Source organism: Jaculus jaculus, chromosome 20 (genome assembly GCF_020740685.1).
Source record: "Jaculus jaculus isolate mJacJac1 chromosome 20, mJacJac1.mat.Y.cur, whole genome shotgun sequence".
Classification (NCBI taxonomy): Eukaryota; Metazoa; Chordata; class Mammalia; order Rodentia; family Dipodidae; genus Jaculus; species Jaculus jaculus.
In genome coordinates, this window is record NC_059121.1 from 22656180 (window position 1) to 22728268 (window position 72089).

The following is a 72089-nucleotide window of genomic DNA, read 5'->3' on the forward strand; positions in this document are numbered from 1 at the left end:
TAGCTGGGCGTCCTGTGCCAGGGAGAGCGGGAGGAAGCCGAGCCGGGGCTCTGGCTTGATGTCTTCCTCCACAATATTTGCTCCTCAGGCTGTGTTCCCACAATGCATGCGTGCCTCATAGTGTTTTGCTAAACTCAGTTTTGTGTTTGCTTTTCAGCTTACATCGTTCTTTTAGACAAGCTTTCATGCAGCCCAGGCTGGCCTTGAACTTTCTATGTAACTGAGGGTGACGGTCAACCCGTGGTCCCCCTGCCTTGGTCTCACAGGCAGGCACCATGTTGGACTTTGGTTTGGCTTTATTATGTTTTATTTTAAGCAAGTATCCCCATTGGAGTTTTATATTATTTTTCATACCACATGTATAAATTGATTTCTCTCTGTTCCTACCTCCTTCTTGCCTTTCCTCCATCCTTGCCTTTCATTCTCTCTCTCTCTTTTGGTTTTTCAAGGAAGGGTCTCATTCTAGCCCAGGCTGACCTGGAATTCACTATGGTGTCTCAGGGTGGCCTCGAACTCATGGCGATCCTCCTACTTCTGCCTCCCGAGTGTGGGATTAAAGGCGTGCGCCACCACGCCCGGCCCCTCCTTTCCTCTATCCCCTCCCTCCACTCTCTTTTATTTTTCATTATTAATTTATTTATTTGACAGAGAAAGATGGAGAGAGAGGAAGGGAGAGAGAGAGACAGAATAGTTGCCTCAGGGCCTCCAGTCACTGCAAATGAACTTCAGATGTGTGTGCCCCCTTGTGTATCTGGCTAACGTGGGTCCTGGGGAATTGAACCTGGGTCCTTTGGCTTTGCAGGCAAATGCCTTAACTGCTAAGTCATCCCTCCAGCCCTTCTTTTTCTTTTATTAAGAGCAAACTTTGTATGGACCCATCATGTGTTGGGGCCATCTTTTCCCTGCCCCCATTCCATGAAGGCTCTCCCCAGTGGGGTTGCTGGTATTCCTCACAGGGCCGTGTCCACTTTCTTTTCTTTTCTCCTATCTCTTCCTCTTTCTCTTCTGCTAGGGTTAAAATGATAAATATCTAGAAATCTTTCCTTCTGTGCACAATGATTCTCCAACTTTAATGTCATAAGAAAAGCCAGAGTCTTTTCTTTACCTAGAATACAGACCCTTTTAGATCCATCCCAGAGAGTGCTTAAGGACCACGGAGCATGCGTGTAAGTCAACATTCTCATGTAAGGGGTCCCCAGCGACACCGAGGTCTGTGAAGTCTAGAAAAGCAGTGATTTATCTTATTTTTGATCCTGTGGGCTGTATTACCAGCAGAAGGCATTTCCCAAGACAGTCACTTAACACATGGTGGAGGGAGAGCCCAGAGGACCAAGTGGCCAGCAGCCAGAGGACTGGAGAAGGCAATAGGGTAGATTGTGTCTGTGGCATTCTTGGCAGGACATCCAGGACTAGTTCCCCAAACTCTTTCTGCTCCTCGGCTTGCATGGGAACTGATCCTTCGCCCTCCTATTCAGAGGCGAACGTATGCAGAGCCTTGCTGGGTTGTCAAAGGTGATAAAATTCCTTCTTAGAATAGTTTTCTCGGGCTGGAGAGATGGCTTAGCGGTTAAGCGCTTGCCTGTGAAGCCTAAGGACCCCAGTTCAAGGCTCGGTTCCCCAGGTCCCACGTTAGCCAGATGTACAAGGGGGCACATGCATCTGGAGTTCATTTGCAGAGGCTGGAAGCCCTGGCGCACCCATTCTCTCTCTCTCCCTCTATCTGTCTTTCTCTCTGTATCTGTCGCTCTCAAATAAATAAATAAAAAATTAAAAAAATAATTTTAAAATAGTTTTCTCGTGCCTGCCAGTGAGCCAGCAGACTAGGGACACACTTGCTAATGGGGCGGGGTGATTGCCGTCCATCCAGCTGACCAGGGCAACCAGAGGACAGCGTGAGGGACTGGGAGGTGTACATAGGGAACCCAGGGGGGTTTCTGAGCATCGCTGGTCCTTGTGCCCAAGGACAGCAGTGAACGAGCTGCTATGATCACATGGCCTTGACAAAAACAATGAAACGGTTAGACTCCTGACATCACCATGCCTGGAGAGGAACCCAGAACAATCAAACTGCTAGCCAATGTTGAGAAAACCCTGGAAAAGGTGGCTGATAAAGAGGTGGGCTGATAGTGTCTTTAATGAGGGCCTGTTATATCCTAGGCCTTGCAATAGTCATAAAAAGCAGATGTGCTGGGCGTGGTGGCGCACACCTTTAATCCCAGCATTCAGGAGGCAGAGGTAGGAGGATCTTTGAGAGTTCAAGGCCACCCTGAGACTACATAGTGAACTCCAGGTCAGCCTGAGCTAGAGTGAGACCCTACCTGGAAAAAATAAAAACAAAAACAAAAACAAACAAGCAGATGTATTTGATGAGAAGGTGAAATAAGGGCTAGAGAGATTACTCAGTTGTTAAGGTGCTTGCCTGCAAAACCTAACAACCCAGGTTCTATTCCTCAGTATCCACATAAGGCCAGATGTACAAAGTGGCTCATGCATCTGGAGTCCATTTGTTCCCTGGAGTGCCCATTCTGTCTCTCTTCCTCTCTCCTTGCAAATAAATACATAAGCGTATTTGTTTAAAAAAGTGCACTTGGGAGGCAGAGGTAGGAGGGTTACTGTGAGTTTGAGGCCAGCCTGGAACTACAGAGTGAGTTCCAAGTTAGCCTTGGTTCAAGTGAGACACTGCCTCAAAAGTACAAAAAAAGCCGGGCATGGTGGCACACGCCTTTAATCCCAGTACTTGAGAGGCAGAGGTAGGAGGATCACCGTGAGTTCGAGGCCACCGTGAGAATACAGAGTGAATTCCAGGTTAACCTGGGCTACAGTGAGACCCTACCTTGAAAAACCAAAAAGAAAAAAAAAAGTGGGATAAATATCATTTCAAGGCTAATTTTGTCAGCAGTGGAGTGAATATAGGACACAATTTTAATAAGTGCACCATTCTGTACATATTTGATCAGGTGTTTCCTAAATGCTGGGTGCAGTGCTACGTAAAGGGGTAAATCCTGGACCTCATGACCCGGATTATATGGGGAACTTTAACTAGCCCAGTGTGTCAGGAAGATGAGGGTTAGAAGGCTAGGAACATCATGGAGAATTCTTGGCAGCGAGGGAAGAAAGGCCTGCGGATGGTCACAGGACAAAAGGGAGCTAGAGGGGCTTTGACGCAGACACAGGATCTGTCTTCATTAACCAGATCTGCCCTGCCCAGCACTTCAGTGGGCAGTGGTCACTTCAGAATGTCCAAGTATAATAGGTTTATTGGGCAGCAATGTGTTGCAAGGTAAGAGTTTGGAAATGGCCTCAGGACAGGGCTTTCATAACAGCACCCAGTTTTTTAAAGAATATTTTTATTTATTTTTTGGTTTTTCCAGGTAGGGTCTCACTAGCCCAGGCTGACCTGGAATTCACTATGGCGTCTCAGGGTGGCCTCGAACTCACGGCGATCCTCCTACCTCTGCCTCCCGAGTGCTGGGATTAAAGGCGTGTGCCACCATGCCCAGCCTTTTAAAGAATATTTTATTTCTTTATTTATTTAAGAGAGAGGAAGAGGCACAGAGAAAGAGAAAAAGGGCGTGCCAGGGCCTCCAGCCACTGCCAACGAACTCCAGACACACGCGCCCCCTTGCCCATCTGACTTATGTGGGTCCTGGGGAATCGAACCGGGATCCTCAGGATTCGCAGGCAAATGCCTTAACCGCTAAGCCATTTCCCCAGCCCAACAATGCCCAATTTTAACCTAGCAGGATGAAGCCTCTTGGGAGACGATGCAGAAACTAAACTCACGATCTGGAGAGGGTGGAAGCTACTGGTGGCAAGAGGGAGAAGTGAGGCTGGAGACTAGGAAGTCACTGCCCAGGTCTGAATTAGCAGGACTGGAGGGGAAGGAGCAGATCAGAGGAGTCAACAGTCCTTCGGGGATGGTGAGGTTCTGCAGGCTGACGGAAGGTTGCTGGGCGCAGGGCGTGCAGAGTGGGCTGCAGTGGGGGGTAGGGAAGGCAGCGGGCGCCTGTGCCTCTTCTGTCCGGTGGTGTGAGACAGGAGCCCCTCTGGTCCTTTCCTTCAGTGAAGGGCACCGTGGGCACAGGATTTCCCCACGTGGGGCTGGCGGGAGGCGGGTCCTTGGCGCTTGACTTTCTGAACCATGGTCTCAGATGGAACTTTGAGATGAGAACAGACTTCGATGAAGTTCTCACTAAATCCTTTGGTTGGGGTTTGGTCACGTAGATGTGGTCTAGGGCCAGAACTTTCTGTATGGTGGGTTTTCTAGGTAATGAAGCGCTTCCCCCCGGTTGGCCAGCTTGCGGCTATGCATGCTCTAACGTCACCATTTACTACATTGCACCGTTACCGCATCTGCCGTGCCTATAAGAGGCACGGTCATTCACTGCTTTTTAAAAAAATTAAACAATTTAAAAAAAATTATGATTTGCCAGTAATTTAATTAATTAATTAATTAATTAATTATTATTTTTTTTGAGGTAGGGTCTCACTCTAGCCCAGGCTGATCTGGAATTCACTATGGAGTCTCAGGGTGGCCTTGAACTCAACGGCGCTCCTCCTACCTCTGCCTCCCGAGTGCTGGGATTAAAGGTGTGCGCCACCATGCCCGGCAGTAATTTTATTTTATTTTTTAATTTGTTGTATTTAGTCAAATAACACACAATTTATCCATTTAAAATATACAATTCAGGGTTGGTGAGGTGGCTCAGCAGTTAAGGCACTTGCTTGCAAAAACCTAGTGACCTGAGTTCAATTCCTCAATGCCCATGTAAAAGACACAAAGGGTGACACATGCATCTGGAGTCCGTTTGCAGTGGCTGGAGACCCTGGCACACCCATTGTTTCTATCTCTCTCTGCATGCAAATAAATCAATAAAAATATAAAAAAAATACAATTCAAAACTGGGCGTGGTCGAGCCTGCTTTTAATCCCAGCACTCTGGAAGCCAAGATTGGAAGATCACCTTGAGTTTGCATCCAGTCTAAGAGTACGTAGTAAATTTCAGGTCAGCTCTGGGCCAGAGAGAGACCCTACCTCAAAGAGAGCAATGTGTGTGTGTGTATAATTTGTGTGTGTGTATGTATATTTCAGTCTGGTGTGGTGGCACACGCCTTTAATTCCAGCACTAGAGAGGCAGAGGTAGGAGGATCACTGTAGTTCAAGGCCAGTCTGAGACTACAGAGTGAGTTCCAGCCTGGGCTAGAGTGAGACCCTACCTCAAAACAAACAAACAAAAATACAGTTCAATGACTGAGTATATTGTGTTAATAACTTTACATTGCACATAGCATAAAATTTGTCATTTTGACTACTTTAATACTCAATAACACAGATTGTACACACCATGTTTTGAAATCACTACTATATTTCTAAAACCTTCAACATGAAACAGAAACCTACAGCCCTTAAGCAACATTTTCTTATTCCCCTTACTCTGTGCTCTATTCTCTGTACAGCTTTGAATACTTAGATGCTTCATGTAAGTTGAATCATGTGATATTCCTCCCTTTGTTTAACATTTTTCATACAGCACAGTGTGTTTAAGGTTCGTTCATGCTGAAGTGTGTATCAGAACCCCATTCATTCTTATGACTAAATAATGGTCTATGATTTTTCTGTTCATCCGTTGATGGCATTTGGGCTGTTCACATCATCTGCTTATTGTAAATGTCACTGTGCATGAAGCTGGGTCTGTATTTGCAATTCCTTTGAATTCCAGGAGGGAGTTGTTGGGTCACATGTTAATTCTGTTCAGCTTTTTGAGGAACTCCCTCATTTCTAGAACTTTTTTTTATTTTTATTTTTTTGGTTTTCTGAGGTAGGGTCTCACTCTAGCCCAGGCTGACCTGGAATTCACTATGTAGGTTCAGGGTGGCCTCGAACTTTTGGCAATCCTCCTATCTCTGCCACCCGAGTGCTGGGATTAAAGGCATGCGCCACCACGCCCATTTCTAGAACATTTAAAAAAAGATGCTTGCTTATTTATTTATTTATGAGAGAAAGAGAAAGAGGCAGAGAGAGGAGAAAGAGGGAGATGGCCATGCCAGGTTCTCCAGCGACTGCAAATGAACTCTAGACACACGCACTACCTTGTGCATCTGGCTTTATGTGGCTACTGGGGTACCCAACCCGGGTCCTTTGGCTTTGAAGACAAGCATGCCTTAGCTGCTAAGCCATCTCTCCAGCTCTCCCTTCCTTTTCTGGAGATAGTTCCATGTTCCCAAACAGAACCAGCCCCTCATGTTTGCATGGAACTCATGCCCTTCTCACTACTTACCAGCAATTCTTCCTTGGTTTCTGAGCCTACCTCAGCGACATTTCCCTTTATATGGGATTTGTCTCATTAGCATAAAAAATGGTGTTATTTCTCCCCTTTTAACAATTTGGCCTCACTTTTCCTTTCACTTACTGGTCCCTATTTCTGCTGTTCCTCTAAGGACGTCCGTGGCCCGACGTCTACAATCTCTACAGCTGAGCTATGGAAGCGCGTTCTGCTGGTCCTTTAATTGCCAAGGAACTTCCTCATACGTCTCCACTCAGTCCTTCTCCTCTGACTGTCCTCCAAGTCCCCTCCGGGCAGCGTGTCAGGGCTGCTGAGTTATACACTGCTAAGGTTTCCCTGATAGTTTTGCCCTGCTCTTCTTTGGGCATTGAGACAGACGCGTTTTCCAGCTGCCAGTGCAGGTGGACACAGTGGTGTGACCGAGCTCAGGCCGAGGTGGACAGCGGTCTGCTTTCAGGGGAGCCACTTCTTCCCTGAATGGAGACCTTGGGGGGAACTGAGCAATTCACTGTGCACGAGAAGTATGGTTTTGAGTGTGAAAACTTCATACCAACCAGCTAGGATTTCAGAGGCTATATTGTGGCTTTTATTTTTTAACGTGTCATAGAAAACATTTCATTGGCCGTTTGGATAGCTTATTTGCCGGGAAGGATGACCGCTCATACCTCTGCTGGAAACTCCTCTTTGCCGATGCTGTGTTTGGCCCAATGCAGTGCATCCGGCGCTTCTTGTCTGCGGGGCTGAAACCTGGCCTGCCCAGTGCGGCACAGACGTCCAGGGCCGTAGATACCAACGCTTGCGTCATAGTTGATGACTGGATCAATGTGTTCCTGGATCTCAAACCAGAGTTTCTGGTATCTGAGAAGCTATTTTTTTTTTCTTAACTCTATGCCCACATCTTCAGACCCTTCTTTAGGATTTCTTCTGCCTTCGCCCCACGGACTGTGCAGTGGACAGCCATCCTTTCATCTCTCCTAAAGCCAAAGGGCCGGACAGTGGATCTGGCTTTGGAAAACACAGGGATCTGTCCTGTGAGTGGCTCCAAACCCTGGCTCCAGGCCAGTCTGTCTCCACTCTCTCCCATACAGATACTGAGGCAGAGCAAAGTCCCTGCGTGCGGGTCTCCTGGTCACCTTGGTCCTGCATCATGAAGGGGGACAGAAAAAGATCAGAGGTTATCTTCTACAGATGCTGATGTTGAAATACTTTTTTCAGTTTGTCTTTTCCTTTTCCTTTTGTCCTTCCTCTCTTTTTTTTTTTTGAAAAAATATGTATTTATTTATTTGTGACAGAGAGAGACAGAGAGAGACAGAGAGAGACAGAGAGAGAGAGAGGATGGGCGTGCCAGGACCTCTAACCACTGCAAATGAATACCAGATCATGCGCCTCCTTGTGCATCTGGCGTATTTGGGATCTGGAGAATCAAACCTGGATCCTTAGGCTTTGCAGACAAGCGCCTTAACTGCTGAGCTATCTCTCCAGCCCGTCTTTTCTCTTTGAATAGCGTTCGAGGAGTCGAGGCCACTCGTCTGCATTTGCACGCCGTCTTGGTTGCCATCTTCCCTTCTTCTAGCCTTAAATCCTTACTTCCAGCCCAGAGCTCATGTCCCCTTGACATGTCCACCTAGGAGTCTGTGAAGCATTTCAAATGTAACATCTCCAAGGTCGAACGGTTGAATTCCCCCTCAAATCTGCCTCTTTGATTTTGTCCTTCATTGTAATTGCTGATAACTGATCCTTTAATTGCTTATTACACAAGTATTGTTTTTAATTTTTTAAAAATATATTATTTATTTATTTGGGGGAGAGAGAGAGAGAGAGAGAGGGAGGGAGGATGGGCGTGCCAAGGCCTCCAGCCACTGCATGCTCCCCCTTGTGTATCTAGCTTATGTGGGTCTTGCAGAATTGAACTGGGATTCTTTGGCTTTGCAGGCAAACACCTTAACTGCTAAGCCATCTCTCCAGCCTGTTTTATAAAAAATCACTTGTAGTCTACATTCAACCATCATGACATCATGTGGCCTCTATATTAAAAATGAATTCGGGGCTGGAGAGATGGCTTAGTGGTTAAATGCTTGCTTGTGAAGCCTAAGGACCCTGGCTCAACGCTCAATTCTCCAGGACCCACGTTAACCAGATGCACAAGGGGGCGCACGCGTCTGGAGTTTGTTTGCAGAGGCTGGAAGCCCTGGTGCACCCGTGATCTCTCTCTCTCTCTCCTTCTCTCTGTCTGTCACTGCCACATAGATAAATAAAAATAAACAAAAAATTTAAAACAAAATGAGTATAGAAGCCAGGTGTGGTGGTGCACACCTTTAATCCCAGCACTCGGGAGGTAGAGGTAGGAGGATTGCCATGAGTTCGAGGCCACCCTGAGAATACATAGTGAATTTCAGGTCAGCCTGGACCAGATTGAGACCCTACCTTGAAAAACTAAAAAAAGAAGGAAAAAGAAGAAGGACGAGGAGGAGGAGGAGGAGAAGAAGAAGGAGAAGAAGAAGGAGAAGAAGAAGGAGAAGAAGGAGAAAAGCCAAATCCCTTACCATTTTCTTCTGCTGCATGCCCCATCCAACTTGTTCTCATAGTTTGCTTAGACACTGAAATAGCCTCCCCATAGGCGTCTCTGTTCCTGTCTTGTCATAACAGGTTATTCCCCAAACAATAGCTGTACTGATCTGTTGAAATTTCTTCTCAGGATCTAGGGAGTTGGAAAGAGCATTGGTCGTATCCTTACAATAAAGAAAAATCAGATAATTTGCAAAGATATGGCTCTTCTTGAACTTCTCAGAGAATTGAGGTTTTAGATAAACCAAGCACACTAAAAACTGAAAACTAGATGCCACCAGGAAAAGATATGTTTTACTTTTTTTAGAGCAAAAACATAATAGTAAGAGGTCCTGGACATCACAGACTCTGACTAGAAGAAATCAAGTATTTTTTTAAGAGATTGATTTATTTGTTAGAGACAGAGACAGTGAGAATGGGCATGCCAGGGCCTCCAGCCACTGCAAACGAACTCCAGACGCATGTGCCACCATGTGCATCTGGCTTACATGGGACCTGGAGAATCGAACCTGTGCCTTTAGGCTTTGCAGACAAGTGCCTTAACCGCTAAGCCAACTCTCCAGCCTGAAATCAAGTATGTCTAAGCACCCATCTCTATGCTCATATAGGCATGAGCATACAGGTGCTCATAGGGGCTTCAGGAGCCAATGGGATTCAAGCCTACTAGCTAATTTTTCTCTGCAGATCATTCTACAGGGAAGATGGCGGGTGAGACAGAAGCTGGAGAGGGTTTCTGCTGTGGGGCTGAGAAGGGCAGCTCCCAGGGCAGGAGAGAAATGAAGCTTTTCCAGGCTGCCATATGCTGTTTTCTTCACAGAGCAATAGCCCAAAGCTATGGATAAAGGACATCAAATACTCTCACCCTACAGAGGCATGACAAGAGAACACCTCTTTCTTTTTTTAATTTATTTTTATTTATTTATTTGAGACCAACAGAGAGAGAGAGAGAGAGAGAGAGAGAGAGAGAGAGAGAGAGAATGGGCATGCCAGGGCCTCCAGCCACTGCAAATGAGCTCCAGACCTGTGTGCCTCCTTGTGCATCTGGTTTATGTGGGACCTGGGGAATCGAGCCTTGAACTGGGGTCCTTAGGCTTCACAGGCAAGCGCTTAAACGCTAAGCCATCTCTCCAGCCCGAGAGAATACCTCTTTGAGAATCAGGCTGCCAGGGAAAGCCCAAGGCTGAAGTGAAGAGGCTCTTGAGAAAAGCTCCCTAGCAACCCCAGGTCACTATAAGCACCAGGTCATGCTGGAGATGTTAAAAGCCTGTGGTGTACTGAGGGTAAGCGCCCATGTAACAAGTGCAAGCTGGGGTGGACTTCTGACCAGAATGGCTCCGTTTCCCACAGCAGAGGCCCAGGAACAAACACAAAAAGGAGTTGTGAACATGGCCAGGTGCGAACCTCTTATCCTAGTAGCTGTGGATGGTGCATTTCAGGATGCCCAGAACTAGGATGAACTGTTCACGGCAGAACAGCGGGCATGGTTATAACTCAGACTCAGACTTATCAGGGGCTGTAAGTAGTTACTATGTTAAAGTAGCTAGTGGGGAGCTGGAGAGATGGCTTAGCAGTTAAGACTCTTGCCTGCAAAGCCAAAGGACCCAGGTTCGATTCTTCAGGTCCCATGTGAGCCAGATGCACAAGGTACTGCATGCTTCTGGAATTCGTTTGCAGTGGCTGGATTCTCTGGAGTGCCCATTCTCTCTCTGTCTTTGTAAAAAAGTACTTTATTTATTTATTTGACAGAGAAAGAGGGAGAGAGAGCGCGAGAGAGAGAATGGGCACGCCAGGGTCTCCAGACACTGCAAATGAACTCCAGATGCGTGTGTCTCCTTGTGCATTTGGCTAATGTGGGTGCTAGGGAACCAAACATGGGTCCTTTGGCTTTTCAGGCAAACACCTTAATCACTAAGCCATCCCTCCAGCCCCCTCTCTCTGTCATAAATAAATAAATAAATAAATAAATAAATAAAACACATATTTAGAAAACTAAGTCACTAGTGGGAAAGGCGTGTGGCATGCGTGGATAGATGAAGGCTGTCCACAGACAAATGGAGACTATCAGAAGGGGCCCAACTCAGATGAGGACACGGGAATTGAAGACAGGTCAGTAGAAATTGCCCTCACGGTACAAGCACGAAGGCCCTGGGAATCCTAGAGACTTTTGAGCCCCTCGGACCCACATGAAGACTGAGACACGGGAGCTGAGAATCCCCGCAGCCCTGGGCGTAGGAGATGTTAGAGGGGTGGGTGTTAGGGCTGAGGCAGCAAAGAAACTGGAAGCTCTGGGGTCTGTAAGACTTCAACTGGTCAGAAGAGCTATCGAGGGGGACACCCCACATTCTGCCAGGCCAGTGCAGGCTAGTGCACACGGATGAGATACTGCATGGACACGCATATGTGCATACATCACACTACACACATACACACACGTGAAAGAAAGAAGAAAGAGGAAAAATTGCTTTTACAGAAGTACAGAGGAAAAAGGGAAGCAAAACAAATTGTAGAGAAGACTATCCAAGGGCTGTTGAGTAGCATCATAAAACTGGCACCTTCATAAAACAGACAAGGAACAAAGTAAGAACTTGAAAGCATGGTTAGGAGGGAGAACATTTTGCCCCCGGTAAAGACGGGAAGGATTGTCAGTTGGGGCTGCCTTTGCAGTTAAGACTCTTTCTTTCACAACCCAGAACGATTTGGACAATCTTACTGTTAGAATATAGATGTGGTCACTTTAAGAGGTCCCTACTGTCTAGAGACCAAAGCTGCCAGAGCTAAGAATTATAAACTTTACTCTTATCTATGAGACTTCCCCAACACCCAGCCCTACTTTGAGCAAAAGCAGAGGAGTCCTTCCCCCTTAGAGGTCTTCCTTATCTGCTACTCTCCCCACTGCCTCTGTGACTCATCCCACATGAGCTCTGTCTAGACACACCCCTTTCCCCAAGAAACTCCTAGACAAGGCCACCTCACTAAGTTCTTCGGATTTTTGGAGCACCCCTCCCCACAGCCCTCTCTCTCTGGCTTTGGACCCCACCACGTGGCCTGTGCTAAGGTGCTTCCAACTTTTCCCAATTAATTCTAAAAGGGCAAACGGGGCTGGAGAGATGGCATATCCATTAAGGTCTTGCCTGTGAAGACAAAGGACCCAGGTTCAATTCCCCAGGACTCTCTTAAGCCAGATGCACAAGGGGGTGCATCTATCTGGAATTCATTTGCAATGGCTGAAGACCCTGGCATCTCCCTCTCTCTTTCTGTCTAAGTAAATAAATAAAAAAAAATTAAAAGAGCAAACATCTCAGCTGCCTCTCCCTCTTTTCATGCAAAACATTATCACTTACCTCATTTGTTCCATTTCTAGAACATAATATGTTCATTTATTCGACAAATTCCTTATGGAATAATATCTACTATGGATAACCTAAGAGCTACTGGCCCAGATGGGTCTCGTGATGTAAACAGAGCTCAGAGCTAGGCTCTGGTCATAATAAAGTTGTTATCATTATATTAAACAATGGGGGGTGAGGGTGGTGGCTGGAGAGATGGCTCGGCGGTTAAGGTGCTTGCCTGCAAAACCTAAAGACCTGGGTTTGATTCTCCAGTACTCATGTAAAGCCAGATGCACAAGGTAGTGCACGTTTGCAACACTGGATTTTGCTGAGGAACAAACAACAACAACCACAAAAATCAGCTATCATAGTTATCAATTAAAAAGTCCAAATAATTACACAATAAACATCAAAAACATTTGCAACAGCTGGATGACCTGGGGTGACCATTCTCTCTCTCATGTATCAATGAAAAACTATTACCCAGGTTCGATTCCCCGGGACTCACGTTAGCCAGATGCACAAGGTGGCACATGTATCTGGAGTTTATTTGCAGTGGCTGAAGGCTCTGGTGTGCCCATTCTCTCTCACTTTCTCTGCCTCTGTCTTTCTCTCTCTCTCTCAAATGAATAAAATAAATAAAAAAAGAAATATCATTGATCTTGACCATTTCATTAAATATCTATATCAACATTTAAAAGGAATCTGATTAAGAATTATGGTATTAGCCGGGTGTGGTAGCGCACGCCTTTAATCCCAACACTTGGGAGGCAGGGCTAGGAGGATCACCGTGAGTTCGAGGCCACCCTGAGACTCCATGGTGAATTCCAGGTCAGCCTGGGCCAGAGTGAGACCCTACCTCAAAACACCAAAAAAAAAAAAAAAAAAGAATTATGGTATTAAGCCGGGCGTGGTGGCACACGCCTTTAATCCCAGCACTCAGGAGGCAGAGGTAGGAGGATTGCAATGAGTTCAAGGCCATCCTGAGACTCCATAGTGAATTCCAGGTCAGCCTGGGCTAGAGTGAGACCCTGCCTCAAAAAACCAAAAAAAAAAAAAAAAAAAAAAAAAAGAATTATGGTATAAAAATTCTTTGAAGTCCAGTTTGCTATGTTTTCGATGTTTATTGTGTAATTATTTGGACTTTTTAATTGATAACTATGATAGCTGAATTTTTTTTTTCCGAGGTAGGGTCTCACTCTAGCACAGGTTGACCTGGAATTCACTATGGAGTCTTAGGGTGGCCTGGAACTCATGGTGATCCTCCTACCTCTGCCTCCCGAGTGCTGGGATTAAAGGCGTGCGCCACCATGCCTGGCTTATAGCTGATTTTTTTTTTTTTAACTGAGTTTGAAGAAATAGACTTAGTTGGCTTTTCATACTGTTTGTTTATATAGAGCAATATAGACATGGTTTAGTGGTTATGTTCTGAGTCATTTGAAAGCCCAGCTGTTGGGCAGGACGTTATAGCTGCGAAGTTGTTTCTGCTAAATGTGCCACACGTGACTACGGCAAATGTTCAGAGCGGAAAACCACACGCACTACTGTGGGAGAATAAAGTTAATTACTTGTGTGTGTGTGGGGGGCTCCTGTGGACATTAGGCAATTTGGGTTACTGTTTTGGCTTTGCCCATATGACCATTCCATTGGATTAGGTTTCATGAATCCTCAAGCAAGGTATCTGATCATGCTATGGTTTGAATTTCACATAGGTTTGTGTATTGGAAACTTAATTCCCAATACAACAGTGCTGAGAAGTGTATCTCTGTAGAGAGATTTAGAATGTGTTGATGATGTTATGGCAGGACAGGATTAGTTATCTTGGGAGGGGGTTACCGATAAATGGATGAGTTCAGCTCCCTTCCCTTTTTTTTTTTTTTTTTTAAATATTTCATTTAGAGCCAGGAGTGGAGGCGCATGCCTTTAATACCAGCACTTGGGAGGCAGAGATAGGAGGCTCGCCATGAGTTCGAGGCCACCCTGAGACTCCATAGTGAATTCCAGGTCAGCCTGGGCTACAGTGAGACCCTACCTCAAAAAATCAAAAACAACAACAACAACAAAATATTTATTTATTTATTTTTCAAGGGGGTGGGGAGTGAGAGGAGAGATAGAAAGAATGGGCATGCCAGGGCCTCTAGCCACTGAAAACAAACTCCAGACGCAAGTGTCACTGTGCTTACGTGGGTACCGGGGGACGAAACCCAGGTTGTTAGGCTCTGTAGGCAAGCACCTTAACTGCTGAGCCATCTCTCCGGCCTGTCCGCTCTCTCATTATCTGGTTGTGCTGTCTCATTCTCTTCTGCTAAAGATGACTCAGCAAGATGGTCCTTGCCAGATGTGGATCTTGAACTGTAACTGACAAGGCCACTGTTCCTTCCCTGGGGTATTCTGTCACAGTGGCGCAAATCAGAGTATGACGGAAAATCGGTACCGAGGAGTGGACCTGTGGACTTGTAACATAGATCTGAAAGTGTGGAAGCAGTTTTGCAACCCAGTAGTGGGTAGGAGGCTGGTGGAATCTGGAAGAGCAGGCTAGCAAAACCTGTCCTTAGGCTTCGCAGGCAAGCGCCTTAACTGCTAAGCCGTCCCTCCAGCCCATCTGGGTCCTATGTAGACGAGACCCTAGCCCAGAGACTTTAAGCTGATGTTGGAACAAGTGGAGACTTTGGACTATTGGGGTGAGAAGGAGATGAACGTTTGAAGCGAAGGGTGAAATTATATGGTTTCAGTATGTCCTCCAAAGTTGGTTGGTTGGAAACTTAACTCCCAGTGTAACAGTGTGGAGAGGTAGGCGCTTCGAGAGGTGATTCGAACGCGCCGGCTCTACTCACAGGAGAATACGCTGTCACAGGGTGTGGGCGCATATTTATCACAGGGGTACAGGAGTGAGCCCCTGATGAGGGGATAAAGTTGACCCTCTTTTCCCCCTTTCTATCCCCCTCCCTTTTTCAAGTGGTACAGCAAGAATTTCTCCCCCTCCCTTTTTCTGTTATGGGATGATACACCAAGAATACCTTTGCTGGGTGGAAGCCCATCAACTTTAGACTTCCCAGCTTTCAGAACTTAAAGAAAAAAAACAAAAACAAAAACTTCTGGGGCTGGAGAGATGGAAAGGCACTTGTTTGTAAAGCCTGATGGCTCAGGTTCAATTCCCCAGGACCCACATAAACCCAGATGCACATGGTGACACATGCCTCTGGAGTTCCTTCGCAGCAGTTAGAAGCCCTGTGTGTGACACATCCCTCACCCCCTCCCTCTCTTTCTGCTTGCAAATAAATAAATCAATGAATCTGTTCTTTATAAGGAATTTATAAATTCCCCCGGGGTTGGAGGGCTGGCTCCATGGTTAAGGCACTTGCCTGCAATGACCGGGTTTCAGTTTCCCAGGACCCACATAGAGCTGGGTGCACAAAGGCGTGCACACATCTGGAGTTTGTTTGCAGTGGTTGGAGGCTCTGGCGCACTCATTCTTTCATTCTCTGTCTCTCTATGCTTGCAAATAAATGAATAAAAATATTTTACATAAATTACTCGGTGTTTTAGTCAGCTTTCTACCATGATATCAACATCCTTGCGTGCGTCCCCTCGTGCATCTGGCTCACGTGGGTCCTGGAGAATCGAACCTGGATCCTTTGGCTTTGCAGGCAAGCCCCTTAACCGCCAAGCCATCTCTCCAGCCCATCTTTCTGTTTTTTTTTTTTAAGATTTTATTTTTATTTGTGTATTAGAGAGACAGAAGGAAAGAGAGAGAGAGACACAGGGAGAGAGAATGAGAATGGGTACACCAAGACCTCTAGCCACCGCAAACAAAGTCCAGACACGTGCGCCTCCTTGTGCATCTGGCTAATGTGGGTCCTGGGAATCAAACCTGGGTCCTTTGGCTTTGCAGGCAAGTGCCTTAACTGCTAAGCCATCTCTCCAGCCCACCTTTTTTTTTTTTTTTTTTCTTTTTCTCTTTCTTTTTCATGCAACCACCATCACCTTCTGAATTCAGGTGAAAATTTTTTTTTCATGTTCCCAAGTTGAAGATTAATTAAACAACTTAAAAAATTCCTTTCTCTCTTGAACCCTGGAAAACACACTTATTATTTCTGAATTTGATCAGTACAGGTAGCTACTATACGTGGAGCCATACACTATCTGCCTTTTAAAAAATATTTTATTTTTATTTATTTATTAGATAGAGAAAGAGAGAGAAAGAGAATGGGCACACTAGAGCCTCCAGCCGCTGCAAACGAATTCCAGTTGCATGCGCCACCTTGTGCATCTGGCTTACGTGGGTCCTGGGGGATCGAGCCTCAAACCAGGGTCCTTAGGCTATCTCACCTAACCAAAGCTATGCCTTTATAATATGTAGAATGATATTTCTAATTTTCTGGTGCTAGATCACGCCTTCAAGTTTCCTATTCCCAAATGTTACTGTAGTGAATGTCTAGAAGGAAGGAAGTATGTTTGAGGGATTCCCTGGAGAAGTTACTTTGGTTCTGTAAGAACCAGGCTCACTGTAGGTTATTGACATTTTCCTCTCCCCTAACCTGTGAGGGATAGATTTATACTGTCCCCCATGGGTGCCTGAGGCTGTGGATGGTACTCAACACCTATTATCTTTATTTTCTACTTATACATACCTATGATAAATTTCAATTTATAAATTAAGGCACAGTAAGAGATTAGCAGGAACTAATAATACAGTAGATCATTATAACAATATACTTTAATAAAAGTTGTATGGATATTGTTTGTTTTTTCCCCCTCTCTCTGGAATTTTCCATTTAATATTTTTTTGACCAGATTTGACTGTGGGTAATTGAATCTACTGAAAGCGAAACAGTGTGTATGAAGGGATTTGTGCACTCTGTATCTCTTCAGGGAGGGCTTATGTGGGACATGAAATGTTTGTGGGCAAGAAGTTATCTTCCTGTTTGGTACTGTTGGCCACGGAAATGTTTCACAGAGCCTTCACTAAAAATTTTAAAATACATGAAATTAATAGCCAAGAACCCAAGGAAAGGAGATCTTGCTGAAGGAGAAAAGTTAGGTTTTTTTAAACAGGTAAATTCTGGTGGGGTGGGGGGATAAATACTCCTTAAAACATTGGGGTCGGACATTAGACATTCTCAGCTGGTGAACACCAATCATTTAGCAACAGAAATACTTCCTCAGGAAAAGCAAACTCATCCTTGTTGGGGCCTTTGTCTCATTCTAGCCCAGGCTGACCTGGCATTCACTCTGTAGCCACAGGCTGGCCTCAAATTCACAGTGCTCCTCCTACCTCTGCTTCCTGAGTGCTGGGATTTAAAGGTATGTGCCACCATGCCCAGCTGGTATTATTATTATTATTATTTTTGGTTTTTCAAGGTAGGGTCTCACTCTAGCCCAGGCTGACCTGGAATTCACTATGGAGTCTCAGGATGGCCTTGAACTCGTGGCAATCCTCCTACCTCTGCCTCCCAGTGCAGGGATTAAAGGTGTGCGCCATCACGCCTGGCAGATAATATTATTTTTGAGACAGATAAAACTATAAAGTTGGTACTGTATTTTATTATGATGGAAACATGTAGAATAATGTGTTGGGCCTTTGGTATATTCTGTAGAAGCCTTAGTAGACAAAAGAAATCACAGTTCCACAAATCATTAACATTAAATTAGCCAGTTCAGCCATTTTTCTTTTTCTTTTTCTTTTTTATTACCAATGAAAATAATCTTGCTAGCCACACACCTTTAATCCCAGCACTCAGGAGGCAGAGGTAGGAGGATCGCTGAGAGTTCAGGGCCACCCTGAGACTCCATAGTGAATTCCAGGTCAGCCTGGGCTAGAGTGAAACCCTACTTTGAATACTGCCACCCCAAATAAAATAATCTCGTTTTTGTTTTGTGTATAACATTTCTACCTTTTCTCATGTTTATTAGCATATGTTCATTGGTTGAAGTAAGGGGGTGCTGGTTTGGTAGGTGTCCACTGTCAGTTACCATTGCAGCTGGGTTGTTGTAGTCATTTGGATGTGGACTAACTCTGGTCATTCACAGGCTGAGGCTTATAGTTCTGAATCCATCCCCCCAAACTCTCCCACTTCCCAGCTCATCAAGCTATTCCTGCCTCATTTCTTTCTTTTTTTTTTAATTTACTTTATTTTTTTTAAATTTTATTTATTTATTTGAGAGCGACAGACACAGAGAGAAAGACAGATAGAGGGAGAGAGAGAGAATGGGCACGCCAGGGCTTCCAGCCTCTGCAAATGAACTCCAGACGCATGCACCCCCTTGTGCATCTGGCTAACGTGGGACCTGGGGAACCGAGCCTCGAACCGGGGTCTTTAGGCTTCACAGGCAAGCGCTTAACCGCTAAGCCATCTCTCCAGCCCTTAATTTACTTTATTTTTGTTTATTTATTAGAGACAGAAAGGGGGGGGGAGAGAGAGAGAGAGAGAGAGAGAGAGAGAGAGAGAGAGAGAGAGAGAGAATGGTCATGTCAGGTCCTGTAGCCACTGAAAACAAACTCTAGACACATGTACCACCTTGTGCATCTGACTTACTTGGGGCCTGGAGAAGCAAACCTGAGTCTTTAGGCTTCACAGGCAAGTGCCTTAACTGCTAAGCTATCTCTCCAGCCCTTTTTTAAAAAGTTAATTTTTATTTATTTTGGGCTGGGGAAATGGTTCAGTGGTAAAGGTACTTGCCTGCAAAGCCAAAGGACCTAGGTTTGATTTCCCAGGACCATGTAAGCCAGATGCACATGGCAGCGCATGCATCTGGAGTTTGTTTGCAGTGGCTGGAGGCCCTGGTGTGCGCATTCTTTCTTTCTTTATCTCTGCTTCTCTCTCTCTCAAATAAATAAAAATACAAAGAAATTAAAAATTAATTTTCATTTATTTTATTTTTATTTATTTATTAGAGACAGAGGGGGGGGAGAGAAGAAAGAGGGAGAGAGGATCTTTCATTTCTTGGACTTAACTGTGAACACATTCTTTCCCTTAATTCCTGTGGAGCTGCTCATCTGAGCTACATATTTTATAAGGATAAATGAATTATTATATGCAATGGTTGGAATGGAAGCTGGCATGCAGTCAACTCTAACAGAAGTATAATTCACCATTATCATTATTAATGTTAATGTTGTAAGCAGCTATTGTTATAATAAATGAAATACAGCAAGAAAAGACTCTTGCTGGGTGTGGTGGCACACACCTTTAATCCCAGCACTTGGGAGGCAGAGGTAGGAGGACTGCTGTGAGTTCGAGGCCAGCATGAGACTACATAGTGAATTCCAGGTCAACCTGGGCTAGAGTGAGACTCTACCTCTAAATAAACAAACAAATAAATAAATACAAAGACTCTTTATCTGCCAAGGTTTTGTGGGCCATTAGGGTCGCAAAGAACCTGGTTCCGAGGATTAGAAGTAGTTTAATAGACCTCCAAGGTGTGAGGATGGAGATATTAGCCCACTCTTCACTGTGTTAAGCTGAGTCAGAATGGGGACCAAGGTAGAAGACCCTGGGCCTGTGGATTCTCATGACAGCTACATCTTGTAGTCAATTGACCATCACTCTTTATGTTGTAATTATTTTTTTTTCCCAAGGTAGGCTCTCATTCTAGCTCAGGCTAACCTGGAATTCACTATGGAGTCTCAGGGTGGCCTCGAACTCATGGCGATCCTCCTACCTCTGCCCCCCGACTGCTGGGATTAGAGGCAGGCACCACTGTTGTTGTAATTTCTTTTTCTTACTGATCAGTCATTGGTAAGATCTGATTAGCAGATAAAGCCCTAAAAGAAGAGGTTAGTTATGCCCATCAAAAAGTCTTCTCAAGAGCCAGGCATGGTGGCACATGCCTTTAATCCCAGCACTCGGGATAAAGAAGTAGGTGGGTCACTGTGAGTTCAAGGCCACCCTGAGACTGCATAGTGAGTTCCAGGTCAGCCTGGACTAGGGCGAGACCCTACCTTGAAAAAAAAAAAAAAAACCCAAAAACCAAAAACCAAAAACCCAGTCTTCTCAAGGTCTATGCTTATCCACCTTTGCTCCATGCTGCGCTCATTCTTGTCTAGGGAATCTGATTTTTGCAGATGGCAGTTTGCATTGGGGAGACCAAACCCACAAGTAAGAAGAAAGCCAACTTCCTAGCACAAGATGAGCCATCTCTATCACACCTCCCAGGGCCCAGGAAACAGTACAGAGAAAGAGGTGGATTAAACACGCGTGCTGCTCTCACTGCTGGCCTGACAACCTCCTCCAGGGAGATGGCGGTAGACACTGAGGAGACTCAAAACTCATCAAAGCAGGAAATCAGAGGCTGCTGAGAACTCAACACTAAAGGAGACTTCTAACATGCCCTCTAGGGCTCAGAGCACACTGTGGAAGAGGGGCAGAAAGAATATAAGGGCCACGTTGTCCCTCCCCACAGAGACTAACTGGCACATTCATGACCCAATAGCAATGGCTGATAACCACTGAGAAGGGACTTTAGGTGAATGGGGGCAGGGAAGAGGAAATATGAGACTATAACCTGATGGGAATATGACCAATTTGCAATATGCTCATATGTTAAAAGTTCTCAACAACAACAAAAGAAAAAGATCACAAACCGGGTGTGGTGGCACACACCTTTAATCCCAGCTCTTGGGAGGCAGAGGTAGGAGGATCGCTGTGAGTTCGAGGCCATCCTGAGACTCCATAGTGAATTCCAGGTCAGCCTGAGCTAGAGTGAAACTAAAGATAACATAACATTTTGAAAGCCGTAAGAAAGAACAGCATTTCAAATGGCAGAAGTTTCCACATCAGAGACCATGGAGGCCAGAAGGAGGTGGGGCCACAGTTTTCAAGCAGCGAGACAAAAACATGTCATCAGTGAGGGCTAGAGAGATGGCTCAGAGACTAAAGTGTTTGTGTGCAAAGCCTAATGACCTGAGTTCGATTCCCCAGGACCCACATTAGCCAGATGCACAAGGGGGCACATGCATCTGGAGTTCATTTGCAGTGGCTGGAGGTCCTGGTGCACTGGTTCTCTCCGTCTGTCTGTCTGTCTGTCTCTAACTCTCTGCTTACAAAGAAAAAAAAATGTTTGCAGTGATGCATTTCTTCAATAAAAATACCTTTGAGGAATGAAGACAAGAAAAAGGCATTTTCATATGTAGTAATACGGAGTTTACGGCCAGCAAAACCACCCTAGAAGAATAGGATAAACTAAAGGAAATTCTCTGAACCAAACAGAAAGAATGGAAGAAAGAATCTTGGAGCACCGAGAAGAAAGAAAGAACATAGGAAGCAAAAATATGGAAAAAAAAAAAAAAGACTTTGTCTCTCTTGAGACATTCCTTCTCTTGAGCCTCCTAAATTAGGGACACCCAACGAATATTACATGACTGTCATCACAACTTAGAGGTTTAGCCTGTGTTCTGGGAAAATCTTCTGAGCTCTTTGTAATTACCGCCCCCCCCAGCCTCCCCTCTCCAAAGTAGGGGCGTTAATGCAGATCTAATAGATGTGGGGTTTGTGGTCCTGTCTCAGGGTCAAGTAATCATGAAATCTGACCCACAGCAGGGGGCAACCAATCCATGACAGTCCACAGCAGCCATGTTGGTTGGCATCAGTGGACCAGCTCATCCCCATCGATTCTAGCCTCTGTGGCCCCTGGCTGAAATCCACCCACTGCAGGCCGCATCGGGCTTCCCGCCTGTGATGGGACTAAGCAGAGAGCCTTGGTTTAAGGTCTTCCTTCCAGCCGTAACATCTCGACTTTCTTTCTTTCTCATTCTTTTAACATCTTCATTTTCAGGGTGGCTGTAACGTAAATAAATTCCACGGCACAACTGTTTCTGGGACTTTAAATTGCTGGCAGATGGAAATGGACCACTAATTGGCTGAGAGAAATGCAGGCGGCCCTTTCTGTCTTGGGCTGTGATTGCGGTGATGTCTGGGGAACCTGGAGTGGGCAAAATGCTGACTAACATGAGCTTTCACAATTTACCCTCTTGATAAACCAAACGTGTCGTAATTGCTGTTGACCACGGGTCCACGTGAGGCAGGTTTTAGAGCACATGCATTTTGATTGACAGCAAGTCTATGCCTGCTGCTTAGTTACTCTCCGTTATCCTTCCTCCAGCCGCTGGCCGCCACCTTGCCACTCTTTGATTCTATGAATTTAAACATTTTACTTTCTTTCTTTTTTTAAAAAAATTTTTTTGGTTTTTTGAGGCAGGGTCCCACTCTAGCTGAAACTGACCTGGAATTCACTATGTAGTCTCAGGGCGGCCTCAAACTCACAGCGATCCTCCTACCTCTGCCTCCCGAGTGCTGGGATTAAAGGCGTGCCCGCCACGCCTGGCTGAATTTGAACATTTTAGAGACCTTGAAAGAATAATTCTCAACAACCAAGTGCGGGAGGCAACTCAGTTTTTCCACAATGTAGAGGGAAGTGGGCAGGCTTTTCCGCCTGCGCAGGGTCGTCTGCATGAGCTCTTCCTAGAGCCGATGCTTAGGCCTTTTCTGTAGACATCATGTGATCTGTCATCTTCCTCTACTGACCGGCTCCTCTCCACCACTTTCTCCACTTTATGCTATTCCCACACGCAGTTGCTCGCTGCTTTCTTCCATCAAATTTCTTGCCTTTCTTCATACTGTTCTTTTTCCTTTTTATTATTTTAAAAATTTTTTTTATTGATTTGAAAGCCACAGACAGAGAAAGAAAGAGGAAGAGAGAGAGAGAGAGAATGGATACACCATGGCCTCTAGCTCTGCAAACGAACTCCAGATGCGTGCGCCCCGTGTGCATCTGGCTAACATGGGACCTGGGGAATCGAGCCTCGAACTGGGGTCCTTAGGCTTCACAGGCAAGCGCTTAGCCTCTAAGCCATCTCTCCAGCCCGGTTCTTTTTCTTTTCTTTTTTAAGGTAGGGTCAGGCTGACCTGGAATTCACTATGGAGTCTCAGGGTGGCCTCAAACTCATGGTAGTCCTCCTACCTCTGCCTCCTGGGTGCTGGGATTAAAGGCGTGTGCCTCCATGCCCACTTTGTCCTTTTTTCTTTGCAATTTTTTTTCCTTTTCTTTATCTGGAAAACTGCTGCTTGTTTAAATATGTCTTCTACTGTGGGACTCTCCCTAACTCTCTGATGCGCTTACCTCCGCCTCTCCTGGAATTTTGTTTTCTCAACCTTCCCCCGTAACTGCTTACACACATCTCCATGATACTCACCATCATGTTATATGGACTCCTCCACTGGTCTGTGACAATCAGGTCTTGTATAACATTGAACCATCAAAGACTGATTGAGAATATGATAAGAACTCTACAAATTTTCAGGTTGGAGAGCTGCTTGGTAGTTAAGGCACTTGCCTACAAAGCCAAAGGACCCAGGTTCGATTCCCCAGGACCCACGTAAACCAGATGCACAAGGTGGCACATGCATCTGGAGTCCATTTGCAGTGGCTGGAGACTCTGTGTCTTTCTCCTCTGTGTCTCTCTCTTAAATAAAAATAAAATATTTAAAAAAGAGAATTCTACAAAGTTTCATTGGATTAACAATTTCATTTTCACTTAAAATTTTATTGAATTGAGCCTGGCATAGTGGCATATGCCTTTAATCCCATCACTTGGGAGGCAGAGGTAGTGGCTACATAGTGAATTCCAGGTCAGCCTGAACTACAGTGAAACCCTACCTTGAAAAACCAAAAAAGAAAAAAAGAAAAAAAATCGTTGAATTGAGTTAGGATATATTTTTTGTAATGATGATAGAATATTGCCTGATATGTAATTCCTAACAACGAGAGATTTAAAACTTTAGTGTCAGACTTCTGCATCTGGGAAGATGGAGTACACATTCTTTTCTCTATCCATCTTTGAGTAGGTGTACAATACATTTCCTTATTCCATTTCTAAATATTATATTCAATTAAAAGCTGAGACTTGGGGAGGGGCAGGAGTGGTTAAGGAAATTGCCTGCAAAGCCTAATGATTGGGGGTTCCATTTTCAGTATCCATGTAAGCCAGATGCACAAGGTGACGCATACATCTGGAGTAGGCACCCCAGGGACTTCTGCCACCGCAAATAAACTCCAGACACATGTGCCACTCTGTGCATCTGACTTTCCACGGGCACTGGAGAATCAAACCCGGGGCATTAGACTTTGCAAGCAAGTGCCTTTAACCACTGAGCTATCCCTCCATTCCCCAAATCTTATTTTTTTTAATTTAAAAATTTTCTTCTTCTTCTTTTTTTTCCCCAAATCTTTTTTAAATTAAAGGGCCAGGGAAGGAGCCACAGACCAAGACAGAAATCTTACAGACAAAATTGACTTTTCTCTAGCCAACCACAGAAAAAAAAAAACCCTGCTTTCCCCCTCAATAGGCGAGCAAAGAGGTACATGAGGATCCTTGACTTTTTTTCCCTGATTTTTATTTATTTATTTGTTTATCTATTTACTTATTAGAGAGAGAGAGAGAATGGGCGCGCCAGTGCCTCTAACCATTGCAAACGAACTCCAGATGCACGTGCCACCATGTGCCTCTGGTTTACACGGGACCTGGAGAATTGAACCTGGGTCCTTAGGGCTCCATAGGAAAATGCTTTAACCACTAAGCCATCTCTCCAGCCCCAGGATCCTTGACTTTTACCGGGTCTGCACTGAGCCTTCGCAAACCTTCTGCTGGGGGCTGGGACCTTCATCCTCCTTGAGTGGAGGGGAGCTGCCTGCCTCCATCAGGGGTCTGTGTCAGGCATGCAGGAAGTAGTAGTGAATCACCCCTACCCCTTTGGGGGGGCATCTGAGGAGTGCTGGTGGCTGCTAGACTCAACACCTGGCAGTAGTAAGGGGTGGGGGTGACGGGGGGTGATGGGGGTGATGGGGGTGACGGGGAGGTGACGGGGGAGGTCTCTTCTTTTCCTTACCTGGAGCAATTGGAGAAGCTGGCTAAAGCGTACCACTGTCACAGCTCACGTCTCTCATCCCAGCTCTTGGAGCACTCAGGAGGTTGAGGCAGAAGGATTGCTATGAGTTTGAGGCCAGTTTGGAGTACATAGTGATTTCCATGGCAGCCTGGGCCACAGAGTAAGACACTGTTTTTTATTTTATTTTATTTATTTTAAAATAATTTTTATTTTATTTATTTGAGAGACAGTGAAAGAGGCCGAAAGAGAGGGAGAGGGAGAAAGAAGAGAGAAAGAGAGAAAGAGAATGTATTGGTGTGCCAGGGACACATGTGCCCACCACCTTGTGTATACGGTTTACGTGGGCCCTGGGGAATTGAGCCTGGGTCTTTTGGCTTTGTAGGCAAGTGCCTTAACTGCTAAGCCATCCCTCCAGCCTTTTTTAAAGGAGATTTCCTGTTAAAACTCTGCATTTGCCCCCATTTTTTTTTTCTAACAAATGTTTCTGGAATATCTACCATGTGCCAGACTTGGGGGACAGAGCTGAGAACAAGTTGGACAGAGATCTAGTTTCTGCCCACAAAGAACTCACATTCCCCCAAAGGAAAGACTATACTTCACAAAAATGAATAAATGATAGCATGGGATAAATCCTAGAAGTGTCAAGACAGAATCATGGCACCTTTGACGGTTAATCAAAACCTAAGACAGTATGACTATGTCATACAGAAACCTACTTTTTTGGACAATGGCGTGCTCCGAAGCCATAGATGGTTACTAGAAAAATTTCAGTACTAGGGATGGGATATCTTCCAGTGAGTTGTTGGCCAGGGCATTCCCTGATGCCCCAAAAGCATTACAGGTCATTGCTAAGGCTCTTAGTTTCCCACCAGGAATAGCTGGTAAGACCCTATTGCTGAAGACTCCACATACTTGGGCTGCAAGGTCACTGAAAAATCCTGCTACGGCTAAGCTGAAACCTCCTTCATGTAGACCAGCTGACACAGAAAGCTGAAAAAAGCTATGCTGTATGCAGCTCCATGGGAGAGAATGAATTCACCAGTGGAGATAGCCTGTAGTGGACATCACAAGCCTTAAATTTGGCCAGCCAAGCCAAATGTGCCAATGGGTGCCATAGTGGCATGTCTGTTACAGGGGAAACCAAACCACCCTCTAATTTGACTGGAGGGTCGTTCCATGGGAGGGAACACTCGCCTGGTACTGAAAACCTAGTCAAAAGCCTATAGTGGGGTAGGTCATGAGCCCTAGGGGAGTAATGCCTGCTGTAGGCTGACTAAATGCATGTATTATGCTCACCAAAGTGCCCTGTAAGCATTTCTCTTAATGTTCATACCTCTCTTTTCAGATGGTGGTGACCTCTGGGATAACTCAAAAGGCATCATAGTGCTGGAAAGAAATGACAGAAAAATGTTCAGCACTGAAACATCTCTTTCACACCTTCCAAGGTTCAGGGTCCGTTGTGGAAGTGGAAAGAATATAATAGCCAAAGGAAGGGTAGGGCTCCTTAGAATACACTCTTCTAGACACAAAATAGCCTGGATATACATTGCCTTATTGCATGCTAAACTATTTCCAGGTGACGTGACATAACTCCAGAGCTGAGGGCCTGAGAGGGAGGTACAGTTAGGGTAACTGAACCCTTAGGAGTAAGAAAAAGTCAGGAAAGTCTTCACTTGCTAGAAATCAAAGATGACCTGACTTCTTAACTCTCGCCTAGTTCCCTAGACCTGTTTTTCCACAGACAACCAGGACCCCTCCTGGGAGGGAGGTCTTTCATAGGATTTGAACATTGTGGTTGGTCAAGTTCGGCCCCTGGAACTTGGTGTCAGGGCTGGCCTCTTCCTGAGACAGCCCCTAACCCTAACCGACCACCTGTCCCTCTGGTTCACCTGAGCGGGATGACAGCCCACCACCGTAAGGTGATAAATACCTTTGCAAGGGGTGGGCAGGCTCTCTGACCACTTGGGAACTTCCAGCTGTGGGTGAGTTCCAGGCCCAGCCAGGAGGTTCCCCCCTAACCCTGACTCTCCACATGGGCTCCATTACCCCCTCCAGCTCCCCACATGGCAGGAGCTGCTTGAACTTTCTTTTCTCTCTCCTCTTTCCCTGGTTTTTCCAGGTGCTCCATGTGGGATCTTTAGCCACGTGGGTGTCTTTCCTTGGCTCTGTACTTCCCACGGTAAATATGATAATTTAATAATTATCCTTCCCAGTCTTTTAAAAAATTCAATTATTTGATTAGAATTAGAAACGAACCTAGGGTTTGTGCTTCAAGGACTTTCCTAGACCCTGAGCTCCATTTACAGGCCTGGATACCAGGGAAATGAGGCAAGATTGGCCGTGACAGAGCTGGTGCGGCAAGGTGATGGGTTCATGAAGACTCACGTACTCCCTCCCCTTTGACGTCTGATTGAAACCATTTTTAATAAAAGGTGAATTACACAAAGAGGCAGGCGTGTTGGGCACAAGGTTCACTCTCCCCTCTCTCTTCGGCTCCGTCTATATTTATGACCTGTCATCTGGTTCTTGTTTCCTTAGATACCGTTAAATATTATTATAAAAAGAAAAATGACTTTGCTGAGATATTTTTTCCAAATGCTCCCCTAATGTAAAAAACACTGGGGGGTGCTGCCAAACCTGTGAAACTGAGCCTGGGGTGAGAAGCCTTGTGTGGTTGCTGACTTACTCTTTGGGGGTCCTGCTTCTGCTATTTGCTCTCTGATATTGATACCCCACAGCCATGTGTGCCTGTGGCTTGGACACAATGTGGCATCTGAAGAGGTGGGAACTCCAGGACCAGGAAGGACCCTGTCAATCAGTTGCTCTAAGAGAGAGAGAGAGAGAAAAAAAAAAAAGAAAACATTTTGCCTCCATTTTAACAGAATAAGTGGGAAACATTCTCAAATCTAGGATCCCTAGATCCTGTTTGTTTGTTTTTACTTTTCCAGGTAGGGTCCCGTTCTAGCCCAGGCTGACCTGAAATTCATTATGTAGTTTCAGGCTGACCTTGAACTCACAGTGATCCTTCTACCTCTGCCTCCCAAGTGCTGGGATTAAAGGCGTGTGCCATTATGGCCAGCACGGATCCAATCTCCTCCCCTCCCCCTCCTTAGGAACCTTCCATCTTGTTCTATTCTAAATTAAATATGGGGTAGATCCCAGAGAAAGGAAGTGACTGGGTTAGGGTTGCCCAGTAGGATCAAAATCAGTGTCCTGAGCTCGGCTCTCTTTCCTCTACAGGGCATCTGGCCTGGAGGCATAGCTTTATGTACAGTTGGAGAAATGGTCACATTTCTAACTCCTTTGAACATATGATGGACTGAAAAGAACACGTATCTTGTGAACATTAGTAACAGCTCCAGTTTCAATATTATTAAAAGCTGACTAAATTGATCTATTCTTCTACTTACATATATATAATACCATACTATTAAGTACCTCCTCCCTTCCTTTCTCTCCCCTTTATATCTCTATTCTAAAAAGCTGACTAAATTAGTCTTCAAAAATAATTTTATTTATTCAAGAGAGAGAGAGAGAGAGAGAGAGAGGGAGAATGCGTGACTATGGGCGTGCCTAAGCCTCTTGCGGCAAAAGAACTCCAGACACGTGTGTCACCTTGTGTAGCTGGCTTTACTGGTACTGGAGAATTGAACCCAGGTTGTCAAGCTGTGAAAGTAAGCGCCTTTAACCACTAAGCTATCTCCCCAGCCCATCAGACAAAGTCAGAACAAGCAATGTTGAGAGCAATCTCTTTGAGATCAGATACTAATTATTTTATAATGTTTTACCTCATTAGAAAGCAATACTAATGTTTACCAAGTCTGATATGAGAAATGGCTTGTTGAAACTTTCAAATTACAACAGTGATGCTCATATTTGGTTCATTTCCCCCTTCGTAAAATGTCCAAGCATTATCAAATGGCCATGGAACTTTCTAGTTCCCCCACTTTATATACAATCTCTACTCCTTGTCTTTATTAAGGAGTTTTTCTTTTTCCACGTTATTTTTTTATTTTATTTGTTGAGAATGCACGAGAGAGAGAGACACAGATAGAAAGAGAATGAATGGGCGCACCAGGGCCTTCAGCCACTGCAAAGGAACTCCAGATGCGTGCGCCCCCTTGTGCATCTGGCTAACGTGGGTCCTGGGGAATCGAGCCTTGAACCAGGGTCCTTAGGCTTCACAGGCAAGCGCTTAACCACTAAGCCATCTCTCCAGCTCTTAAGGAGTTTTGTTTTTTTTTAAATAATTTTTATTTGAGAGAAAAAGGGTCCGGGAGCACTAAGACCTCCTGCCACTGCAAACAAATTCCATATACATGTGTCAGTCTGTGCATCTGACTTTATGTGGGTACTGGGGGATTGAACCCAGGCTGTCAGGAGTTACAAGCACTTATCTTTAATTGCTGAGCTATCTTTTCAGCCCCCTATTAAGGGGTTTTGAAGGTGAATTCAAGCTGGGCATGGTGGTACAAGCCTGTAATCTAGCACTCAGGAGGCTGAGACAGGAGCATGAGTTTACGGAGGGCAGCCTGAGCAATTTAGTGAGATTCTGCCTCAAGATTAAAAACACAACAGGAGCCGGGTGTGGTGGCGCACGCCTTTAATCCCAGCACTTGGGAGGCAGAGGTAGGAGGATCACCGTGAGTTCGAGGCCACCCTGAGACTACATAGTGAATTCCAGGTCAGCCTGAGCTAGAGTGAGACCCTACCTCGGAAAAACAAAACAAAACAAAATTAAAACAACAACAAAAACAACAACAACAAAAACAGGGCTGAAGAGATGGTTTAGCAGTTAAGGTGTTTGCCTGCAAAGCCTAAGGACCTATGTTTGACTCTCCAGATCTCACATAAGCCAGGCGCACAAAGGTGAGGCAAGTGCAAGGTTCCACATGCCCACTAGGTGGCGCAAGCATCTGGCATTCAATTGCAGTAGAGGCTGAGGCCCTGGCGTGCCAATTCTCTCTGTTTTTGTTTTTTTCCCTCTCTCTCACTCTCTTTAAGTTGGAAACTAAAAAGAAGCTGTAGGTAGAACATTTACCTAGTATGTGTAAGCAAGTCCCTAGGTTCTGTCCTGAGTACAACAGAAATAAAGATGATTGCAAGCTATAATCATAATAATGTCTGTGAGTGGCAGAGATTCACTGATGATCATTCATTCAGTAAATTATTAATTATGCATTCATCCAGATATTCACAAATAGTTATTAAGGAGCCATGGCACAAGTCCTGGCGACATCATACTGGTTCTTCTGTTCCGGAGCTGGTTGCTTATTGAGTCCCGCAGCCTAAGTTTTAGTGACGTTTCTAGGATGATGCTATTTTTATCTAAAGTGCTTATTAAAATCTGTTACCTTTCCGGTTAAGTCTCATGCCATTGATTTGAGGTGCAAGGCTTTCAAACTAGGCTGATTTGAAGGCGGCAGCCCCTGGCATGAGGCCTTGAGTGTGACAAACGTAACCCGGGTAGATTTCTGTGGCCCAGGCCCACCGCGAGCTGGGGAGTCTGGGCAACCCTCACGCTGGCATTTGGCAAGGCAGATGGGAGCCCATGGAAGCCAATACCCACCTCAAGTCACTCTGTGTTAATGTGGCATTGTCTGAGTGTGCTCTTTAAGGATTGAGAGAGCAGAAGTTGTAGGTGAGGCAGTTTTGGATGGGCATATTCTAGAGTTCCATTATTCAGTTGTGGGGTTCACAGTGTTTTTTTTTTCTTTTGACTCCCACAGTAATCAAAGGTTCAGAAAAGTCAGACAACAGGCATCTCGATTCATGGCAATAGCTGGATGTTCAGTCAGAGAAGGAAATGGAACATTCCTCTTGAGAGACTACGGCTGCTTACACTGTTTAGCGTTTGAAGGCACTATTATTGGCAGAGGGGTACTCACGGGGTTGGTAGGGGTTGAGTACTTAAAAGGAGATTCCTGTACGCCTCATATTTTTTATTTTTATTTATTTATTTGAGAGCGATAGAGAGAAAGAGGCAGAGAGAGAGAGAGGGAGAGAATGGTTGCACCAGGGCCTCCAGCCCTGCAGATGAACTCCAGATGCGTGCGCCCCCTTGTGCATCTGGCTAACATGCGTCCTGGGGAATCGAGCCTCGAACCGGTGTCCTTAGGCTTCACAGGCAAGCGCTTTAACTGCTAAGCCATCTCTCCAGCCTGGATAAGGTTTTGTTGAAGCCATTGCTGTGACTGTCATTCACTTTTATCTGGTCAGAGGTGGGTGGTTCAAATCTGGTCATTTAGCTCTTTCCTACTCTCTGCCTTTGGACCTCGTTGAATCAGGGCCTTGTCTGAAGAGATGCAGCCAGAAGGACCAATGGTTTGTCCTTTGGGAGTGCTTCAGGACCCATACTTGGATGAAGTCCCTGGCAATGTTTGTGCTTCCAGTGTAATTTTTGTGTATGTCTTAAATATAACAAATTTTGGAGCAAATCTGTTGTGATCATTTATTCTTGTGATTTGTGATTGTTGGTTATATTGATTGTCAACTTTTCTTTTTGGTTTTTTATTTATTTCATTTAGTTTTTTTTTTTTTGTTTTGAGGAGAGAGAGAGGGAGGGAGGGAGGGAGGGAGAGAGAGAGAGAGAGAGAGAGAGAGAGAGAGAGAGAGAGAGAGAGGGAGAGGACACCCAGGGCCTTCAGCCATTGTAAATGAACTAAAGATGCATGCGCCCCCTTGAGGCACATGTGCGACATTGTGCACTTGCGTCACTGTGCATCTGGCTAAGTGGGACCTGGAGATTTGAACATGAGTTCTTAAGCGTCACAGGCAAGCTTCTTAAACACTAAGCCATCTCTCCAGTCCTGGTTTTTTTTTTTTTTTATTATTTGAGAGAGAGAGAGATAGAGGGAAATAGAAAGAGAGAGAGAGAGAGAACGGGCATACCAGGGCCACTAGTTACTGCAAATGAACTCCAGATGCACGTGCACTTTGTACATCTGGCTTATGTGGGTCTTGGGGAATGGGCCCTGGGTCCTTTGGCTTTGCAGGCAAGTGCCTTACCCACTAAGCAATCTTTCCTGCTCTTTTTTTTTTGAGGTAGGGTTTCATTGTAGCCCAAGCTGTCCTGTAGCTAACTCTGTAGTCCTAGGCTGGTCTTGAACACACAGAGCACCCCTCTTTTTTTTTTTTTTTTTTCTGAGGTAGGTTCTCACTCTGGCCCAGGCTGACCTGGAATTCACTATGGTATAACAGGGTGGCCTTGAACTCATGGCGATCTTCCTACCTCTGCCTCCCGAGTGCTGGGATTAAAGGCGTGTGCCACCACTCCTGGCTTCCTCCCCATCCTCTTAAAGAGTACTCCCACTGCTTGTTTGGATGCTAGACTAACCCATGAGCTATTTGTCTCAGCTTATCTTTAGTCTCTGGCAAAAGAGTAATCTTTCCGGGGCTGAAGAGATGGCTTAGCAGTTAAGGCATTTGACTGTAAAGCCAAAGGACCCAGGCTCAATTCCCCAGGACCCATGTAAGCCAGATGCACAAGATGGCACATGCGTCTGGAGTTTGTTCGCAGTGGCTTGAGGTCCTGGTGCATCAATTCTCTCTCTGTCTTCCTGCTTGCTTCTTTCTCTTCCTGCTTGTCTCTCTCAGATAAGTAAATTAATAATTTTTTCTTTTGGGTTTTTCGAGGTAGGGTCTCACTCTAGCTCAGGCTGACCTGGAATTCACTATGTAGTCTCAGGGTGGCCTCAAACTCACAGCAATCCTCTTACCTCTGCCTCCCGAGTGCTGGGATTAAAGGTGTTTCTTGGTCCTAATTCTGAGAGAATGAAAGAACCCAGCTTGGGTTGGGTATTGGTGACACTATGACTCAGCAAAAGTTAACACTATGACTCAGCAAAAGTCTGAAGGCAGCAGCAGGCAATCTTATTTTGTTAGCAGATCAGCGTGTGAAAACTTAAAGCCACAGGAGAATCATTCAAGCAAGAGTGCGGAGATCCGCTCGTCAACCCAGGAATGCCCTTGGTGCAGGCACCTAGCTTCCGGGATGCAGCTCAGGATTCTTGGGGGATTGTAAACCTCTGGGAACAAGCACCTGGATGCTTTGTTCTTGAGCAGGTTGAGTACGGCGTCCTTTCTCTCTCCTCATACGCGCATGTGTTGGAGTCATCTTAGGCTGTTAAAAAAAAAAACAAAAAACACTGCACATTGTGGAAAGAATGGAAGAGCCAAGGAAGGGTAAGACTGCTCACAATGCAGCTGCCCAGATAGAAAAACTGGCCTCAGTATCCATGAGCTCGCAGTGGCTGGTACTACCTTCATAAGCCCCTTATACTAGGAGGAAAAGATGATGATGGCATCAAAATAAAAGAGAGACTAATGGAGAGAGGGAGGGGAGATGATGGAGAGTGGAGTTGAGACGGGGAAAGTGGGGGAGGAGAGGGAATTATAGTGGTTTATAGTCTGTAAGTATGGAAGTTGTCAAGCAAACACACATACACACACACTGCAGATCGGGTGGCTTAAACAATAGGAATTTATTTCTCTCAGTTCTGGGGGCCGGGAACTCCAAGGTCCTGGCCAATTTGTTTCCTGGGGAAGGCATATTTCCTGGCTGACCTACAGGGAGAATGACCTCTCTGGTGTCTTTCTGATAAAGGCATGGGACTGTCACTAAGGTCCTACACTTTCAAGATCTTGTTTAACTCTAATCTCCTCTCTAGGCTCTCCAAATGTAGTCCTGATGAAGGTTAGGATCCCAGTAGAGGAATTTGAATTTGGAGGAGGACGGTGCTGACTTAGGTTGTGAACTTGACAGGACCCTAAATCACACAGGAGACAAGTCTCTGGGCATACCTGGGCACACCAAGTTTTGTCTTCATTAGGCTGATTAAAGTGGGAAGACCCACTTTAACCCACCACCCATGAGCTGGGGCCACGGACCTGCTGAGCCACAGCATGGGCCACTGCACTTAGCTAGCTGAATTGCTTTTAACGATTGTCCATTTTCATGCTCACCCACCTTTTGTTCATTCAGTTTGAAATTTTGGCCAAGACATGAAAGCAATCTTGCAAATAATCTCATATTCTTAGACACCTGAACAGTTGATAGGGACATGGGACACACAACATAGTGTCCTTTTAAAAATGATTTTATGCTGGGTGTTGGGGCGCACACCTTTAATCCCAGCACTCAGGAGGCAGAGGTAGGAGGGTGGCCATGAGTTTGAGGCCTCCCTGAGAGTACATAGTGAATTCCAGGTCAGCCCGAGCTAAAGTGAGACCCTGCCTTGAAAAACAAAACAAGCAAACAAACAAACAAAAAAAAAAAAAGGTTTTATTTTATACTGATCATTAACACCTAAAAGTCGAACATAGTTTTGGGGTCCCATGTGATATTCCAGGGGTATCTATGTTGTCATTGTATCCTTTAAAGGATCATGGGAGAAAGTTCTCTGTAGTCTTACTTTTAGCACCAGTGGTCCACCTTTGGACAAATTAATTCTATCTCCTGGATGCCATCACTTCTCTAGCTGATGGCATTGTTCTTTCTGCATGGGCTAAGGTGTGGAGCCAAGTATGAGACTGGTTAGCAAGTGCCAAGGTGGAAACTCATCGTAGTTCCTGTGCCACGTGAACCCCTCTTCTTTCCTCTCTGCTCTCAAATCATCACCATTTTATTTTCAAATTTTTATTAACGACTTCCATGATTATAAAAAATATCCCATGGTAATGCCCTCCCTCCCCCCCACTTTCCCCTTTGAAACTCCACTCTCCATCATATCCCCTCCCCATCTCAATCAGTCTCTCTTTTATTTTGACAACATCACCTTTTCCTCCTCTTATGATGGTCTTGTGTAGGTAGTGTCAGGTACTGTGAAGTCATGGATATCCAGGCCATTTTATGTCTGGAGGGAGCACGTTGTAAGGAGTCCTACCCTTCCTTTGGCTTTTACAATCCTTTTGCCACCTCTTCCGCAATGGACCTTGAGCCTTGGAAGGTGTGATTGAGATATTGCAGTATTGAGCACTGTGGTCACTTCTTTCCAGAACCATGATACCTTTTGGGTCATCCCAAGGTCACTGCCATCTGAAAAGAGAAGATTCTCTATCAAAAGTGAGAGTAGCATTAATGTAAGTATATGAACATTAAGAGAAGTGCTTACTGGGCAGTTTGATAAGCATAGTATATACATTTAGCCAGACAGCAGCAGACGTAACACCCTAGGGCTCATGACTACCCCTGTTTTAGGTTTTCAGTATCAGGGATGTATTCCCTCCCATGGAGCAGGACTCCAGTCCAATTAGAGAGCAGTTGGTTTCCACCATGACAGATGTGCCACTGTTGCACCCGTTGGCTCATTTGGCCTGGCTGACCAAATATAAGGCTTGCAGTGTCCACTGTTTCATCACCATTTTTTTCTCAATTTTTATTAATATTTTCCATGATTATAAAAAATATCCCATGGTAATACCCTCCTGTCCCACTTTCTCCTTTGAAATTCCATTCTCCATCATATCCCCTCCCCATTTCCATCAGTCTCTCTTTTATTTTCATGTCATGATCGTTTCCTCCTCTTATGATGGTCATGTGTAGGTAGTTTCAGGCAATGTGAGGTCATGGATATCCAGGCCATTTTATGTCTGGAGGGAGCTCGTTGTAAGGAGTCCTACCCTTCCTTTGGTTCTTAGATTCTTTCTGCCACCTCTTCCTCATTAGGCCCTGAGCCTTGGAGGGTGACATCATCACCATTTTTAAAAAAGATTTTATTATTTGTTTATGAGAGAGAGAGAGAGAGAGAGAGAGAGAGAGAGAGAGAGAGGGAGACAGATAGAAGGAGAGAATGGGCATGCCAGGGCCTCTAGCCACTGCAAACAAACTCCAGACGCATGTGCCACCATGTACATCTTGCTTACATGGGACCTGGGGAATGGAACCAGGGTCCTTAGGCTTTGCAGGCATGTGCCTTAACCACTAGGCAATCTCTCCAGCCCTCATCACCATTTTTTTTATTCTAAATTTTATTTTACTGTAGGCATTTTTGTATGTTGCATTAAATCCTTCCTGGAACAAAATGTGGCATAAATAAATAATTACTATTCCATTATTTGCATAGACCATGATACTCCTTTTTGAGCTGTTTGTATGTCTGTTTATTATTGCTGTTATTATTATTATTTTTTAAGGTAGGATCTCACTCTAGCTCAGGCTGACCTGGAGTTCACTCTGTAGTCTTAGGGTGGCCTCGAACTCATGGCGACCCTCCTACCTCTGCCTCTGGAGTGCTGGGATTAAAGGCGTGCGCCACCACACCTGGCTTCTGTTTACTATTTCAACAATAGAAGTTAGGGTAACCGTAGAGTAGAAGGGTCGTTGCTAGGGGCTGAGGGGTGGGGAAAAGAGGAGGTTGCTGTTCACTGGGCATGGAGTTTCAGTCTTCGAGGATGACGAAGTTCTAGAGCTCTTTCGTATGACTGCACCTTCGGTTGGCAACACTGTTTTGTGCATTTAAGCATTGACTTAAAATGTGTTTGATTCACATGTAAGAGCGCATGGTATGGGAGGCGGCAGCAGAGACTGAAACATAAGCCTAGTTAAGGGGAATGCCATTATACCATCTTGTTAGGCCTCCTTGTTGTTTTGGGGGGCGTGGGTGGCATGGGGGTCAGTGTGACTTCATACCTATGAAAGACAGACTTCTGCATTTTTATTTAGAATGAAATCAGCGTGGCAAAAATACATCAGTGATAGACACAGGAAAAAGAACTTGGCTTCTTAGTGAGATGAGTCTTTATGGCCCAGAAAGTTATTCCAACTGGGCAATGCTTCTCCCCGCCACCCAACCACATCCAGGGACAACGCGGATCTTTGCTCACACCATGGAAAAAAAGACGCCAGAAGCGGCAGACCCGTGTGAAGCATTCGCCGTCTTAATATGTACTCGATGGAGCGAGTTTGCTTTTGATCCAAGTCTGGTATTTCTTGGTTAGCAGGATGTTGATCCCAGGCTTCTTGGTGATGCCACATTTATGACCCCAAGAGACTATGGCGTGGAAGATTCCTTTGCAGACAAAAGGGCCACCTGAGTCACCCTGGAGAGAGGAAAATCGGCAGATGCGTGTGAGAACTACTGAGATGTCTTCTATCATCAACTTGTTTTCTCAGTGTTATCTTTGGTTTGTTTGTGACCCAAAGAGTGTCCAGCATGGCCTCTGATGCAGTGGACGTTTCCTTGTTTCTGTGTTGCTGATACTGTCTGCCTATTCTTCTGTTTTTGTTTGTACCTCTGTCTGTGACCATGGCTTTGTCTCCGTCTACATATATTGATGTTTCTGTTCTGTGTCCTTATAGATCTATGTATACATATACATCCCTTTGGTAATCGGTGACTTCTGAGTTTTGTTTCTTAAAGAACAGATGGGGGCTGGAGAGATGGCTTAGCGGTTAAGCGCTTGCCTGTGAAGCCTAAAAACCCCGGTTCGAGGCTCGGTTCCCCAGGTCCCACGTTAGCCAGATGCACAAGGGGGCGCACACGTCTGGAGTTCGTTTGCAGAGGCTGGAAGCCCTGGCGCGCCCATTCTCTCTCTCTCCCTCTATCTGTCTTTCTCTCTATGTCTGTCGCTCTCAAATAAATAAATAAAAAATGAACAAAAAAAAAAATAAAGAACAGATGGATATGAAGTTAGAAATTGTCCACTGGAGTAAAAAAGCCCCAACTCTCTCTGCTTCTTTGTCTCTCTCTCAAATAAATTAAAAAAAATAATTTTTTTTCAAAAAGATTCTTTTGGGTAAGTTCTCCTCCATTAGTGACTTCAGGGGTGGAGACATGTTAAGGATGGTTGTAACCCTCACAGTATGCCACAGAGGTTGTCAGAAACAGTTCGTTATCATGATCAAGAAGCGCTTCATGAGTTGGGCTGGAGAAATGGCTTAGCAGTGAAGGTGCTTGCCTGTGACTCCTAAGGACGCGGGTTCGATTCCCCGGGACCCATGAAAGACGCACAAGGTGGCACGTGTGTCCGGAGTTTTTTTCAGTGGCTAGAGGCTCTGGCGTGCCTCTCTCTCACATAAAGAAATGATAAATAAACACAAGTCAACAGGCACTTAATGCGGGTTGCTTAACCAACCAGGGAAGGTTTCTGTTCGCATTGGTAAAAGAATGGAGGGCATCATAGGAATGGAATGTGCCTTCTTCTCCTCCAGTGACTGCAGACATGTTACTGTGCGGGAAGACACCTCCCTGGCATGAGTCCCTCTGGCCTCTGGGATTTCCTGCACATACCATGTCTTTGGTTATGACAGGGTCATGGTTGCAGTAGCGTTGGCTGTTGCAGATTTTTTTTCGACAGATCACCGTGACTGTGACCTCTTGCAGGGAATCAGAGGCGTTTAACAGATCTGGGTTGGTGGCTCCCCAGCCAGTCACTTGGTATCTGGTTCTGTCTCTAATATAGGTTTTGGATCCCAAGGGGAGCAGCTAGACACGCTTTGTTGGGTTTTGCTGCTGTTTGAAGCTGAAAGATTAAAACGGTGAGTAAATTGGTCTTCCCTCCCCAGCGGATTTTCGGCTGGTGGACTGTGTTGTACATGGGCACCCTTGCCTCAAGAGGGCAACTTCTTCTCTTGAACCTACCTTGATGGTGACCTCCCTTCCCTGCAAGTCTCGCTGGTGCTTGGGGTAGGGTATCCAGAGCAGGGATTCCGCTCCGTCTCCAGTAAACTGATCTCTGCCGTACCTTGGGTCATTTTCTGTGGAGGGACACGTATAGGTCAATGACTCTGTGGGCTGGGCTGCTTCCTGCTTGATAGGGCCCCTGAGTATGGCCTCGCCTGCATTTGGAAGGGACGAAGTATGGTCTAGACTTAGCTGTAACACACTGCCGAGTCCCTGAAGTCACTTGTTGGCTCTGCCGTATAACCAAGGGTTACAGTTTTCAGTTGCCAATGTGAAAAGCATTTGGGAAGAAAGTTTTGTTTTGTGTGGGTCCTTGAGTCTGTTTTGGGTGTTTCTCTCCTCGCGCATGTGAGCATCAGAGTTGATTTTCCAAGTAAGAATGTATTTTGGTTCATTTTTTTCTTTCAGAGGCTTGTATGGAGTAACACAGGCCTTTACAGAGTATGTCACAGTCACCTCAAATGCGGGGAAATGAAAACGCTCTCATGTCGTTAACTGAGTCACGTTATGTGAGGATGTTGGAGAATTTGAGGAAGGCAGTGGTAATACCTACCCTTATCAGCATGATATCATCTGGTATGTAATCTGATAGAAATCTTGAGAACGGTATGAATTTCTCAACCTCAGATGTTTGGTTTGTGGGTTCCTGCTTCGAGAGGGAATGGGCTCCTAAAACCACGGTGGGAGACAGGCCTTTGGCAAACCTAAAAGAGCAAAGAGAACAGAAAAAGAGTGATGGCTTCCAAACTCTCTGGCAGGGGACTGAGAAGACAGGGAGTCACATAGATGCAAGCCAAAGGACAGACTCCAAGGTGACCTGTTCAGGGTCATGTGGAATGAGGGAGGTGTTGGTTCCATGATTAACGAGTGGCACCAAGAACCAAATGACTTGCCCTCAATCCCACTTTAGCTCAGTTGCCCTGTACTGCAAAAGAATATAAGAATTTGTACTGGATTGTGAGAAAAGAGTAAAATCTTGGTTCACTTCGATCAAGTTTGCAGAAAAATATTGTTACTTAGTTTTAAAAAATATTTATTTATCCAGGTATGGTGGCCTTTAATCCCAGCACTCAGGAGGCAGGGGTGGGAGGATCACCATGAGTTCGAGGCCACCCTGAGACTCCATAGTGAATTCCAGGTCAGCCTGGGCTAGAGTGAAACCCTACCTCGAATGGACTGTTCTGGCCAGAGTTGAAAGACCTGAATGCAGTAAGAACTATGGATTGTGAGGTTTGGCTTATGAGTGTGAGAAACAGCTTTGCTTGGACTGGGCTAGAAGCAGTTTGTGTGAGAAGCTTGCTGTTATGCTCATGTTCTGAGAAGTTTTTCGGGGTTGCTTTGTGCATTTCTACACAATGGGCTGGTGTGAGCAGTGGGATATAGCACAGAAATGAAATATTTGGGCTGAAACTTATGCCTGTTCAGCTGCAATTGAGAGATTACAACCTTTGAGACTGGGCTAGCTGACCTGCACTGGGGCAACAAGAAGAATGTAGACTCTTTTAAAGGGGCCTGAGTGCTTAAGGTGTGTCCTGTTCTTCAAAGTCTGCTTTATTCCCTCTGGATTAGCAAATTAGCTTACTACTTGGTATTGTGGAGTATAAGAAATGCAGGAAAGAGAGAGTCATTGAGTTTGCAATGCGGTCTTGTGTTTTGGAAATGGCCATGGGCAGTGTGAAGCAGGTTTGCTGGATACCTGTGTGGAGACCCCATGGGGCCATGAGGATGAACCGTGGGTTGCAGTGGAGACCCAGTGGATATGTTGGGACCATGAGAAGGCTAAGGAGAACTGCTGGCCCCAATGAAGTTTTCCAGGACTGTGAGTAGCCTAGCTGGAGGGGGAGAATTTGAATGCCAGAGGCTTGTTGCTGGTTAGAATTATTGGGCTTGGAGATTTGTCACTGATTAGAGTTGTTGAACTTGGAGCTACAGAATTTGGTGTTCGCCCTGCTTAAATCTTGTATTGGTGGAATATTTCTTTGCTATACCCAATGCCAACTTTTGCAGTGTGAATGTTTATACTGTGCCATTATGGGTTTTTGGGGGATTTTTTGGTATTATGGCTCAGTTAAAAGATCTTGAACTATGGGAATGTTTGAACATCATTAGAATTGATAAAAACCTATGGGGACTTTTAAAGTTGGACTGAATGCATTGTATTTTATATCATGCATGGATATCAGTTTATGGGGGCCAGGGGAAGAATGTGGTGGTTTGAGTTAGGTGTCCCCCATAAACTTGGATGTTTTGAATGCTAGGTTCCCAGCTGATGGAGATTTGGAAATTAACGTCTCCTGGGGGCGGTGTATTGTTGGGGGCCGGCTTATGGGCGTTACAGCCAGTGTCCCCTTGCCAGTGTTTGGCACACTCTCTTGTTGCTGTTGTCCACCTCATGTTGGCCTGAGGGTGATGTCCGCCCTCTGTCATGCCTGTGTTTCCCCCTGCCATCATGGAGTATCCCCTCGAGTCTGTGAGCCAAACTACTCCCCGCTCCCACTTTTTTTTTCCCAAAAGCTTCTCTTGGTTGGGTGATTTCTGCCAGCAATGCGACCCTGACTGCAACAGCCAGGACTGTAGCTCAGTGGTAGATGACGTGCCTACCGGCGCTGCCAAAGAGGGAAGACAGACTTTAAGCCAGGCACGATGGGTGTGTGGCAGTCAGGGTCGCATTGCTGGCACAAAGCACCTGATCAAAAGCTGCTTGTGGAGAAAAAGGTTTCCTTTGGCTTACAGAGTGGAGGGGAAGCTCCATGATGGCTGGGACAGTGATGGCATGAGCAGAGGGTGGACATCACCCCCTGGCCAACATCAGGTGGACAACAGCAGCAGGAGAGTGTGCCAAACACTGGCATGGAGAAGCTGGTTATAACGCCCATAAGCCCGCCCCCAACAATACACTACCTCCAGCAGGCATTAATTCCCAAATCTTCATCAGCTTTGGACCTAGCATTCAGAACACACGGGTCTTTCGGGTCCGCCTGTTTCAAACCAACACCTCATGCATGCCTGCGATCCCCACACCTGGGAGGCTGAGGCAAGTTCAAGGCCAACTGGGCTGCTTAGCAAGACCCTTATCTCAAAAATCAATCACATGCCTCAGGGAGCGTTGCAGAAGAGGGAGAAGAAAGATTGTTGGAGCCACGGAGTGGGTGGGAATACCCTGAGGCATGCTGCCCCTACTATGCCATGGGACTGACTGAAGCTCACTGAGCCCATCGTGAATGCCATAAACCCACTGAGGAGGGCCCCAGGGAAGTGGGAGCAGGGGAGAAGAAATAAAATGGTATAATCTGTTAAAAAACAAATCCATCAAAAATTTATATTTATTTTCATGTAACTATTTCTTTGCTACTTATAAAAAGGACGGTGGTACTTTGAATGTATTTCCCCCCCTAGACTCAGATGTTTCATTAAAGTTTGTAACTTAGATATCCAGCCACCTGGCTGGACATGTCACTGGGGTCGAGCCCAGAGATATGTTTAGGATCAGATCTGAATTCCAGCCCAAAGGTATGAAGAGAGGTTTGAGTTCTGAAGGGGGGCGGGGGTCTCCTGCGTGCTGTTAGGGGTTTTGTGAATGCTGCCTTTTATTTTTATTTTTATTTTTATTTTTATTTTTATTTTATTTTTATTTTTTTGGTGGCTGTTTGGTTGTTTCTCTCTGCTTGGATCTATGCAAGCGGTTTCTTCTGCCATTGATAGAACTCCCCCACCCCCGGCTCTGTAAGCTGAAATACATCCCGTTCATCCCGTAAACCATGCCTGGACTGGATGGTCATCCCAGCCACATGAGGCTGTCTACAACAAGGACCAAATCACAATGCAGTCAAAACACAGATACTTCCACACGCAGGTTAATGTTGTTCCCAATTAAAAGAGGCACAGAAGAATACAGACAGATGGCCGTTTCAGGTTGGAGGAATGTGTGCGTGGCCGTGGTGGGAAGGAGTTGCACAGAGCCTGGAACCACCACGTCTTGGTTTCACCCCAAAATAGTTTATGTTGGGAATTCTGGCTATATTTGTTGAAAAGTTTGCCTATTGCAAAATCAGGACAGGGAATGAAATTTCTCATAGGATGTGGATTGGATTTCCTAGGACTGATTCAAATTCAAACTCAACATGCCCACTAAACCCAAAGCTTTGGAGAGTCAGGCTGACATGAAAATCCCGGATGAACGTTGCTCTAACGTAGGCACACGCATAAAGAACTCACGCGTGGGACCCGTGAGGTACAAACGCAGGGTGTGGCAGGTAGACGTCGCTGGAGGAAAGGGTGCTGTGAAGATATTGAGTTTTCTTTTCATCTTTTACTCGTTTCCTTGAATAGCTGTTGCCTTTGAAATGGTTTTGATTATTTTTGTCTCCACTGGGACAGGCTGACACCCAAAACATCCTCAGCAGATCACTGTGTTTTCTGAACCTTCAAGTAGAATTTCTCCTGTTGGGCTTCATTATTTGGTCCAAGTGAGAGATGGAATTACTCGAGTTTTAGACTCCCACCTCTTTATCTAAGTCTAGATATGAATTATATAAAGGAGAGGTACTACCAAGGTCATTCATTTGCACAACATAGGGGTTTTCTTTCTTTTTTGTTTAAATGTTTATTTATTTGCATGCAGTGAGAAAGAGAGAGAGAGAGAGAGAGAGAAATTGAGAGGATGGGTGCGCCAGGGCCTCTAGCCACTGCAAACAAACTCCAGATGCACACATCACCTTATGCATCTGGTGTCATGTGGGTCCTGGGGAATCGAACCGGGGTCCTTTAGCTTTGCCAGCAAGCACCTTAACTGCTAAGCCATCCCTCCACCCCTATCACAGGGTTTTTCTAAGAGTCCCTCATTGCTGCTTCAGCTCCATGTGGACAGTTTCCTGAGCCCCAGCCTGGACTTGCATGGGATAGGTTACAGTATTGCTCCTCACAAGGTTCTCTCATTGTGTGCCAGAGAATGCTCACCCACACTGTCACCATGGAGCCCAACCCTGTCCCTCTCAGCGTTCGTCCCTGGGCTGAGTCTTCACTAGGAGAAGGAGAAGGATGCTCCCTCACCTGAGCAATGTGACCTTCTCACACGGGGGAGAATCAGAGCCCAGGCTCAGGCTGCGTGCTCCTTCCTTGTGTTTTCTTTTGCCCTGTGTGTGCCCTTCTAAGTATCTTGTTTCTGTGCTTCACCTTTCTCCATGCTGAGCAGGCCTTCTACTCGGACCCGCTCCTGAGGCCTGGCAACAAAGTCAGGGTACTTCTTGGAGTCTCTTTTGCTTCAAAGAGAGAGAGAGAAAAGGAGAGAGAGAAGTGTCTAGCTATTAGAAAGCAAGACATTTCTAGTGTCATCAGCACAAGTGGGTCATCATATTAGTCCCTTGGTTATTGCCATGGAAGCCACATGGGAGATTATGTGTATATGTATATATATATATCAAGTATTCTCTCTCTCTATATATAGATAGATAGATAGGATATCTATCTATATATATAGAATACTTGATATATATATATATATATATACATATATACATGCATATATATATCACACACACATATATATATATATATAGAATACTTGATCTTCTGTTTGGGGCTGGAGAGATGGCTTAGTGGTTAAGATGCTTGCTTGCAAAGCTAGTTCCCCAGGACCCATGTAACGTCAGATGCACAAGGTGGTGTATGCGTTTGGAGTTCATCTACAGTGGCCCTGGCACACTCATTCTCTCTCTCTCCCTCTGCCTCTTTCTCTCTCTCAAATAAATAAATTACACACACCCACAAGCCACACAAACACACCATGCACACACACACATACCACACACACGATCTTGTGTTTTGTGCTAAGCAATTTATACATTTCCCCTCACACTTCACGACAGCCTTGTGATGTGGATGTTATGATGACCCTTATTTTGCACATGAGGATGCTGAGGTTCAGGTAAATTAGTAACCCTATGCACATCAGGTATGTGGTGAAGGCTCTGGGACTGCATGTCCAGGTAGGGTTAGACCTCAGCTGGCTTAGGAGACACTGCTGAGTGGTGTGCTTGTCTGCCAGGCACAAGGCTCTGGTTTGGTTCCCCACCACCTCAAAAACTCTGTTTACCTTGGAGTCTGAAAGCTTAACCATTTTAAGCAGGAAATCTTGAATACTTGAGGTGGAGAAAGGCTGTGTGGAAGGGAAGGGAAGAGAAGGGAAGGGGAGAGGAGGGGAGGGAAGAGAAGGGAAGGGAAGGGGAGGGTAAGGGAAGGCAGGGGAGGGGAGGGGAGGGGAGGGGAGGGAAGGGAAAGTTCTGTCTAATAATATGCTAGGCAGGTAAGAAAGAGGGAAGGACTCAGTGAGAGAGGTTTGGGAGAATATCTAAGAGGGAGAAGATAGCAGATGGTTAGAATTGTGCTTGTAATAAATTAACATGCTCAAAATCACATTATTATTTAAGAATGTTTTGCTTATTTTCTTCTTTCTTTCTTTCCTTTTTTTCCACAGGGTCTTTCTATTTATTTATTTATTTGCAAGCGGAGAGCGATAGGAGAGAAATAAGCGGAGAGAATGGGTACACCAGGGCCTGTAGCCTCTGCAAACAGACCCCAGCTGCCTATGCCACTTTGTGCATCTGGCTTTATGTGGGAGCCGGAGAATCAAACTCAGGTCGTTAGGCTTTGCAGACAAATGCCTTAACCACTGAGGCATCTCTCCAACCCCAACAGGGTTTTTTTTTTTCTATATAGCCCAGGCTGGCCTCAAACTCACTACCCTTTTGCTCTGGCCTTTGGAGTGTCACGATGCTCGGCATCCACTTCCTTCTATATTTAACAGGGCAACTAGGAGTGACAAGGCCAAAGCAGCCGAGGAGGAGGGAGGGAGCTGGTGGGCAGTGAGGAGAGTCTCTTTGGCCCGCCCCACCATGGCACTGCGAGCGAGGCCTGGCTTACCAAGCTGCTCCCACACATTGTTTGCAAGCACATTTGTGGGGAGCCACCATTGAACTGCTTCACAAATATTTTGAATTTCATAACGTTTTAATATTTTTCCAAGCACTGATCTGCCTACACGTTTACACCCAAGTGTCTTCTGGAGGAAACCTGATCCGCATATTTTGGATCCACATTCTTTATATGCCAGTTATTTAAAATGGGATTTAGCAATCTTTTTTTAAACTCCAAGACCTCTCGTCAATCCTTTTTTATGTTTGTTTGGTTTTTTTTAAACCTTTTCCCCGGTCTGGGAATCAATTTCTCAAGTCCATTTGATAAAATTTCAAATTTAACTTAATGTGATTTAACCTTCCTATTAGCAATGCACACACCACAGACATTTCAGGCTTAGCTTCTGCCCTCTGTCCCCTCCCCACCCCTCCCCCACAAATCCTAAGTGGTTTCCTTCCTACTCAGCCTTTCCTGAGTCCAGCGACACTTCGTTTGAGTGGGCACAGTAAACCTCTCTGAAGGTGTGCACGTTTTATACTGAATAAAACTTTGGACTCCTATGGAGAGGACTGATTCCATGAAACAGTCATATGAAATTGGAACTCGGCAGCTTGCTATTTAGAAAGAAAAGAGATGTTGCTCCTAGGCTTTGAAACCTGTGTGTGTGTGTGTGTGTGTGTGTGGTGTATGTGATTGTGTGTGTGTGTGTGTGCACGTGCGTGTGCACAAATAGTTCCGTTAAAATGGGCCAATCAGACATATGCCTGAAGCACAGAGAAGCAAGTCAGCCCAGTGATTTAGACAAAGTTGATGTCATAGCAAATCATGGTGGCTAAGATACAGTCTTTGTTCTTTTGTCTTCAAGATAGGGTCTCACTCTAGCCCAGGCTGACTTGGTATTCTCTATGTAGTCTCAGGGTGGCCTTGAACTCATGGTGATCCTCCTACCTCTGCCTCCCACGCGCTGGGAGTAAAGGCGTGCGCCACCATGCCCAGCACTCCTTTATTCCATTTTATTTTGAGACAAGCCCAACAGACTGACTTTGTATTTTATGTGAAATTGAGGGGTGGGGCATGGAGAGATGGGTTAGCAGTCAAGGCGAAGCCTAAAGACCCAGGTTTGATTTTCCAGGTCCCATGTAAGCCAGATACACATGGTGGCGCATGCGTCTGGAGTTCATTTGCAGTGGCCGGAGGCCCTGGCACACCCCTTCTCCCTCTCTCTCCCTCTCTCTGTCTCTAATAAATAAATTTTAAAAATGCCTTTGAAAAGAGAGAGAGAAAGAGAGAATTGGTGCACCAGGGCCTTTAGCCACTGCAATCGAACTTCAGATGTGTGTGCCCCCTTGTACACATGTGCAATATTGCACACTTCTGTCACCTGTGTGCTGCCTTACGTGGGACCTGGAGAGCCAAACATGAGTCCTTAGGCTTCACAGGCAAACGCCTTAACCACTAAGCCACCTCTCTACCCCAATGCATGCTATCTTAAAAATATTTTAATTTATTTGTTTGAGAGAGAGAGAGAGACAGAGATGGAGTTAGTATGAGTGTATCAGGGCATCCTGCCACTGCAAAGGAACTCCGGATGGAGTACCACTGTATGCATCTGGCTTTACATGGGTACTTGGGAATCAAACCACAGGCCTTCAGACTTTGCAACAAGTGCCTTTCACTGCTGAGCCATCTCTCAAGCCCCAAAGACACATTCTCAGATGAAATACTGTAAGGTTTGCAAGGAAAGGAGGAAGCTCCTTCTCACATATTTGCACAAGGAATATAGTGAAGCAAACAACAAGAAAACAAAGCCCCAAAATGCAAGCAAACAAAGAAAGTAGTGAGTCAGCTTTCAACTGCTTTTCCTCATGGGATGGTCACAGATTCCTGGCTAAAGAAAACAGTCCTAGGCTGAAAGGGCCTTTGGAGGTAGAACTCTGTCTTCAGCAAACTTTTCCTTCGAAGAGTCCTCCCCACCCCCGCCAATAACTTGCTTTCTTTCTCTTTTTTCTTTTCTGAGGCAAGCTCAACAGACTGGCTTATTTATTTATTTATTATTTTACAAGAGAGAGAGAGAGAAATAGAATTGGTGCGCCAGGGTCTCCAGCCACTGCAATTGAACTCCAGACACATGTGTCACATTGCTCTCTCTGTTTTCTAAAACAAGCATTTATTTGGAACGAGAGAAAGAGAGAGAATGGGTGCACCAGGGTGTCTAGCCACTGCAAGCCAACTCCAGATGCATGCGCCACTTTGTGCATCTGGCTTCATGTAGTCATTGGGGAATTGAACCCGGGTCATTAGGCTTTGCAGGCAAGTACCGTAACCTCTCAGCCATCTCTTCAGCCCCTCTCTCTTCTGACAAGTCCTCTTTTCCCCCTTAGTTTCCATTTGAGAAAATGTGACTCCCAGATTGTGGGTCCTGACGTCTGAGGGGAGGGGCTGAGCTGAGGACTTAGTGTCTGGAAGAGCACTGGCCAAGCAAGCTTCTCAACACACATGAAATACTGTCACCTGCAGTGCATGGGCGCGTATGCGATGTGTGAAATAGTCTAAAATACCTGAATAAATATATTACTTCATCCTCAAGACCCCATGATGCAGGGTAAAGCAATTGCTCTTCCATATGCAGGTTCACATTCAGCAGTTTCAGTTGCGTGTGGTCAACGGATATTGAAACATTAACTGGAAAATTCTACGAATGAACAACTCATGAATTTTAAATAACTTACCATAGCATATGTTCTATTTATTACTGTTGTTAATCTTTATAAAAATGTTATTGTATTTTATTTATTTGCGAGAGAGAGAGAGAAAAGAAGTAGCTAAAGAGACAGGACGGGCATACCAGGGTCTCCAGCCACTGTAAATGACCTCCAGACACATGCACCACCTTGTACATCTGGTTTACGTGGGTCCTGGGGAATTGAACCTGGGTCCCTTAGCTTCACAAGCAAATGCCTTAGCTGCTAAGCCATCTCTCCAGCTCTACTGTTGTTAATATTATTATGCTCAATTCACATGTTAAACTTTGTCCTGTGTGGAAAATCACAGATGCAGAAGGCACAGAAAGATCCCATTGGGCTGCCACCAGCACCCGCTGTGGACAGATGAGCACGTCTCCCCCAGCGGGCTTGCCTTCATACTGGACGGAGGCCGTGAACAGCCGGGAATGAGGAGGCACTTCTCTCCCTCCAGTGATTTCCATATTGAAACGCACAAAAGAAAACCAAAAAAAGATTTCACGTAAAAAATCCAAGTGGTTACTCCTCATCTTCTGATGGCGGCCACTATGTCATTTTCAAAGATGATGAAAACATCCATTCTACCTCATAGTTGTAATTTTCTTTTCTTTTTCTTTTGGTATTTTTATTTATTTATTTGAAAGCGACAGCAAGAGAAAGAAAGAGAGGGAGAGAGAGAGAGAGAGAGAGAATGGGCGCGCCAGGGACTCCAGCCACTGCAACAAACTCCAGACGCGTGCGCCCCCTTGTGCATCTGGCTAACGTGGGTCCTGGGGAACTGAGCCTCGATCCCGGGTCCTTAGGTTTCACAGGCAAGCGCTTAACCGCTAAGCCATCTCTTCGCCCATCATAGTTGTAATTTTCCTGATCAACACTTGTATAAGCCATTCCAGGTAAGAAAGAAATTCTGGCTCACCTACGATGCACCAATCCGTACAACCCCCACGTGTGGTAGGAATAAGATATGTACACTCTGAAGTCATATAAAGTCCAGCTATGAGGAAAAAGAAAGGAAAAGAAGAAAAAACCCATTGTCGTGATTAGAAGTACAGATGAGCTCTTGACTGATGGAGGAGGAGGTTCGGGAGTTTAGCTTTGTTCTCGCAAGTCTTAACTTTCTCACCCCAGCTGCTCTTGAGGTAAGATTTTTTTTTTTCACACCCTATGCTTTCAAAGTGTGTATCAGTTTGGGGAGTTTTAGGTCTGTGTTTTTGATGCCTTTTTTGGGAGGGTATGTGTGAAAGGAAAGGCTCATTTCTGGGGGAGCATTCACCTCCACTGTTGGTATGCATACTCCTGGTACACATGACGAAGGATAAAAAAACAAGAACACGGCGAGCTTTAGAAGGCTCCAGGATGCTCACTGCTCTAAGGCACTGCTTCCTGTTTCTCCTGGCACAACATGGTGCCTATCGCGTTTAGACTTCTCCATTTTGAATTTGGGCAGAGATTTATGACGGAGGGAGGCATGGGGCCTCCCACAGGCTGTGGCTTGCTCTGTGACGCGGCTCAGCTAAGGCACGAACACCGCGTGTTTTGCAGCACTTATTCCTCGACCTGCCATTTCCTCTAAATGTGTCCAAATTTGGTTAAATTTTAGTTGCCTATTTGGGGGATTTAATAATGGTATTAAAGGGGAAACATTGGCAACATAGTTTTTGATTCAGATGCTCTTTTTTACTCATTTTTAATTGAAAATGACTATATGTTTATCCGAGGCCTAAATAATGCTGTCTTTAAAAAAATAATCCAGGGCTACATTTCATTATTCTCCCCAGGAACGGATGATCATGCGTGATCAGGCTGCCTAAAGGACTTTCTCCTTGTTAGATCCGGATTCTACCAGCTTCCATTTCCACTGTGTACTGGTCCACAAGTACCAATGCTACAGGATGCACACACACACGCCCCTCAGACTTAACCACCTCAGTGTTTTCTAGAAACACGGACCAAAGTTTGCTTTAACAAATCTTTCTTAAAGAGATATATGCAGCCTGTCTTCTAGTTTTTTTTTTTTTTTAATTTTTTATTTATTTATTTGAGAGCAACAGACACAGAGAGAAAGACAGATAGAGGGAGAGAGAGAGAGAATGGGCGCGCCAGGGCTTCCAGCCTCTGCAAACGAACTCCAGACGTGTGCGCCCCCTTGTGCATCTGGTTAACGTGGGACCTGGGGAACCGAGCCTCGAACCGGGGTCCTTAGGCTTCACAGGCAAGCGCTTAACCGCTAAACCATCTCTCCAGCCCTGTCTTCTAGGTTTTTACAAATATAAAGAAGAATTAAAATCCAAGGCTAAAGCTGGGCATGGTGGCACACACCTTTAATCCCAGCACTCAGGAGGCAGAGGTAGGAGGTTTGCCATGAGTTCGAGGCCACCCTGTGACTCCATAGTGAATTCTAGGTCAGCCTGGACTAGAGTGAGACCCTACCTTGGAAAACTAAAATCCAAGGCTATGCTGCTTGGTACAGATGGCAAGAGGCTCCTTACTAAATTGTTTTCTTTGACAAGAAAGTAGGAATAATAGTAATAAATAACATTATATGTTATACAACATAATTTAATGATGCATAAGTGAAATGTCTCAAGTAACATAATGCGTTAAGTATAATGTCTAAATTCTCTTTACATGATAATTTTTTTAAAACGTTTTTTGAGGCAGGGTCTCACTCTAGCCCAGGCTGACCTGGAATTCATCATGTAGTCTCAGGGTGGCTTCGAACTCACAGCGATCCACCTACCTCTGCCTCCCGAGTGCTGGGATGAAAGGCGTGCACCACCATGCCCAGTACATGATAATTTACGTCTTCATGGCTGTACCTGTGAAGAAATCAGGACAAGTAGCTCATGTCACAGAAATGTCACAGCCAAGAAAATAAGCTCAGAGAAGCTAACGTGCCCAAGGCCACACCGCAATGGACCTGTCCCAAATCCCACGCCTTACCTGATGGAACACGTGTGTTAATGACCACACTGCCGGAGGACAGATTTTGACAAGGAACCTGTTTTCATTTTACGGGGACACACCGACAGCAAAGGAGCCAAACCCACACGGAGCACAAGCTTCCAGCCAGAGAGGGCAAAAGGTGAGACAGGGAGGTGCTATGTTTAGAAAAGCCACAAACTCGCCAAACCAAGTTTGTTAGTGCCACCCAAAGGCCCCGTGAATTTTCAGCCTGTCTCTGTCACTATCCTTATGCCTTGAACGGATCCCTCCTTGAACCACTCCTCCAAGGGTCCAGGTGGGAATCATAATGCCAATTCCTAACCATACCCCAGTGTTGAACCTAAGAGAGATGGTGTGCAACACGTGATGATTGGAACCGCACAGAAGGGATAAACTGTGTGAAAGGCAGAGCCTTGGGAAGGAGTGGCGGGAACAAACCATGTTTCACTTCTACGTGTCAGCCACATAGCTTTTGCAGATCACTGAGCACTTTCAACTGTTATTTCCAGGAAGGTGGCTGTCTTTAGCCTTGCTCTATGGATAAAGAAATAGGACTGGAGCCGGGCACGGTGGTGCATGCCTTTAATCCCGGCACTCGGGAGGCAGAGGTAGGAGGATTGCCGTGAGTTCGAGGCCACCCTGAGACTCCATAGTGAATTCCAGGTGAGCCTGGGCTAGAGTGAGATCTGACCTCGAAAAACCAAAAGAAAAAGAAATAGCACTGGAGAGATGGCTAAGAGGTTAAGGTGCTTGCCTGTAAAGCCTGCCAACTCCAGTTTAATTCTCCAGGACTCATGTGAAGCCAGATGCACAAAAATGGTGCATGCATCTGGAGTTTGTTTGCAGTGGTCAGGGTCCCTGGCATGCCCATTCTCTCTCTCTGTCTGCATCTCTCCGCTTGCAAATACATAAAGTAAAAAAAATATGAAAAAACCAGAAATACTCAGACTGTCTTAAGATTACCTAGCTAGCAGATTGCTCGATGTCCCTTTTAACCTGACCACATATCTGCCTTGTTCTGAGAAGTCCCTGGTTTACATGCCCCAGCAGGCAAGCCAATCACGCAGAAGGGAAGGAAAAAAAAAAAAAAAAAAGGATTTAGCCCTACACAACGCAATTAGACACGGGCGAGGCTCTAGTCCAGCGGAGATGAGAAACTTGTAGCTCTTTCTTGTAGCTGACCTGGAAAATTCCGAGAATCGCGCTGGTATACAGTCATGAGTTATCTATTTGCTTTTGGCTTTAGACCCCCGCGCTAGCTAATCGTGTCTTTTGTTATTCTTTTCAGGGTCCTGGATTTGAGGACAGCGGGGGCTGTGTTAAGGCGATGAGCTTGACCGTCCCATTGATTCCTGGGTGTCGGTTTCTGGTCTGTTGAGTCTGCCGCGGGCGGAGCTGTGTTTGGCTTGGAACGTGTTTCGAGCAGCTGTGTTGGGCCTGGGCAAGTTGCACGCAGGCCTTGGAGTGGGGGGGGGGGGCTGTCTTTCTTCCACATCCCATGCACCTGTTTGGTCAGATTCGTAAGCCATGGCCACTAGGACTGACTGACACCCCACAGATGTGGGGCAGCCTGAAACCTGTCTATGACCTGTTAGGGGCAAGATGAACACAGAAGTTGAAAACAGCATTTTAGACACCGTCACCATAATTTAAACATGGCTCGATATTAACTTTATTCATGAAACAATTTGTTCAAGCTGATTAAAAAACGTTAGACATGTATTTTGTATACCTTTAGTGTTTAAATTAGCCATTCTGTTCATTTGTGTTGGATGAAAGCGTTTGTCCACGCTGGACTGAAGGCAAAAAATAGCTAATAACTCTTTTCTTCTTTTGTTTTTGGTTTTTCGAGGTAGGGTCTCACTCCAGCTCAGGCTGACCTGGAATTCACTATGTAGTCTCAGGGTGGCCTCGAACTCATGGCGATCCTCCTACCTCTGCCTCCCGAGTGCTGGGATTAAAGGCGTGCGCCACCACACCCGGCTAAAAATATCTAATAATTCTTAAAACACCTGGCCTTCCCCACCGAGAGATTGAGGAGCCCACTGCAGACTGAGCTGAAGCAGAATGGCTTTAAGCCTTTCCCCAGTGATTTTTTTTTTTTTTTTTTGCCTTTTTTGAAGAAATTTTCCCATCACCAAGGTGTCAAAGGTTTCCAGCCATCCCCAGCCCCAGACACTTGAGATCAGCATTTGGCAGACTTTCTCTGGGTCCCTCCCTTACCGCCCGCCATCCTTTGGGGCTTGATTTCTGTTCACCAGCAGTTTAGATAATTCGATCAGTGACGCTGCTGACAAGTATGGTGAAACTCTGGTAACTCTGACGGCTGGGCCGGGGGAACGCTGGTGAGCTACGTGGAGAGACATGCAAGTCCTTCAGGTCACAGTCACTTGTCCCACAAGGGCCTGAAGAAGAACGAGCCTAAGAGCTATTACGAGAGAAAATCCTGGGGCCGGGTGCGGCAGCACACGCCTTTAATGCTGGCCCTCGGGAGGCGGAGGTGGCAGGATCACCATGAGTTCGAGGCCAGCCTGAGACTAGATAGTGAATTCCAGGTCAGCCTGGGCTGGAGTGAGACCCTACATTGAAAAAAAAAAAAAAAAAAAAAAAAGCAAACAAACAAACACAGAAACAAAACCCAGAAAAACAATGGAGCCCTCAACTCAGAAGGGCTTTGACATTGCTCCGTGCAGAGAAGCTACTTAAAGTGTGAACACTTTAGAAAACTTGCTGTGAAGCCTGTGACGGCGCTGAAGGTGCGGGTGACAAGAAGTTCCTTTCATCTCTCTCCACGTCAGCTTTGACTCAGAACGTCTTTTGCATATTACCTTCCTTCATTTAATATGAAGATAAATTCGTAGCTTCATCTCTTCCCCCTTCCACCCCTTTCCAAGTCAACCACGTAATAACTGCCACAAATGAACATCACCTCGAAAACAAGGTCTTTTTTTTTAAAAAAAAAAAATTTGTTCATTTTTATTTATTTATTCGAGTGTGACAGAGAAAGAGACAGAGAGAGAGAATGGGCGCGCCAGGGCTTCGAGCCACTGCTCATGAACTCCAGATGCGTGCGCCCCCTTGTGCATCTGGCTATCGTGGGTCCTGGGGAATCAAGCCTTGAACCGGGGTCCTTAGGCTTCACAGGCAAGCGCTTAACCACTAAGCCATCTCTCCAGCCTGAATACAAGATCTTGACATGAGTAGTAGACGCAGTAAATTATCACGAGGACCTGGCATGCGGGGTGTCCTTTCGAGCTGCCTCCTGGTTATCTTACTATCTCCCTATTTTCTTAGGCTTCAAGTTGCTTTTTTTTTTTTTTTTTCTTCTTCTTCTTCTTATTTCTTCCTTTATAACAATTCTTCTTCAGGGTGGCCTTTGATTTTATTTTCAGAGTTCAAATGTTACGGAAGAGATGGTGAAAGTCCCACAGAGGGTGGTCTTTGTGATGTCACTGCACCCAAGGCAGGTCACTTGCTCTGTCTGCAAATGTTTGTTCTAAGAGATTTACTCCTGTGAGAACCCTTCAGGCAGGACCAACTGCCAAAGAAGGCCTCTAGCCGTGACCTTTCTCCTCAGCTCCGAGCTGGTTGGAACACTGGCTCTGCAGAGCGGAAGATGTGGCCAGGATTATGAGCCTCATAGTGTTTGGGGGAGAAAACTGGGGTCAGTATATAAGGAAAGTTAAGGGGGGGAAAATGCCAGGGGAAGGAGCAAATGATCAAAAGCAAAGAAGCTGGGCATGGCGGCACACGCCTTTAATCCCAGAATGCAGGAGGCTGAGGTAGGAGGATTTCTGTGAGTTCAAGGCCAGCCTGAGACTACATAGTGAATTCCAGGTCCGCTTGGACTAGAGTAAGACCTTACCTAGAATAATCAGAAATTTTTTTTTAAAAAAAAAGGAGAAGAAGAAAATAATCGATCAGAGATAGAGACCTTACAATGGACCACTTCCATTCCTATTTGAACATCTTCCATGTTAGTCAGTTCTTAAAAATGCTGTTCGAGTTGCTGGCTTAAGTTTCGTTAAAAAAAAAAAACAAACAAAAAACATTGAATGAATTTGGCATGGGATTAGAACAGAATCGTCAATAATTTCTGGAACTGCCCTAACCGTACTTCTGTTGTTCTGTGCTACGTATATGCGCAAATCAGCCTTCCACACAGAGATAATTATATTGCTACATCAGCTGTCAATTCTGAAAAACATTGACAATGCTCTCATCGAGTATTCAGCCAAGATTTAACTTCTTAAGTAAAAATAATCTCATTAGTGTGCGAAAACATGTGAGTCTTTAATAAAAAGTAAAATCATGAGTATTCTTAAAAATAATTTTGGGGTAGTTTTTATTTTGGGGGGTTGAGGTAGGGTCTCACTCTAGCCAAGGCTGACCTGGAACTCACTCTGTAGTCCTGGGCTGGCCTTGAACTCACAGCGATCCTCCTCCCTCTGCTTTCTGAGTGCTGGGATTAAAGGTGTGCACCATCACACCTGGCTAAAGAATGATTTTGAAATATATTTATTTATGATCTATTGTCAGTACATGTTTAATTTGCATACCTACTTTATACGCCAATACACCACATAAAAATTACTGAGAATGGGCTGGAGAGATGGCTTGGCGGTTAAGTGCTTGCCTGTGAAGCCTAAGGACCCCGGTTTGAGGCTCGGTTCTCCAGGTCCCACGTTAGCCAGATGCACAAGGGGGCACACGCGTCTGGAGTTCGTTTGCAGAGGCTGGAAGCCCTGGCGTGCCCATTCTCTCTCTCTCCCTCTATCTGTCTTTCTCTCTGTGTCTGTCGCTCTCAAATAAATAAATAAAAATTAAAAGAAAATTACCGAGAAGACAAGGGGTCATAAGCATAATAGTTTCAAAAGCCCTGACATTGACAATGGACAACGGATGAGTGAGTTTTTACAGTACAATGACCATCCTGCTTTCAACCTAGTGGGATGGTCCTCTAAGGTTATGTGGTCTTCTGTAGCCATTCATTAAGCAAGAATACAAATGACAAAAATGGTAAGCAATGGCTGGAGGGATGGCTTAGTGGTTAAGACGTTTGCCTGCAAAGCCAAAGGACCCAGGTTCGATTCCCCAGGACCCACTTTAGCCAGAAGCACAAGGGGGTGCATGCGTCTGGAGTTCGTTTGCAGTGGCTGGAGGCCCTGGCATGCCCATTCTCTCTCTCTCTCTCTCTCTCTCTCTGTCAAATAAGTAAATGAATAAATAAGGTAAGTGGGATACAGAACTGGGAAGTTTGAGTGTGGAAGGTTCCTAGGGCAGGAAAACCTGGAGCTGATACGTGACACACAACTCTCTTTGCAGACTGGAAAGAGGCCAAGTGCATCTGGAACAAAAAGCTCCTAGACTTGGCTAAGGTACAAGGGAGCAGTGATTCATAATTCTGGTAAGAACAGAAAGTTTGTACTCTGGGCTTTGGAGAAAAGAGGTGCATTAAGGAGGTTGGTATGGGAAACAGAGTTCAGAACATTCAAAATATAAAGAGCGGGATTGTTGTATTATTGATACAGCCCATCAAGTGACTTGTCAGCAGTGAGGATTATAGTAGTTTATACTTTTATTGACACATCTCTCTCAGCCTTGGGGCCTTTATCAGTACTTACTGTAGTAGCAGACTATAATAGAAAATGCAAAATAGGTTTTATATGTTGCAATACTGCTCAAGTCCAGGATTACAGAGTGAGCTCCAGGTCAGCCTGGGCTACAGTGAACCTTGAACCATCTCTTCCTTCCCCACCAAGAACCCCCCAAAATGGGCTGGAGAGATGGCTTAGTGGTTAAGGAGCTTGCCTGTGAAGCCCAAAGACCTAGGTTCAATTCCCCAGGACCTACACAAGCCAGATGCACAAGATGGAGCATGCGTATGGAGTTCGTTTGCAGTGGCTGAAGGCCCTGGTGCACCCATTCTCCCTCTATCTGCTTCTTTCTCTCTCTCTAACAAATAACATTTTTAAAAAAGTTAAAAAAAACTCCAAACTATTTTTTAGAGTACATATGATTTTACTGTTTATTAAAGACTAATGTGTGTTTGCACACTAATGAGATGGAAGTGCTTATTTATTTTTATTTAAGAAATTAAATCTTGGCCGAATATTTGAGAGCATTGTCAATGTTTTTCAGAATTGACAGATAATGTAGGATTATAATTATCTCTTTGGAGAAGACTGCTTTGCACATATACATAGCACAGAAGGACAGAAGTATGGTTAGAGCAGCCTCAGAAACCATTGAAGATTCTGTCCTAATCCCATGTCCCAAATCCACTCAACAACTTTTAAAATATATGTATATATGTATTTTAAAATTATTTATTTATTTATTTGAGTGTGATAGACAGAGAGAGAAAGAGGCAGATATATATATAGAGAGAATGGGTGCGCCAGGGCCTCCAGCCACTGCAAATGAACTCCAGATGCATGCGCCCCCTTGTGCATCTGGCTAACGTGGGTCCTGGGGAATTGAGCCTCGAACCGGGGTCCTTAGGCTTCACAGGCAAGCGCTTAACCGCTAAGCCATCTCTCCAGCCCTTAAAAAAATATTTAAAAAATATTTTACTTTATTATTTGACAGAGAAAGAGGGAGAGGGAGAGACAGAGAAAGAGAGAGAGAGAGAGAGAGAATGGGTGCACCAGGGCCTCCAGTCACTGAAGACAAACTCCAGACGCATGCGCCCCCTTGTGTATCTGGCTAAAATGGGTTCTGAAGAATCGAACCTGGGTCCTTTGGCTTTGCAGGCAAATACCTTAACCACTAAGCCATCCCTCCAGCCCTCGATGATTTTTTTAAATGAAATTCAAGCCAGCAACTTAAACAGCATTTACAAAAAATTTTTTGTTTATTTTTATTTATTTATTTGAGAGCGACAGACAGAGAAAGAGGCAAATACACACACATAGACAGAGAGAAAGAGAGAATGGGTGCACCAGGGCCTCCAGCCACTGCAAATGAACTCCAGACGCGTGCGTCCCCTCGTGCATCTGGCTTAAATTGGTCCTGGGAAATGGAGTCTCGAACCAGGGTCCTTAGGCTTCACAGGCAAGGGTTTAACCGCTAAGCCATCTCTCCAGCTCTTAAACAGCATTTTAAAGAACGTTGTAACACAATACAATCTGAAAGTTTATATGCTTCCACGTTGGAGAATTATGGCATAAAATGTTCTCTTTGTTTCCTGTGATTAAGCAACTAGGTTCGTCTCAGAGCAGAAGGCGCTGTGCAGTGGAAACGCCGATGTCCGTAACATGCGATCGTCTTGACTGTGAGCCGGCGTCTCTAGTGTGGGGCGTGACACCGTGGTGCAAAGCGCACGGTCGCCTGCTGACGACCAAGGCTGCAGCGAGGGTTCCTGGCGCAACACAGGTGAGTCCTAACGGAAGGCCCTCAACTCGGAGCACATTTGATTCTGAATTCAGGTTTTGTTGTTGCATGTTCAGAAACGTGTTCTGGTTGGTAATTTTTTTTTTTTTTTGCAACATGCACATACAGCTATGTAACCCCAAATGGGACTGAAATTCATGGCTTAAGAAGCTATGGTTCAGGTCATTAGGAGCAATATCCTTTGCACACTTTTGTTTTTCTTTTGGTTTTTCAAGGTAGGGTCTCACTCTAGCCCAGGCTGACCTGGAATTCACTGTGGAATCTCAGGGAGCCTTGAACTCACGGTGATCCTCCTACCTCTGCCTCCCGAGTGCTGGGATTAAAGGTGTGCGCCACCACGCCCGGCTCCTCTGCGCACTTTTGTGTTCTTTCCTGAAGCCGCATTTCTCAACCTACTAGATTCTATCTTTTATTTCCTTATGTCTCTTTATCTAACTGCTTGCTGTCTCCTCTCTCTCTCTCTTTCTCTGTCTCTTTTCAACCTGGGCAAGAAGAAACATATCTAGAGAGACACCCCTCTTCTCCCCTTTCCTATCCACAGAGACACCTCTCTTTTCCTCCCCTTTCATGCAGATGTACATCCATGCCTCCATCTCTGCATTAATTTTGTATAGCAAATACAAAACTTATTTTTTTCAGCATGAAGACTTCATGAAAGATATGTGCATGAACATGTTTGCTTCTCAATTTATGGAGCCTTGTTTTTAAACAATCGAATTCTTACCCTCTGTTATTATCTTGACAAAGGTGTTGTTATTTCTTGATGAATATACCAGTTATCAATGAATCTTTTGTACCTTTCAGAGTTCTCATTGTCTTTGATTTCTTTGCACCATTTTGCTCTGCTGATCAACTTCTCCATAAAGCATTCTCACATTTTCTGACCTGACAGTTCTTCAATCCTTTGGTCCTTAGTTTTATTATTTTAAGTTGTATTTATTTATTTTATATATATATATATATATATATATATATATATATATATATATATATATAGAGAGAGAGAGAGAGAGAGAGAGAGAGAGAGAGAGAGAGAGAGAGAGAGAGGGGCAGATAAACAGAAAAAGAGAATGGGCATGCTAGGGCCTTTAGCCACTGCAAACGAACTCCAGGTGCATGAGTCTCCTTGTGCATCTGGCTTATGTGGGTCCTGGGGAATCAACCTGGGGTCCTTAGTCTTCACAGGCAAATCCCTTAACCACTAAGCCATTTCACCAGCCTGGCCCTTATTTTTTTAAAAAGTATATTTGTTTATTTGTGTGAGAGAGAAAAAGGATTGGTGACAAGGTATCAACTCCTAAAGTTTCTGTTATCTTTCCAATGTCACCACCAGATGGGGATGAACTATTTAAGCATATAAGCCTGTGTGTGTGTGTGTGGGGGGGGCATTTCGTAGGCACATCATGATGCTACAGAATGAGATTTCATATGAGGCCAGTTTACACACAAATACCAAGCTAACTCTGGCTCTTCTTCAATGAGGAATAGAGAATTGCACAAACTGGTTTTCTGAGCAAAATGGGAACAGCCATAGGTTAAATCTGAATATTCTACTAACACTATTAACTCTTACTGAAAACACTACATCAGGTCTAGAACTAGAGAGTAAAAGATGACAAAAGGGTTGTACCAAAATATGTTTAATTGAGATCTTACAAATCATCATATGTCTAGTACTTTACCTGAATTTCCATGAGGAAGATTAAAAACTAACATTATGAGAGAAATATTTATTTACAGTTAATTCTCAGTTTTAAGTACATTCCCTACATTCCTACATTCTTTTCTAAAAATATTTTTATTTATTATTTGAGAGAAAGAGAGAGAAAATGGATGTGTTGGGTATGTCAGAGCTTCCAGCCACTGCCAATGAACTTCAGACGCATGTGCCACCTTGGGCATCTGGCTTTCGTGGGTCCTGGGGAATTGAACCTGGGTCCTTAGGCCTTGTAGGAAAGCACCTTAACCACTAAGCTATCTCTCCAGCCCCTCCCTATATCCTTTATACCAGCAACATCAGGAACAAGGAACCCGAAGCATAATGGAGTCACTTTAAGTAAATGTCTCCAAGGGAATTCACAAAATAACATTAAAAAGATTCTAAATTAAGATTTTCATTGTTTTCATCAACAAAAATTGTGCTGGGAAGCTCCGTGTCCCTTGTATTCAAGACAGCAGCCATATTTCATTGTAAGAGATTCGATGCCAGTCGTTGGATCAGTCTGTGTTTTAATTTAGTGTTTCCTTCATTCTTTGAACATGCGTCAACAGGAAAGGACATGTTTCAAACTCCAGTTCTGCTCATTTCTCTCTTAATAAACAAAGCAACATTGAAATATATGTCATTTAGTTCCATCTAATGCTTTTTTAGCTTTGACAAACCAATCAACCAACCTAGAGTCTTCAGGACACTAAATTCTGAAGCAAATGAACTTGGCCCTGAGGGCAGTTCCATGTCTAGTCTCAACTTTCCTCCTTCTTTCTTTCTTTCTTTCTTTCTTTCTTTCTTTCTTTCTTTCTTTCTTTCTTTCTTCCTTTCTTTCTTTTTTTCATTTTTAAAATTGACAACTTCCATAACTATAGACAATAACCCATGGTAATTCCCTCCCTTCCTCCCTTTCCCCTTTGAAACTCCACTCTCCATCATATCCCCTCACCCTCTCAGCCAGTCTTTCTTTTATTTTGATGTCATCATCTTTTCCTCCGACTATGATGGCCTTGTGTGGGTAGTGCCAGGCACTGTGAGGTCATGGATATCCAGGCCACTTTGTGTCTGGAGGGAGCACATTGTAAGGAGTCCTACCCTTCCTCTGGCTCTTACATTCTTTCCGCCACCTCTTCTGCAACTGAGCCTTGGAAGGTGTGATAGAGAAGTCTCAGTGCTGAGCGCTCCTGCCACTTCTCCCCAGCCCTGTGGTGACTTTTGGATCACCCCAGAGGTCACACTGCTCCTTTCCATTAAGGATCTGTTGTCAGCAAATACCACCGCAGCTGAGGACATGTGGAGGTGTCTCCACTGCTCTGTGAATTCTTGCTGAGTGTTACAGCCTGACTGAGTGTTAAAGTAAGTAAAATTGGGCTGGAGGGATGGCTTAGCGGTTAAGTGCTTGCCTGTGAAGCCTAAGGACCCCGGTTCGAGGCTCGGTTCCCCAGGTCCCACGTTAGCCAGATGCACAAGGGGGCGCACGCGTCTGGAGTTCGTTTGCAGAGGCTGGAAGCTCTGGCGCGCCCATTCTCTCTCTCTCCCTCTATCTGTCTTTCTCTCTGTGTCTGTCGCTCTCAAATAAATAAATTAAAAAAAAAACAGTAAGTAAAATTAAGTATTAGAAAACCTCTGATGATTCCGAGGAAGCCTCCCCAGTGGTGACATGCTTGTGGCGGCGCTAGGGATGGAGGTGGTTTGGGAAGAGAATCTTTCTTGCTCCCCGTAGGTCACGCTACATAGGCATCACGTGCTCTGAATTGATTAGTAAGCCTGGCTGCAGACTGATGCTCTCATTTCACAGGCTATTGGGTGGTAGATAAGACAGAGAACCTGCTCTTGCTAGAGCGAGGCTTAAAATGGTCACCTTGGAAATGTCAAGGCACATGGGCTTCTGCCCATTGTGTGAGTGCGCTTTGCTGGGAGGCGATTAGCAAAATAGCTTAAAATTTTGCCTTCCCTCAGGAATTATCATTTACACTCAAATGTAAATTTTAATTTCAAAACATTTTAAACTTTTTTTGTTTTTATTCTTTTATTTATTTGAAAGAGAGAGAGAGAGAGAGAGAGAATGGCTGCAGTAGGGCCTCCAGCCACTGCAAACGAACTCCAGATGCATGCACCCCCTTGTGCATCTGGCTTATGTGGGTCCTGGGGGATTGAACCTGGGTCCTTTGGCTTTGCAGGCAAGCGTCTTAACAGCTAAGCCATCTGTCTGTCCAGCCCCAGAAAGTACTCTCCAGGCCTGCCCATTCTTCAGTAAATAACACCTACTCCTATGGTCACACAAGCAAGCCTAAGTTATTTCAGTGGGTCAAAAACTCCACTAAAGTGAGTGTCAATGCTTTTTAGAAAAAGCAAAAGCCTTGAAGAGTTATCAACCCAGGACAATTATGGGGTTTCTTATTCTATAGATTACATTAACACAGACACACAGACACACACACACACACACACACACACACACACACACACACACACACACACTTTTCTCAGCAATAAATGAATATATAAAAGGCTGAGTCGTAAGTTCACTTAGGGGAGAAGGCTTTAGTCGGTTACACTACCCTTATTCCTCTAACTTGCTTTAAGAGCAAAGTCATATGAAGTCAGATGTTCTACAGAAGTGTCCTTAGGACTCAGTAGAATCTAAGCCAGTAAGTAGGTTGCAATACCAGCTGGTGTGATGCAAAGAAACCAGCCCAGATCAAAGCCAGGGAAGCTCATTGTACAACCCAAACCAGCAGCTCCAACATGGATAAGACAAGATGGTCTGACAACTGTTCTTCCAGGGAGAAGGAACGCTCTCCTAGTGGGGAGGCCAGCTTTCCATCTCAGGCATTTTCATCATGTGATCTAAGCTTTTGGTCCTCAGGATGTGGTTTTTAAATACTTTATTTATTTATTTATTTATTTGAGAGAGAGAAGCAGAGAGAGAGAGAGAGAAAGAGAGAGAGTCATAGACAGAAACAGAGAGAGAATGGGCACGCCAGGGCCTCCAGCCACTGCAAATGAACTTCAGGAGGATGCGCCCCCTTGTGCATCTGGATTATGTGGGTCCTGGGGAATCAAAACTAGGTTATTTGGCTTTGTAGGCAAGTGCTTTAATCACTAAGTCAGCTCTCCAGCCCAGGATGTGGTTTTTGTGAGAAGAGATCAGAACCAGGAGAGACTGACAAGGAGGTTTATGTGTATCTCCCTTGGAGCAAGGGCTCAAAAATTTGTTGGTGGGGGGAGACCTATGGGTTAAAACTCATCATAGAGTAAGCCTACATTTTATTTTTTAAAAAGTTTTCTGCAAGAAACGTCCTCATTCTCAATTTTGAAAAGAATAATAGCAACTATCAGCAACAACTGGCATTGTGAACTGTATGTTCAATTTATTCTTTTTTTTTTAGACAAAGAGAGAGAGAGAGAGAGAGAGAGAGAGAGAGAGAGAGAGAGAGAGAGGGAGAGAATTGGTGCACCAGGGCCTCAACCGCAGAGATCGAAATCCAGATGCTTGCGCCACCTAGTGGGCAGGTGTGACCTTGAGCTTGCCTCACCTGTGTGTGCATGGCTTACATGGGACCTGGCAAGTTGAACCTGAGTCCTTAGACTCCACGGGCAAGCACCCAACTGCTAAGCCATCTCTCCAGCCCTGTATATTCAACTTCGTAAATTCAGACTACTCTTCCAGTGGAAAACAAACAGAAGAAGCTGGCAGCCAACATTTTGCTAAGTGGATCAGAAGATGAACAAGACTGCATAGTAGCTTAGTAATGAAGGCTCGGTCTCTGTGGAAAATCCATTTTATACACAGAGAGAATCACTCTTGACATGAAACAAGATCTGCACGCAAACATACACATAATATACTCATAGAAGGATCATCAGATATGGACAGTGCAAGTAAAGACCAGAGGCAATTCAGACGAGTCCAAAACAGGAATTATTTTGTTATCTCTACTTCACTGGTGAACACAGAGTTTATACCTAAACCTTCACTATAATGTTGTTTCAGTATGTTTAGATATACACATGCATATGTTTATTCATGTGCTTTTCAAGGTGTTTAGTAGACTTGATATAATTGGCTGCATCAGTTATTATCTGTCAATCCTTTTATAAAGTCCCAAGTTAGGCCGGGTGTGGTGGCGCACGCCTTTAATCCCAGCACTCAGGAGGCAGAGGTAGGAGGATCACTGTAAATTCAAGGCCACCCTGAGACTACACAGTGAATTCCAGGTCAAGGCTGGCCTTGAGCCCACAGCAATCCTCCTACCTCTGCCTCCCAAGTTCTGGGACTAAAAACATGCGCCGCCCCGCCTGGCTAAAGCTGTTTACTAGCCTGCTTGGAGTGCACATTAGTCAGGGTTCTGTAGAAATACTAAAAGTGGTAGGATGAGTATTATAAAGGAGAGAGAGTTCATAAATTGCCTTATATTATGTGGGCTGGACAGTTCAGCCAGGGTTGTCTGCAGGCTGCAGAGTCGGAGAACCGGGTTCAGTCCACCAGGCTGGATGCCTCGGCTGTCCCAACGCAGCACTGAAGAGGCCTGGTGGATTCTTGGAGAGCCGCTGGTCTTCCGTCCATGTTGGAAGGCTAAAGAAGCCAGGTTCGGATGTCCATGAAGGATGACAGGATAGATCTTACCAGTGAGGGGCGAAGGCAGGCATGGAAAAGCAGAGTCTCTTTATGTATAGGCTGCTACCTGAACGATTGCCCACCACAGGGATAGACCTTCCCCCTCACTTAATTCTTCCTGGATATGCTTTACATATACACCCAAGTCATGTCTTGACTAACTCGATGCCATCCAGTCAAGCTGATGATAGAAATTAATTTATCACAGACCATAAGTATAGACCCACAGGATGACAAGATATCCTTTTCAATCAGTTCCTCTTAGGAAATCGAATCTCTCTCGGGTATTTCAAATAGAGAGGCTCTCAGAAAGCTGGGGCAGGGTTAAGGGTCTACAGCAGCCAGAGACACGTACTAGCCCTTGCTAGAGCTGAGCTGTGGAGGTGTAGCTGGCCAGTGTGAGTTGTGGGCATGGAGGATGAATTTCTCAGAAAGGAGAAGGAAAGGGGCACTTCTCTTTTTTTATTTTCATTTATTATTTATTTGAGAAAGAGAGAATGGATGTGCCAGGGCCTCCAGTCACTGCAAACGAACTCCAGACACATGTGCCACCTTGTGCATCTGGCTTACGTGGGTCCAGGGGAATTGAACCGAGGTCCTTAGGCTTTGCAGGCAAATGCCTTAACTGCTAAGCCATCTCTCCAGCTCAGGAAAGAGGAACTTCTCTTCTGATCTAAAGTAGGTTTCTCCAATAGGCCACCCCCAACTAGAAGTGGACAGCCAAGGAGTCTTGGTAAAGTAGTCTATGCAAAACACAGCATAGGGCAGGCAAAGGGAGGTATTGGTCATGAGGTGGATGGCTGAGATGCATCCGAGAGGCTATAGCAACTAAGGAAACCGTCTTTTGCACTGGGATATGAAACTTCCTATTCTTATTTTTTAAAATTTATTTTTATTGACAACTTCCATAATTGTAAATGATATCCCATGGTAATGCCCTCCCTCCTCCCACTTTCCCCTTTGAAACTTCACTCTCCATCATATCCCCCTCCCTCAATCAGTCTCTCTTTTATTTTGATATCACACCCTCCAAGGCTCAGGCACCATTGCGGAAGAGGCGGTGGAAAGAATGTAAGGGCCAAAGGAAGGGTAGGACTGCTTACAACGTGCTCCCCCCAGACACACAATGGTCTGGATATCCCTGACCTCACAGTGCCTGGCACCACCTACACAAGAAACTTCCAGTCCTTTTTCTGTCCATACACGGGGCTGAGGTGTGCAGCGTGTGTGGTGATGTGTCTGTGTGAAGGTAGAGATGGTGGTTCACCTCTCAGAAGGGCAGGAGCAAGGTGATGCCTAAGGGCTTTTGGCGATCAGTCCTTGCCAGTTGTAATGGCTTTGGAAGAAGGGCTGGAAGTTCTCAACTATGAGTCATAGGGATTCTGATGCTCACTGGTGACGTATTAGGATTTTAAGGCTCAGTTCTCAGCCCCCATCGAACTGAGAAAAACTATCCTTCCAAGAATGGGTTGCTGAATTGGTGAGTTGTGCCCGAGGCGAGGTGTCAATGTCTTACGTGTCGTGTGTTCAATCTCTGATCACACTAGGGAAAGAGCTGGTAGGCTGTGAATTCCAAAGCGTAGCTCTGTTTGACTGCTGTCTACTGCTCTACCTGGACCACGGGGAAAACCAATTCTGGCCCCTCTGTGAACCCTGCTCTTTCAGATCTGGGGTTGATAGACTATGCTGCCTTTGTTTTCCTAGATCCAATCTCAGAGCAGTGGTAGCTTCTCAAGAACCCATGGAGAGCTCTTCGATTCCTCAGATGGCTAAGAACAGCAGCTAATAGACATGTCCACGAAATATAGTTATGGAAGCATATTTGATTAAATTACGTGTGGTGCTCAGCAATGTCTGCATTTATTTCCTTTTTTCAAAAATATTTTTATTTATTTGACAGAGAAAGAGGGAGAGAGAGAGAGAGAGAGAGAGAGAGAGAGAGAGAGAGAGAGAGAGAGAGAATGGGTGTACCAGGGCCTCCAGCCACTGCAAACAAACTCCAGATGCATGTGCCACCTTGTGCATTTGGCTGATGTAGGTGCTGGGAAATCTAACCTGGGTCCTTTGGCTTTGCAGGCAAATGCCTTCACCGCTAAGCCATCCCTCCAGCCTGTCTGTATTTATATGTGAACACTTTGCAAATTGTTCAGCTATGCCTTTCATCCCGCCGTGGTAAACAAGGCTCTGACTTTCATTCATTTTGTTTTGGGGAGAGGTATTGTAAAATGAGGCCTTTCATTATTTTACCAAAATCCACGTTGTCAGACATCCAAGTGGTTCTAGCGACTAAGTCTCCTGTTGGACCTTCTTCTTCTGGACTCAGTGGTTAAAGATTAGTGGAAACCGATCGTAGAGATGCCCGTGAAATGAGTCTTTCGATTTCAGAGGGCCGCTGAGCTGAAAGGCTCATCCGTTGTTTGATCCTCTGTGACTTCTCAGATCCCGAGGGCCCAGATGACTCATCTCTTACAGAGTCTTGTTGTTACACTGTCTTGGAAACAATGGTGGGGCTATTGTAAACAAAGCCCTCTCCATGGCCTTTGGCTCTCAGCTGGATACTGTGGTCCCCAGAACTTCTAGAACCTGCACGAAGGTTGAGAGCTTTTTACTCACGTGTGGGGCTGAATATACAAACAAACATTGGGATAACATTGGCATTTTATTGTATGAACCAAGCTTCATCCATCCTCTTTCGCTCCAAGTAAATTGAATATAAGGATTCAGTGGGTGAGGACACAGCGTTGTATCCATCTACTTGAATGTTCCAGGGAGACCAAGGATCAAGGGACTGTGTATTCCCAGAACAGCAGGGCATCTCTCAGCCAGTCTATGTTGTCATCGATGTATGTTGAATGACCACTACTTGCCAGGGTTGGGGCTTGCATGCTGCCCTCTGAAGTTTACCTAGTTTTTTTTTTGGGGGGGGAGAGGGGACCTAAAGGCTATACAATGTCATGAGCTCCTTGGATGCCTTGGATCTAAAGAAGGCATTGTGACCGGCCCCAGAGTGAGTCTTGCCCCTCATTCAGAAGGCTTCTTCATGTAGAGGGCTGTGCCAGGATTACCACATGACAGGCTGGGTGAGGAATGAATTCTGGTCCACGGGCATCCCAGAGTCCTTTGCATTTCAGCCTTGAAGAAGGAGGTGCTTTGGTGAGTAAGAGAAAAGAAGTGTGCAGGCAAATGGAGATGATGATGGGCTACGGTGGGCTGGATGCTGCGTCTCCTCCGTGTCCATATGTTGACACCCACGCCCCTCTCCACAATATGATGGTATTAAGAAGTGGGGCTTTGGTTAGGGACCAAAGGTGGAGCCTACGTGAATGGGGTTAGTACCCTGATACAAAAGAAATGCCTGAGACCTCTCTTTGGCTCTTTCTGCTTATGAAAAAGGACAGGTCAGAAGATGGCCTCATGAGGACCCAAGCGTCCCGAGCTTGGAAACTGCCCAGCCTGCACTGCGTTCATATAGGCATCCAAAATAGCCGAGGCATGGACACGTTTGCTGACGGTACAGACTCCAGTTTTCCATGACAGCAAACCTCACGTGTTATTATTTGGCATTTATAACTTTTACATAACTACTATAAAGCAAGATTAAGAAAATTTAGAAAATATTTTTGTTTTAGTTCTAAATTATTTTTGTTAAGTGTGAAAACTATTTTTCTTTTAAATATAAAGCTAGAGAGATGGCTAAGTGGTTAAGGAGCTTGCCTGCGAAGTCTAAGGACCCGGGTTCAATTCCGCAGTACCCACATAAAGCCAGATGCACAAAGTAGCTCATGCATCTGGAGTTTGTAGAGCCCCTGGCATGCCCATTCTTTCTGTCTATCTCTCTTTATTGTATCTCTTATTGCTTGCAAATAAATAAGTTTGTTTTTGTTTTTGTTTTTGTTTTTTGGTTTTTTGAGGTAAGGTCTCACTCCAGCTCAGGCTGACCTGGAATTCACTATGTAGTCTCAGGGTGGCCTCGAACTCTCAGCAATCCTCCTACCTCTGCCTCCCAAGTGCTAGTATTAAAGACATATGCCACCATGCCTGGCTTAAATAATTTTTTTTTATTAAACACCTCACTTTATTTATTTATGAGAGAAAGAGGAAGAGAGAGAGAGAGAGAGAGAGAGAGAGAGAGGTGAGGGAAGACAATGGGTGTTCCAGGACCGCTAGCCATTGAAAATGAACTGCAGACACATGTGCCCCCTTGTGCACCTGGCTTAGATGGGTCCTAGGGGACTCAAACTGGGGTCCTTAGTCTTCGCAGGCCAATGCCTTAACTGCTAAGCCATCTCTCCAGCCTGAATAAAAGTAGTTCTTTTTAAAGTCTAGCATTTGAAGTAATCAAATGTTATTTTAAATTCTTTTTTTGGCACTTGAATATACAATTGTCCCCTAGCATCTCCTTAAATCAGATTTTTTTTGTTTTGTTTTGTTTTGAATAAGATGTTTTCTATGTAGTAGGCTCAGAGCTCTGGTATGTTTAGGGTGTGAGAAGTTTCGACACCAAATTTAGCACATCATCTTTTTTCTCCCAACCTCCTCTCTTTGGGTACTAAAGGTTTTTGCTTGTCTGTTTATCCTAATTGCCCCCACAATAGGATTGCACGTGGAAAAAACAAATGTTTTCTAAAACGTTTTATTGGCAACTTCCATACATATAGTCAACATACTATGATTATAACCCTCTCTTGGAAGAATTACTTTGCATTTTGTTTTTTTTGTTTTTGTTTGTCAAGGTAGGGTCTCACTCTAGCTCAGGCTGACCTGGAATTCACTATGGAGTCTCAGGGTTGCCTCGAACTCACGGTGATCCTCCTACCTCTGCCTCCCGAGTGCTGAGATTAAAGGTGAGTGCAACCACGCCCTGCTTGCTTTGCATTTTTAAAAAAATTTTATTTATTTATTTATTTATTTGAGAGCGACAGACACAGAGAGAAAGACAGATAGAGGGAGAGAGAGAGAATGGGTGCGCCAGGGCTTCCAGCCTCTGCAAATGAACTCCAGACGCGTGCGCCCCCTTGTGCATCTGGCTAATGTGGGACCTGGGGAACCGAGCCTCGAACCTGGGTCCTTAGGCTTCATAGGCAAGCGCTTAACCGCTAAGCCATCTCTCCAGCCCTTGCTTTGCATTTTTATCATTAATTTATTTTGGGGAGGGGAATGAGCACGCCAGGGCCTTCAGCTTCTGCAAAAGAACTCCAGACACGCACGCCCCCTTGTGCACATGAGTGACATTGCACACTTGCGTCACTGTGCGTCTGGCTACGTGGGACCTGGAGATTCAAACGTGAGTCCTTAGGCTTAAAGTTTGCAGCTGGACAGTGACAGTGGCTCTGCCTACAGGCTTGTGTGATGGAAAGGACTCCACACTGCTTCTTGTTGTCCTTGCTTTTATGAATGTTGGTAATAGGCACGTGTGTTTCAAGCAGTTTGCAGTTTGGAAGGGGTTATCACGATAAGCACAACACACTATGAGTCCCCTCTCAAGCAGCATGACTCAGTAGTTTCCTCTTCCATCTCCTAGAGGTGCCCCTTGTATAGTTCCTGACAAGATCTGGTACCCTGTACTTCCTTGTTCTTGGTGCAGAAAAATAGGGGTACCTAGAGGGTGGTCATTCATGGTCTTAAAGTTTCATTTAAGAACACATTTAAAGCTGGTGTGTGTGTGTGTGTGTGTGTGTGTGTGTGTGTGTGTGTGTGTGTACTTGGGAATTGACAATGGAATATTAATCTTGAATGTGCTGAAAAAAGGCAGAAAAGACCCAGCTCAACATCCACTCCCCATCTCAATAAGTCTCTCCTCTATTTGGATGCCATGATCCTTCCCTCCTCTTATGATGGTCTTGTGTAGGTAGTGTCAGGAACTATGAGGTCATGGATATCGAAGCCAATTTTATGTCTGGAGGGAGCACGTTGTAAGGAGTCCTACCCTTCCTTTGGCTCTTACATTCTTTCCTCCACCTCTTCCGCATTAGACCCTGAGCCTTGGAAGGTGTGATCGAGATGTTACTTGGTACTCTAGTTACTTCTTTCCAGTACCATGATACCTTCTGAGTTGTCACAAGGTCACTGCCATCTGAAAAGAGAAGATTCTCTATCCAAAGTGCCTCTCACTATTTTTTTTTTAAAGATTTTGTTTTTACTTATTTATTAGAGAGAGAGAGAGAGAGAGAGAAGGGGCATGCCAGGGTCTCTAGCCACTGCTAGAGAACTCCAGACACATGCACCACCATGGGCATCTGGCTTATATGGGAACTGGAGAATCAAACCTGGGTCCTTAGGCTTTGCAGGCAAGCACCTTAGCTGCTAAGCTATCTTTCCAGCCCCTCTCACTATTTTTTAAGTAAACTTGACTTCTTGGACGTGAGGTTATTGATATTATGGCATTCCTTAAGAGAGTTCTGCTGGTACCTTTGAGAGTCTCTTTCAAGTCACTGTCACCCATCCTGACAGTTTTCATGTGCACATATGGTCAGAGACTACGTGAAGATCAGGGTCAGTAAAATATGCTAAAATTTCATTTGCATAACATGATTGAAACTCCTAGATCCATTCCTTAAAGATGGACTTTTCCTATTAGAAATCTTCAGAGCAGTTCTTAATACTGATCATACCAATGTGGAGATTGAGGAAAAGCTCCACACTTGTTTAGAGGTCTCTCCAAGTTTTGAGTTTCTAAGAATCACTATCAAATTCGATTTCCAGTCCTGTATCAGACTTATCAAACTGGTGTCCCTGGCTGGGGCCCATTCTGACAAGATTCCCAGGCTACTCTGATACAGGTGACCTGATAACTCTTCTAAGACACACTTCAGGTCTATTATATGCTAAGCTCTTGGATCTTAGGACTGGAGACTTCTCAAAGTCCATGGCACCTAACAAAAAGAAAGGCACTTTTTTTTTCTTTTTCTTAAAAAAAGAAAGTCTCAATGCAGCCCTTTATTGTGAACATCCCAGGAATAATGGAGCCAAGGAACTTTTTGTATATATATTTGAGAGAGAGAGGCATATATTTATATCTATGTCTATGTCTATATCTATGTCTGTCTGTCTGTCTATCTATCTATCTATCTATCTATCTATCTA

The 72089-nt window shown here is 45.0% G+C and overlaps 1 protein-coding gene across 1 annotated transcript; it reads right to left on the minus strand.

Moving 5' to 3' along the window:
- Positions 1-36938: 36938 nt before the first annotated feature.
- Gzmk (granzyme K) lies at positions 36939-49334 on the minus strand (the record flags this gene model as incomplete). Its single annotated transcript, XM_045138897.1, is given in 6 exon segments — positions 36939-37100; positions 38243-38497; positions 38499-38522; positions 39237-39390; positions 48673-48810; positions 49309-49334. Coding segments are annotated over 6 exon segments (759 nt in total), but the record flags the coding sequence as incomplete, so codon positions are not given.
- Positions 49335-72089: the final 22755 nt, after the last annotated feature.